This window comes from Neopelma chrysocephalum, unplaced genomic scaffold, assembly GCF_003984885.1.
Source record: "Neopelma chrysocephalum unplaced genomic scaffold, ASM398488v2 Primary Assembly neopelma1_84, whole genome shotgun sequence".
Classification (NCBI taxonomy): domain Eukaryota; kingdom Metazoa; phylum Chordata; class Aves; order Passeriformes; family Pipridae; genus Neopelma; species Neopelma chrysocephalum.
Genome location: NW_020897746.1, coordinates 3012360 through 3083461, shown reverse-complemented (window position 1 = coordinate 3083461; position 71102 = coordinate 3012360). Strand labels below are relative to the sequence as shown.

The window sequence follows — 71102 nt, the reverse complement described above, 5'->3', positions numbered from 1 at the left end:
CAGTTATTACACATAAAACACAACCAGTAGAAGCACCAGGAGGAATGTCTCACTCACTGAGCAACAATATGGCATCTCCAAAGTCTTTCAATCCATCAAATGGTCATTCATTTGTGCTGCACCTGCTCAGACTATAGTGAAAATCTTTCTTTGCTATTGTTCAGCTCAACTCCTTGAACCAGGGAAATGAAAGGTCTGGGACCTCCAAAGCTTGGCCTGTCAACAGCTCTACCAAAGCAAATACCCTGATCCCAGGCAGTTCTCCAGGGGCAGGTTTTTAAAACAGCCTCACACTATCAAACTCATCAAATCAGGCACTCTAATGGCACCCACGAGTCACCTGAGACTAATGATCTGTCAGTACTTGCAAGATCATAGGAAAAAAAATACTACTTTTCTGTTTCTGCTCCTGAATTAAACTGAGAAAGAGGGGGACAAGAAAGAAAACACTTCAAAGTTTAAGAAGCTGACTGCACTGAACACCTTTCTATTCTTGAGCATGGCAACAAACAGGTCTACATGAAAGATATACTGGTGTTCTTATGAGCCTCACCATATTTTTATGGAATGTTTTAATTCAGCATCACTACTAGTTGATCAGGACGTTTTCAAAGTAGCTCCCACCTCCATGCATTTGTTCAATAAATGCAGGCAATGCCTTCTCATATCTTGCTTTTCTGTGGTTATTGGAGTTCACCTATGATTTTTCTCACAGTTGGGCCAATGAAAATAAAGTGTGTGAGTGTTTGCAGTCAAGGGAAGCAGGTAACTCACATGGTGCTCCATAGCAAAGCCAATAAATTTAGAGAGGAATCAAATCCTCACTGTCAGTTCCAAACACTCCAAATAGAGAGATGTTATGGCAACCAAATCCAGAAGGTTTGCTTCTTCATTTATGAAACAGAAAATTAACATTGCACATAGCAGATAAAGACATTTAATCTGTTTTTAGTACAAGCACATCCTTACAGAACAATAAAAGCAAAGATGCCTTCAAGCACTTCTAGTTTGATTTTTCGGGGCTCATTAGTGATTCAGAAACGTGGACAACTCTTCTGGACAGAAAGGGTCTTCTAGTAATGGAGTTCATCACTACATCCACTTTGAGTAACAGCTTTATTTCAGTTTTTAAATCAGAGGATGAAATTCTCAAGGAATGGCATGTTAAACAACAGCAGAAACCAAACACATGAAGTCTGATCACAGCTTCATTTCCTAAGCTGTACAGGTGTTAATTTGAAAGGGAGAATATTTTAAAAGTTTCTTAGTGCCTGTAATATATATATATATTTTATATATATATATAAAATATATTTTTTTTTATATATATACATATATAATGACAACTAACAAGAAATCTATGTTTTCAAACCCAGCAGGTTATGGAGACAGTAAAACCAAGCAGCTCTGTTTATAACTGAATGTTATTTTGAAGGCTGAAACATTTAGCTGAGGTCCAACCTCCTTCCTCCGAGACCTTCATCAACAGCCCCTCGAGGAAGTGGGTTTGAACTTGAAACTCAAGGAACACATGAAATTTCACAGCAATTTAAAATTACCATTCCCAGCTTAAATCATACAAGCCAATCTCACAACCAGAAAGGCACAGGTCAGCAGCTGCCACTTAAACATGGGAATGTCAAATCCAGTGGTCCTGGATTCACTGTTGGTGAATAAAACTCAACTGTGTCCCCGTGGCATTTTCAGCTCTTAGTGGTGACATGGTTTAGAGTCACATCTTTGAACTGCCTGAGAATCTCTGGAATAGTGATACATTGCCAACAGAGCCTTTCAAAAGATTAAAACAAGCGTGTCAAGGACTCAAGTGAATATGACTGGCTCTGAAATACTGCAGGTCAAAAAAGGACACATTTTTATATTTCTCCTTTAACAATCCCCAACAACACACTGATTAAAGCTGAAAGAATTGGAAACTACACAGATGATTAAGATGAAATGAAAGCATGTTCCTTTTTAAAGAAGTACAGTTTTACACAAGTACAGGCATGTTTAAGTGGATGTCAAAGAAAACAGCAGTTCAAAGCAGCAAACAGGATTTTTAGTGTGAGAGTTCTGCTGTGCTGCAACTGGGGAAGTGTTTCTAACAAAGATGGCATGACCCCAGAGAACTGACAAACTACAGCTACAGCACAATGAAACTGGTAGATAAAGTCATAACTGCAGACAGTTTTAGGAGGGTAAAGCTAACACTGAAATATTTTGCATAATTAGCTCTCATTTCCTGATACTAGAAATGTTAAATATGAAAAGTTTGTGAAGTATCTTCAATTTTTCTACTTGTTTTCCCAGTGGGGAAAAAAATGCCTCAGTAGCTTAGAGGTGAAATCTGTAAGAACAACCATGGCAAAAAAACTGCACAATGGCTGTTAGTCAAACAGCTGCCACTTCATACTAGAATGGGCTGATCAAATTCTGACAGTTCTGAGCTCTGCAACCTTTTTTTTCCACATTTCTTCCCAGTTTGTTGTCCTCACAAATCTGCGTTGAGAGACATAACACAAGCAGCTTGACTCCAGCTGGAATGGCAAGCAAAACAGTCTCTCTGGAGCCAGTACTTCCAAAGATGCTCCCACATATGTTCCTACATCCTTTTACTCTGAGAAGACAAAGGAATGCACAAAGAGCCACCGTGTATTTCTCCACCTTTATGCAAAACTCCCCATTTTCAGCCATCCACCTCCAGCAAACCTGAAGCTGTGGCTGCACTTCTGAAGGTCAGTTCCCTGGCACTGCTGCAGCACATTCCAGAGGGCTGATATCAGCATTCCTTCCTAGAGAGCTGGATACTGGATTGGTGACTGCAATGAAGAAGGTAGGTGGTGTGTGGAAGCAGAGTTGTTAAACAGCTGGCAACATCTGTGTTTCAGCATTTATCACACAACATTGACCAGCTACAGCCAAAACATTGAGCAATTTTTAGACTTGGAGCGGTTTCCACAGTCATTTTATATCCTCCGATCTGTTTTCAGCAAAAGAAATGGTAGTCACAGGGACAGACAGCAGAAAATGCATTTAATTAATGCAAATTATTAATGCAAATAATTAATTTTGATATTTCTTTTGTATCGAGATTAAGCTTCTGATAGTTCAGAATGCCTCTGTTTTGAAGCAGAAATAAAAGTGCACAGAACAGAAAACCTTTGTAACTCCTCCCAAGCTTATCCACACTGTAAGTCATAAAATTCTCAACTCACTTCAAGTAGATCTTAATGATATTAAATATAAACTTATGCTAATGATACAAAATCATCACCTGTTATATTCCTTAGTAGTTGTAATTTGTTTCCCTGATGTTTTATTTTCCTGCATAGTTAGCCAGCAAATAGAAACAACACAGCAGCATGAAGATGTACACCACTTGGTAAATAACAAATGTAGAATTCTGAAGATATCACTGTAAAAATATGAATTAATTTCATTTAGAGAATTTAATTCTCTAGCTTGCTGCTTTTGATTTACAAACAATTAGACCTGTCTGGATTGAAAAGAAAGACTAACCTATAATTTGCCTCAGTAAATTATTTTGAGATAGAAGATATGAAGCTCCATGGGACAATGGTAGATTAATTTCTCATTCATGTACATGTGGCCTCAATTAATTTCAGTCAACATAAGTACATATGTAACTCATACAGACTGCCTGGAATGCCTCCTGCAATGTGGGATCTGTCCAAGCCTGGAATACCTGAGCTTTGGAAATCATAAGATCTGGGTTTTTTTTTTCATTTTAGGTATATAAACAGCCTCACTGACTCCAAACACAGGAGAGTTAAATCACTTGTATAGACAAAATGGCACTTGGGTTTGTGTCTGCCCAAGTAAAGCAAAAAGAACTTGATCCTGAGCTCATCCACCTCAGCACAACTGGCATCACTCCAATTAGTTCCTGGCATAATTTATAAGGTCCCTCCACTCTTGGATGACCTGCCCAGCCAGGTGACCAAAATCACATCAGTGGCTTTTGTGTTCCTCTTTCCTCAGCATGCTTTGTTTATGAAATGGACGCTGATGCTCAGTGCTGGATAGGAAATATTTACTTTTTGATGTCTGTGAAAACAACCTTTTCAAACCCCAGTAACTTGTACGTGTGATTGTGAGCTCTGTGTGTTCAATGGATGCTCAAAATTTTACTTCTGCCATACCCACATATACCCCTGTGCATCAGATACTGCATTTCAAAGCTTCACCTTCCATAAACTTATATACAAAAATTTACATGAAATACACTCTGTAAAACAAACAAACACACTCCCCCCAAACCAACAAACTATTAAATGAGGACAAATTCAAATAAACACATTTTACAAGGCACACTGAGCACAGTAATAACTTAACAAAAGCAAGAATAAAGGCCAAGAAAGCCACCTGCAAAATGTAATTTTTCAAATGGTACAAGATATTTCAGCTGCATTTCCTTGGGTCAGCAGAAATATAGTACCTCTAACCATGTCTTGCAACAGTATACTGAATAATTCACAGAATTTTAACACATGAACAACAAAAAATCCTTCTATCTAGTTGATACAGCCAACGGAGTTTGCAAACTGAAAGATTATCCCAATTAAAAGCTGAGTAAGGCTGTAGAGTTCACATCCCTGCTCTCATGACACTTTCTAACAAGCACAAACAATCACAATATTAAGTTGGACTGTACCTGAAAACCTCCCCTGTCAGCAGCCAGTTCACCCTGTCCCACACAGCCCCCAGTTCAGCTCCAGCTCAAAGGCTCAACCTCCAGGTGAAATGACAGGAGATCAGGGAGCCTGAAAGGTCCTGCTCCTCCTGCCTGATCCCAGGCACAGGCCCCTCTCCCCAGCTCAGCTCTGCACCCTCTGAAACCCTTCCCTGCACATTCAGCTGCACCAAGTCCGATCCTTATCTCTGGGTTATTGAGCTGAACGGCTCCACAGAAGGTATCCCACAAAGGACTGGGAAAAAAATTCAAGATGGAAGGTGAGACCTCTCCTGCTTTGCATCAAAAAGCCACAGATTAGCTCTTAGTTTCTCCTCAATACAATTTTCTGTAGAATGTGGGAAAGAAAAATCCTGAAAACACTTAAATACCAACCTGGCCCAGCCCTGCTCACACCAGCTTGTGGAATCTGATGTAACCAAAGAATGGTGTGAGGCTTTCTACAGGCTGGGAGACAACTTTGGAGCTATAAATAGTAACCAGCACATTTAACACCCAAACACCTTTAAACAGCTTTAAGGCAAATCAAACAATTAACAACTACATTAAAACCAATAAAATTATATCAACAAAACCAAGTTAGATGAAATGCGTTAACTTACTGAATCCAGAAAGCAGAGATAGGTTCCTGAACTTTGAATTACTGCTTGATTTTTAGCAAATCCAACTGTTGAGAAAACAAAGACAAAATTATGGGGTAGTTTTTACCATTGTATTTTTTTAAATCTTACTATTGTCAGGAACAGATGAAAGAAAATATGAGAATCAGTATCACAGAAAGTCCACGATTTTTCCATATTTAAAACAAGGTAATTTGTAAATATTTAAATAGGATGCCTACTTCAGTCTTCTTCTCTGAGTGATTATCAGCATTCTACCATCAAGCAGAATTAGAACACTTTTGCTGGCCCTCCATAAAGATATAATATGTAACACACATCTTGAGAAGTTCAGCTGTTTAGGTTTCACATCCAGAACCTCAGATCACTGAATCCCAGAATGGTTTGGGTTGGAAGGAACCTTTAAAGTCATCTAGCTGTTTAGGTTTCACATCCAAAACCTCAGATCATGGAATCCCAGAATGGTTTGAGTTGGAAGGAACTTTGTTCCAATCCCTGCAAAGAGCAGATGCTGAAACCCCTTGGCTGTATATACATTCACCTTTAGAGTCATAACAAATACCAACAAATCATAAAAGAGGCAAAGAAAGATCCAGAAACTGCTGTTCTTCCCATCAGGGGGACAGGTCCTCAGAAGGACTCAAAAATTAAGTTCTGTTCTGTGATGCTTGTTAAATATAAAGTCTGCAAACACAAAAACTTTAAGTGCCCTTTATGTAATGACATGTGTAATGCAGAGGGGAGCCAAAGCAGGACTGATTAGATACATACAAAGAGCACAAAGCTGGTTAATTTATACCACAACATGAAATACATCTGCAAGGCAGGAGTGTTTACCTGGGATAATTTCTGCTGGTAGACAAGGTTCTACCTAAGAACATTCTGAATTCTTCTCCTGGGTAGCATTATATGAAAAGATCAGACTGTATCCAGCATCATTCTGAAAAATTCCATATGAATTCCACTTGGTCACATATGTAACACTTCAGCTTTGAAGTATTTAATGGAAACAAGTCAGGGAATCCAGCAAAAGAGTGCCCTGACTTGCAAACCAAATGATGTGAAGATACACAATACAATATGGGAGTTTTATTCTTTAATGGGAAAACTGGAAATGTAAAGCCAGAAAATCCCACCATGAAGCAGAGGAGAATAATTTTAACTATCATTATCCCCAAAGTTTCAGATTTTGCATTTGAATAATGCAGACTTCTCTAATTCTCTACTCTTTTTATGTGATAAAGTTTAAGTTTGCTCAGGGAATAAACTTAACCGGGCTCAAAGGTTCCCTGAGCTGTAATGCACGTGCTCCTTGGCTATTTTGCTGAGTAGTCCAAGTACAGAAAAAGACTTATGACTGCATTTCTTGCTGCCTCCAAGGAACATTATGTCAACCACCACCAGAACACTGCTAATAAAGGCTCTTCCTTATAACTCTGTTACTCTTGTGCACTTTAATCCTCACCTTAACGTCTCTTCATCGTGGATTTCTTGGACTTATGATCTTACAGTTTATTTACACACTACCTTTTCTACACATATGAATATCTAATCTCACATATACAGTGACTCTCAGTCTCCTTCCTATTGGCAGTGAAAAAGCAGTTGGCAAAGACAGGAGCTGCCCCAACAGCAGAGCTGAATCCTGGCACGAGCAGTTTTTGTGGGAAACAACTGATTGCAACTCAGCAGGTCTGGACATGCCAAGCCAGCAAAACCCCAATACTGAGGAGGTCCCTACTAAAGCAAGAGGTAAAAGAACAGGACAGAAAAACAGGACAGAATTAAATTTGGCAACATCAAACAAATCAGTACCATCACACAACTCATACTTTACAGCAATTGCCAAGTGTAAAACAGCCTGTACTTACATTTCAATTAATTTCATTACCATACCCCAATATTTCAACCACCTTCAGTTGACAATAATGAAGGACAAAGAATCAAAATTGAAGGAAAAAAGTGAAGGAGATTCAAAAGCAACTACAAGATGACAATTTTTTGCTTGATAAGTATCTTACTCTATGAACTTCCTGAAATATTTCAGATCTCATTTTCAAATAAACCACTTTAAATAAAATCATGAAATATCTAGTATTTGTTATGAGAGAGAGTTGGAAAATATTTCTTTATCAGATTAAGACAGAACCATCCTGAAGTTTTCCAGCTATTTTTTAGAGAGGAGAGAAGAAAATACACATATTTCTTAAATTATTAATAAGGGAGATACAAATCCCCATAGAAGAAACTAGGTATTAAGAATTGCTTCACCACAACAAATTCTATGTTTGGCATGAGTAAAAAAATATCTTTAATATTACTCTACTGAACAAAATGAAATGTTTGTGCCAGGTCTCTGAGTTTTGTAAGGCCTGCTTACTTGGTGAAAAGAGCCTGTTACCATGGTTACAGCCATAAAAACTTAAGCCTCAGTGAGATATTAACATTCCTCACTCTTGGAAAGAAAAAGGTTTCCTTTTTTTAGGCAAGTGACCCTTTCTTTTTTTCTAGGTTCCCCCCCCCCCCTTTCCTTTACATGTTAGAAAAGAATCAGAAATAAATCCTAATCTTGTGTAAATAGTTGAAGATGTGAAGCCTGACTAGGACATTGTTTCTGTACCAAAGCATCTTCTTTTAAAGGCAAGACTCCTTACAGTTGTACCTAGTCCTTAACATAATAAAAGTAAATCACTGAAAGCAAACAAATACTATGGATTTCAAGTAACCTGCTCCTAAAATGTTACAACTGTGAAGGAAAGATGTCTTTGTTTTAATGGTGGCCTGAGAGTGACTTCCACATGAATGAGCTTTGTTTTTTCAGCCCAACTATGCATTTCATACTATTATTTAAAACAATGCTCACAGCTGCATCCCCCATCCCCAATTAATTAAAGATCTGCTCAGGTTGCAGCTACACCAACGCTGAGAAATGCATGTTAAGCCAAAATATAACCTGACATATCCCTAATGGCACAATGTACTTGGAATTCACAACAGGAACTCATTTTTAGGTTCAGTTTCCTGAAGTGCAAAGGTGAACTGAAGTCAGAATTCTAACATAAGTTGTTATCAGAGCATCGTGTCTGTGTGTTCTGGCAAACTAAAAACTAGTTTATACACAACTGATACAGCACTCTATAAGCAACAAGACTTCAGACATAGAAAATGTTTATAAAAATGGAAAAGATGTTAACACAACACGATAGTATTAACAAAAACATTACTAACCAACCAAGTATCATAATTAACAACCTCTGGGATTATTCTTTGACTTGAGAAATTGCAACCTTCTTAGCTTCTAGATCATCAACTACTAAGAGAAGTGAGATTTGAAAGGAGATTGATCACCCCCAGTGGAGGGAGGGAAAAAAAGAAGACAAATTTCCAGGAATACGAGTAATTCTTGACATTGCTCAATTCCAGCTGTATCAGTGGCCCAAAAGAGAAAAATTCCCTCTACAAACCCCGTCTGCCTTTTCTCATCACCAGCCCAATAATGCTAATATTGCAAGCTGCACTGTCAAAACAACACCAGTTCATGCTAGAGATACTAAAATACTAAAAATATTTATAGTAACAGTTACGCTGTGTTACTTCAGTACTGCTGGGTCTCACAACTATTTAAAACCAGCTGTAAAGTCTACAGTCAGATAAATGACAGTAAATAAAGCCCAGGGCCTATACCAGGTTGTAGATTAATTCAGTGCCCAAACTCTCAATTTATTTGCATGTTTCAACTGGGGATGAAAATTAAACCTCCTGAAACAGAACTGGGTTTTTGCATAGGAGGATCATTTTGAAGAGACTCTAATAAACCTTGGTTTCTCTCCACTTACAAAAAGGGTATTTAGTTAAAAAGCAGAAACTGTCCAGCTTTTGGTATTACAGTGTTTCCAAAGTGTGACTTCTAAGCGAGATAACTTGAAAGACACAAATTTGGACCAGTTTTATAACAATTCCTACCTGTCTACTCATTGCAACAAAGTCCAGAATGACAGAAACATTAGTTCCACAGCTCCCCTACAAAATGTGAGCGCACTGTTCCTGCTTTGTCCTGCTGTTCTCCTCCACAGACATGATCTTCCAACTTCAATGTCACTCAACAGCAGCTTCTTCAAAGAGCAACAGGCTTGTATTTCTATTTTACATTTTAGGAAGCTTTTGTGCTAAAAAACCCTAAAGATAAACCAACCAAATTAAGCAAAAGAAAATCTCTTGCAGAGATTTGTTTGTAATCTCCTGCAGCGGGTAAATGTGATTCACATGAGCATGTAAATCAACAGGGAATCACACCACACACGTTATCTGGCAGCTCAGTAAACACACTGGGTTAGTCCTCTGAGTGAATACTTAGGAGTTTAGTGAGAGCTTTTAGCTCAATCAAAACTATTCTGAAACCTCTGTTTATATTTGATCATCAAAGGGATCAAAATTGTAATTTTTTTTCTATTTCAAGGCCTATTTTACAAGACTGAAAGAAATGCATACACTTTTTAAATCTTTATGTACAAAATCTTACATTTCTTTTTTCTTAAAACCCATCTCCTGAAGATAAATCAGATATCAGAAAGCCACAGTAAAACTGTAAGCATTAACAACATTGTGTACACTATAATTAAACAAAATTCTTTTGCAGAGTAGAGCACAAGTGCTAAGCCAAGTTCTTCTTTCCTGGACATATAAACAAATTCTACACATCCCAAACCAACAGGGCCAAGTTCTAAACTGGAATGAGTTTTTGAAGGGAGAGCTCTGGAAAACAACGTGGCTTTTTTCCATTGCAATGCAAATGGCTACAAGGACACTTTTCAAACTAAAACCCAGAAGGTGCCTGCAATAAAAATCTAATTCTCACAAAATCTCTATTAAGTTACATACCACCTCGAGGTTCAGAGGAATCATTACTCCCAATGATTACTGGAATCCCAACTTCTTCCAACTTGATCTTCCATTTTTCAATTATTTCAGCTGACCCATCCTAGAAAAAATAATGACATAGATGCAGCTATTTTAGGTTGCATGGTGAACTAAACCAAAAATTCCTGTCAGAGACAGTATTTACTTGGACACTATTTTAAGGAAGGTCTGAAACGTACCTTACTGGCATCATTAAAAATTGACAGCTCCATGGTTCCTTCAAAATCTTGTTCCCAAACTGACTTTAAGCATTCATCTAACCAGCATTCACTGTTGTGAACAGGCACAATGACAGACTACAAAAAAACCAAACAAAAATCCACGTGCATGTCAGTAAGCACTATTTTTGTTTACTTACAGTGTAAGAACATTTATTAAAAAGGGGAAGTGCCAGATCCTTCTGAAACTAACTTTCACCCAAAAATGCATCTTAAAAACATGCAGGCAAAGAACCCTTATTTTCATTATAAATATATGATTTGCTTTTTGCTCTATCGAAGCTTTTTTGAAAAATTTCTTTGAGTTCTACAAGATGGTTTTGGTAGAAGTCCAATAGGAGAGACCACTGAACCAAATCCACTAAAAAAAGCCATCAGTAACACCATCCTAACCTGTTTATGGTATTCCTGCATTTCTTAAGGCACTCTTTACTTCTGTCTTCCATTAATACATCTTACTCTTTAATTTTTCTTTAAACATACTACCTCATTGGAAATGCTCAAATATGGAGCCTGGACTTTCGGGCTCGAGCCAAGTTTCTAAAAATTATTCAATCTACAAGTGCTCTTAAGCACATTAGAAGTTGCTGTATGATGTAGTTCCATACTCTGCCATCCCAATTGCAGGTTTTCCTTTTATAGCCTCTTGGTTCAGATGTGCACACAAAACAGGAAAACCTATCTGAGACATTTTAAAGTTGGTTACAAATCAGAGATGAGGGGTTTCTCTGTTCAGTTACTCCCCACTGTTTTAATTATCCCCAAAAAGCCAACAACCCCCAAAATTCTGTCAGGATCTGAAAAAAAAGAACATATTCCTTTCACAGAATTCCAAGTGCTGAGGAATTAGCCCAGTAAAACACTGGCTATGTTTGTAAAGGGAGAGCCCAAGCCTGTACCTGTTAAAATCGCTGATAGATGAGGAACTTAAGGGCCTAAGTAACTCATAAAAAGTCTCAGGGGACATTTCAAGAAGTCCCTAGAAACAGAACTTAAACTCCTTATTGTGTGGGGTAACCATAAACACATGGTTGGAAGAAAGAGAGGATTAGTCCCTATTGTAAGCAGGCGAGAACCTCAGGAAACAAAATACTGGAGGGATCCTGAAATTGAATTATTCACGATTTAGTGCGATGTGAGCACATGTAAATCGTGTGGATACACACAGATGAATATATTAGTAGGCAGATTTTTAGGCACTGAGGAGCACAGGTAGGACAGAGCAGGATGTATGGGACAATAATTAACAATATTTCACTGCCAAATAAAATAGTAAACCTGCCTAAAATGAATGAACCTCCCGATCTTTGGCAGGATGATGTAGCAGGTGAAAGGGCTAGTTAAAAGAAGTAGAAGGAAAACTTTCTAAAATTTTAAGCAAAGTAGGCCTTTTACTTGTGTTTTGGAGAGATAAATAAAAAAAATAAGGAGAAACAAAACAAAAAAACAGATAAATTGATTACCCAATAATTATAACACACAGACACAAAAGATTATTTCAGAACTGTCTCTGGTTAGTACTTTGAGACTACAAAATAGCCACAAATCTGAGATTCTAAACTAATATTCAATTTACTCAGGATTTTAATATCCTTTGTGTCAAGATGGCAATTAAAATGCAACCTTACACATTCATGAATAAGGTACACACATTAATGAATCTAACATACTTATTCAGGAAAAAAGGGTTCCACAACTCTTTCAATGACAACATAAACTTTGTACTGTTTTGTACATCCAGAAAAATCAGTTATTTTTTAATTTGTTTTCTGATTCACTCAGTAAAAATTTGACTACACCATCACAAATGAGCTTGCCGTCGGCTTGAGAACTGGAACTTCTTTGCTTTTTTTCCATAGTGAACTCCTGTTTTAAGTCAGAACAGCAGTGCAAAATAGCAATACAATGTTTAACCTCCCTGTTCAGTTTGAACTGAAAGCAGAAAACCCCAGTACTTACATACAGCAGATATAAAACAACCCGTAAACACCTGCTGGCTCTGAGGTGCTCTGAACTCGACATAATAACACATAATATATTACTATGCTCCTGAACACATTACTGAGAGCAAATTCTACTTCCACAGAACTATGCCCACCATGCAGAGCTGCCAAACTAAGGTACAGAGCTGAACTGCTGATGACACCTCTGTGTAAAACCTGAAAAAACAACAAATCCACACAAATAACTGCACTCAGAAATATGATGAACATACCAGAGCACTGCTGATGTTGTTCACTGGAGTTTCCTCAGGTTCCACCACTCTTGCTCAGCTTACTGGTTTTCTGTGTTTACTTTTATTTTAAGCCAAGGATGAATCAAAAATCTAAACTTTCATTTCTCCCTAGTCCATTACTACATTTGTACTTAAGTGTTGCAGTTGGCACCTGTGCTGAACTGGGCCGTCATAAATTGGCCTTTATCTTCCTCTGTCACAACAATTCAACCTCCCTAGATCATTTAAAGAGGGAAAAACATGAACCAGGGCACTATTTCACTTTGCATTCTCATGGCAAAAATACCAGCTGGTAGTAACTTCAAGAAACTGTGTCTGCTTCTTCTGTCCCAAAACAAGATCAACTACAGTTCTATCACTGCTGACAAACCCTGTCTCCAGGGAGAAATACAAACCTTGCTAAGGAAATCACTAAAAGCAGGGATAAGGGAGACCTGGAATACAGTTTTCCCAGTGTCCTTTTGCTGCAGCTTATGCCAACATTCCCAATTCCAGCACAGGTGATTTATTCCAGGTCTTTGTTCATATATTTGAAGACTGTTACCATAATAGTGAACGACAGAAATATGTGTAAAGCTCTCTCAAATCAATTTTGAGTATTTGGGACATAAATTGCAAACAACTAATGTATTTTTATCGATATAAGATCATCTGAGTGGCGACTGAGTCAGAATGACCATTTCATTAGCTGGGACTGATTTACAGCAGCATCAGCAGAGGAGGAGTTTCATGGCCTATGAGCCAAGAGCGACTCTTGAAACACAGAGCTGTGAATCAAACCTGGATTTGAGCACTGTGACACTGCCTGGGTTTCCCTGAACTTCTAGAGTGAGATCTGAAGTGATTTTGGCTATTTTTAGCCATGTAGTTTTGCTATCACTGAGCTGAAGAACAATTCTTGGCTTCACTGCAGAGTGAATTTCGTATGGCAAAAATGACCCAATGTGAAATGGGTAACAAGTGTTTCAATCCCCTTCGTCCACAAATGTATCACTCAGGCCAAAAACTCCCTCCCCTCCCCGAGCTAGACCACTGAAAAACAAAACATCAATCACAAAACTGAAGAGGAGGAAGGTGAGGTTTTAAATAAAAAATAAAGTTGTCAGAAACTGTGCAGCTGAATGTTCTGCGATGTTTTTGGTCTCACCATCACCCTCCAAGAATGTGGATGACAAACAACTCCAAAGGGAGAACTTTCAGTTTCCACCAATTTCAGTTCAAGCAGGTTCCTACCTACCCCCCAGTGTGGAAAATAACTCTGGAAAAGCATTTTAACACTGCTGAAAATGTATACAAGTCGTAACTGCTATTTTTCAATGAAGTTTTCCTATGAGCCATTATTCCAAACTATTTCCAAACTCAGGGCTGTTGGTGGAAACACACCAGCTTTGTCAAATCTCATATGCGGGATACTTTAAATTAAATTAATTTAAATTAACCCAGAGAGATTTTCAGGCCACAAACTTTGACCTGCCTTTAGGATCTGAGACTCTGTGATGTTGTTCATCATTTTTACTTGCCCGTTGATTTGTATGTTATTATTTTTCAGGCATTTGCCAGACTAACCTTAAATTGTTGCCAAACCCCATCAGCTGTGTGTGTATAAATTTCACAGATGTAACAGACATATAAATGTTTGTGTATGCTTTAATTATATATAAATTTTTTATATTATATATATAATTTTAACAGATATGTATAATTTTAATAAATGTAATAACAAAATGAATACTTTTATATATCTTTATTATATAATTTCTACAGATATGTATATATTTAATAAATGTAACAGCAAAACTAATCTTTATATATATGTTTATTATATACTGTCTACAGATACGTATAAATTTAACAAATGCAACCAAAATTAATCTTTATATATATATCTTTATTATATATGGATACATGTAGATATAGAGACATAGAGATATACATATAGATATTTACAAAGATTACATATAGATAGATATCTCTATATGGATATATCTATATATTATATATATATAGATATGTATATTATATATAGATATATAGATATCTATATAGATAGATATCTATATATAGATAGATATCTCTATATAGATAAATAACTCTACATAGACAGATATATACATATATTATAGGTAGATATATATCTATACAAACATATATTTGAATATACATCTAGAAATATTATATATCAATAACATACTTTCCCGCCTGTCCTCTAACCACATTTTTTACTTGCAACTCCCCAGCCTGCACTTGATCCTAAATGCTGTGTTCAGCACTTTTAAAAAAAATTCGTAATATTCTTTAATAATCAATATTGTATAGAGTTATATATATATATTTGTATATATGTTTATATATAGTTATATAGAGGTAGAGACATAGAGAAGAGATAGAGACATATATAGAGATATGTGATATATTTATATATATTTTTAATTTTTATATTTATATTTAATATTTATTTATATATAGTATATATAAAAATATATATATACAAAATATTTTGTTACGGTGAATAACCAAAGCAGAAAGCGTTGCAGGAATATTTCCCCACTCTCTCTCCCACCCCCGTGCCCCACCTGTGGTGCCGCAGACTCCGATCGGGGGGAGCCCCGGTCCCTCCCGAGCCCCCTCACCCGGGGACCCCCGGCCCTGCCCCGTCCGCCCCCGGCCCTCACGTACCACCTGCACGGGGGGCTTGGGGGTCACCCCCGGCCCCGGCCCCGGCCCCGCCATCGCTCCCGGGGCCGAGGAGGAGGAACAACCATAGAGACGGGCCGGGAGCGGCCGGAAGAGACAGCGCCCCCCGCGGCCGGGAGGGCCCGGGGAGAGCCACGGCCCGGGACGGGACACTGGGCCCTGGAAGGGACTGTGAGCTTTGGAAGGGACCCTTGGCTTGGGAAGGGACCCTTGGCTTTGGAAGGGACCCTTGGCTTGGGAAGGAACCCTTGGCCTTGGAAGGGACCCTGAGCTTTGGAAGGGACCTTCGGCTTTGGAAGGGACCTTTGACTTTGGAAGGGACCCAGAGCTTTGGAAGGGACCCAGAGCTTTGGAAGGGACCTTGAGCTTTGGAAGGGACCCTGGGCCTTGGAAAGAACCCTTGGCCTTGGAAAGGACGCTTGGCCTTGGAAGGGACCCCCGGCCCGAGGCTGCTCTGCCCCAGGCTCTAAAGTGCCTGGTTGTGGAGCTCCATATCTTATTTCTGAACAAATTTATTATAGTTTTATATTATTTATGGTATTTATTTATTCCTCAATAAATGCTGCCATTTATATTTTTTATGATGTTTATTTATTCCTCAATAAATGCTACCGTTTATATTATTTATCGTATTTACTTACTCCTCAATAAATGCTGCCCGCTGTCCTGTTTGCTGATTACACTTTTTTTTTTTACTTTTATCTCCCTGGTTTGTGCTTTCCTTGGTCTGAAGTACTGTGTTCCGTGCTTTTTTTTTTCTTATTTTTTAATAACAGTTAAAAAAGAGAAAGTTGTCAGTGGTAATGATGTCATTATCATAGATTGACGGAATTATAGAATGTTTAGGGGTTGGAATGGAACCTTAAAGACCGTTCAGTTAGTTCCACCCATGGGCAGGGCCACCTCCCACCTGACCAGATTGCTTGAGGCATTATCCATCACAGAATCACAGAATATTTAGGGTTGGGAGGGACCCCTGGGGATCACCCAGTCCAAACCCCTGCCCAGGCAGGGTCACCTGGAGCAGGTGACACAGGAACACATCCAGGTGGGGTTGGAATGTCTCTAGAGAGGGAGATTCCACACCCTCCCTGGGCAGCTGTTCCAGGGCTCTGCCACCTCCATGAAAACAGGTTTGTCCTTATGTTGAGGTGGAACTTTTTATGTCTTAGTTTATGGCCATTGCTCCTTGTCCTGTCACTGGGCATCACTGACAAGAGTCTGGCACCATCCCCAACACCCACCTTGGAGATGTTTGTATGGATTGATGAGATCCCCTCTCAGTCCTCTCCAGACTAACCAGGCCTAGCTCCTGCAGTCTCTCCTCATCAGAGAGATGCTCCAGACCCCTCATCACTGCCAGGGATGGAGCATCCAGAACTTCCTTGGGCAACCTGTTTCAGTGTCTCACCACCCTCAAAGTAAAAAATTTCTTCCTAATATCTAACCTAAATTTCCCCTCCTTCAATTTGTACCCTTTACTCCTTGTCCTATGGCTACGGTTCCTGACTAAGAGCCCCTCTCTGGCTTCCCTGTAGGCCCCTTCAGATACTGGAAGGTATTTTGATATATACTGGAAGATATTATCAATAATTTACTTACTGAAACTATGATTGTGCAACTACTTACTCCCTTGAAAGCATTCGCAGCTAAAAAGAATCTCAGGACCAGGCCCTGTACAACAACCTATTCAGAGAATTTTTAAAATTTACACAAAGCAATCTTTGTTGAGCAAAATCCTGAGATTATCCCTTGTTTATCTGAAGAGCCTGTTAAACAGCCAGACAATTCAAGGAGCAAACAGGGCAGAGTTATCTTAAAATGCTGGTTGGCACGCACATCCGAGAACTGAGGAGGTGAGTGGGACAGCCAGGCAGTAATTCACCCTCGGAATCTATTTCAAATTATCTACACAGCTTCTCACCAGCCAGCCCCAGTTTAATCTCTCTGTGAACGGCGCTGTTAAATATGATCATTTCTGTTCCTGGCGACGAAGGCTGCTGGCACTTTTATGTTGCCTGCATGCCTTGCTTTATCTAAGAAAGTGTAGCAGAGTATTGCTTTACTCACCCTAAACCAAACAAAAGTCCCAGTCAGGGACAGTGCCTCATTATGAGAAGGAAAATGCAGAGCAAAGCCCTTCCCTGAGGAAAATACAGACCCAAACAAACCCACCAGAAATGTTTTCTAAGTTATGTTCTGTAGCTGACCACAGAAGGTAATTAAATACAAATTTCTGCTTAGAATGTGATTTCATTTGAGGTGGGTTTGGACAGACTTTTAAAGGTCCACGAGCATGTGGAACCTATTCCATGGGATTTTCAGGGCAACCTAGGCAGCTAATGCCCATTATGAGAGCCCTTACCTACTGGCTTTTGAAATTCCACCAAGCATTTGTGTGTTCTTGGGCAACTGAATAGTTTCCAAAATGCAGTCGATTGTTTCAGTGTCCATTCCTCTTTCATGTGGGTCAGAATGGAAAGAGATCTCTCAATGATGTTGTGAGAAACTCACTCAGAAACAAGCAATGGTTTGGTCCTCGTTGTACTTCCAATTGCTCTACTTCAAAGCTTTTACAGAGTGGTGGGGAGGAACAGCTCACAAAACAGGTAAAAGCATTACAGACTCAAAGACATTTCTCATCAAACAGATTTTTAGCTTTTATTTCTGACAAATCAGTCTCTTGAGGATTATTACTGTGAACCTAAGGCTTTCAAATTCTGGAGGCTTTATCTATCAGATAGAAATTTTCCTCATCCTGATGGAAAAACACAGTATCGAGAAAGTTGTTTTCCTTTCTTTACATTTTACTGACATATCTAAAATTACACAGACTCACAGTATGAGCAGCTTGGACCTATTGACTTGTGAGGGCAAATCTCAGCTGATTTCACTGGGAGTTTAAAAGAAAAAGCATAACTGCTTGTGTAGAACATCATTAGGGTTATTGAGGCCAAGGAGTCCTGGGTTTAGTTTGTTTTTTAAAAGCTCAAGCCATAACTGAGGTGGTAAAACAGTATCCTTGCAAACAAATCTGCTCATTGGTGTTGTAGAGCATGTGGGCAACTTAAGTTAGTTGTATCTTTATTGGAAAGACAGAATGAGTGAATACACAGTTTTCTTTTAACACATCTATTGCTGAATTTACAAGCTTCAGTACTGAAGTATTTCCTGACCACACCATGTTGAAAGGATCATTCAACAGAATAGGCAAAATATTCAGCTTTGAGCTAGTCTGAAACCACTTCTATTCAAAGAATGCTTTGAGCTTCCAAAAATGCTACATTATTTTCATAAAATGTCACAGTTGAGTGGCAAGAGGGGGGACAATATTTGTCATTATAGTACTATAGGGCAGAAGGGGACATGAGAAGCTCCCCTAGTCCTGCCATCCTGAGACAGGCTCAAGTGACAAACACCTGACATCATCCCTGACAGACACCTTGTAGCCCATGAGGCTTCATAACATCCTCAGGCAATTTATTGCAGTCCTTGCTACCTTTGCCCATAGAAAGAATTTCTTAATATCCAGTTTAGATCTTGCTGTGATTTCCAAGCCCCCTAAAATTTAGCAGGTTAAGATCTTTTCCCTCTGGCAAAAAGATCCAGACACCTGTCACCTCCCCAGTATTAGAGCTATTGAGCCTGTTGCATAATTTATCCATTTTGTAGAGATGCTTCTTGCTCTCTCTCTCTCCCTCCACAGAATAAAATCTTCAGCTCCCAAGGTACAGTTCCTCAGTTTGAATCCTCTTCTAATAACAGTAGCTTAATATTTTACCTCAGGCAAAAATTATCCTGCTTTCCTCCTACCTCAGTTGATTTGGTGCTTTGCATTTTAGTCCAGAGGTAAAAAGTTTTGCTGGGGTATTAAAAAAAAAACAACAAACAAACCCAAAAAAACCAACAACAAACCCCTTGGCCCCCCACCCTGCCCTTTTGCAGGCCTAAAGGAAGACACCCTTTTCACAATCAAACACACTGAGTAAATACAACCTAGGAGGCCAGTAACCTGCCAAAGAGAAGACTAGAATCTCTTATAAAGGACACAGCCCACCATCCCTTCAACCTATATCTCTGCCCTGAGAGGCTCCTCAGCCCCCTCCTTCAGGGGTCCCCTGATAGCCCTCTCCCGAGTGGCTTTATCCCCTGCAGCTGTGTGCCTTCTCAGCTGCTTTCTTGCTAATGCCTATGTTAACCCTTTCTTTGCCTGAGGAGGCTTGCAAATCCCATCCCAAACCCGTTATTCCTGCACACAGAAAACAAGTCATTCCCTTTGTGAATTTATGATTTTATGAATTTGCAGATTGTTGTTGCGTTTCTCTCCCATCCCACTCTCTTGTTTAGGTTGTGCACGTCTGATCAGCTCAGTCCCTCCTCGCTGGTTGCGTTTCAGACCTGTTTATTCTCCTGGCTTTCTTCTGGATGCTCTGTGGGCACTTTGCATCTCTGCTGGAGAATGAGCCCCAGCGCCAGACCCAGCCCAGTGCTGGGCAGAGCAGGATTACCTCCCGTGTCTTGCAAGCCATACTCCTGTTTGCACAGCTTAGTGCAGTGTTTGCCTTTGTCACAATGGCTTGACACTGTTGACTCCTAATCAGCTTGTGATCTATTATATCCCCTAGATCTTTTTCTGCATGAGGGAAACAGTATTTTAGCAGTTTTATTCCAGTCAGCCACATGAGAAGAAAATGACTGAAGTAGTGTGAGTGAGATTATCTGCTTTGCGCTTCAATACCAGGATTGTTTACCGGTTTCCAATTAGTTACATGTGTACACCCTGCTCAGGGAGTTGCACAAGTGTTGCTAATGCCTTCCTTTGGCCTTCAGAGCCTTTATTACTATCAGGGACTAGTACCTGATAGTTATTTGGGCCAATTTCCCTGTGTACTCAAGACTTCAAATGCTCCGCTGAAATTACAGAGCAGGCGTTATTGTTCTGAAGAAATCCTCTTACGATTTAGGCATATTGAGTCTGGGTAACCTCAGACTTTAGAGTCCTGTTGCTCTTTAGAGAGGAACTGTTGTGTGATACGTTTCTCTCTCTGAAACATTGGCTGTCGTTAGAAAGGATGTTGCTGTTGCTTGTTTCTCCTTTCTTCTTTTCAAATGAGTCAATCTGAAGAAGCCCGTGGTTGTTTTTATGAGTTGGTAAATACCACAAATATTCTGTTAACAGGAGTACTGGACTTAGACACCTTTGTGGGTGAACTAGAAAGATCCCATTCATCTCAGAACCAGTCCACACCTCCAAACATACGCTCTCTTGACCACTCCCAGTCATCCCACTCCCTGTGTGCTTTCATGTCCTCTCATCAGGCTGCTGGGCCACGGTGTGATGTTGTGCAGGTTTCTTGTTCTGCTTGAGCCATTCTCAGCTCTAGCTCAGGCTCTTGACTGCACCTTCAAATTTAGAGTGGTTTTGTGGCAGTAAGACTGCAGGAGACAAGGCAGTGACAAGCGAGAGGCTCAGTTCTTCCACAGAACTGAAGCAGATCAGTGCAGGTTTTTCTTTGCCAAGAGCTTCAATATTTGAGTATTCTTATGCAAAGTTAGACTTCTATTTGGCAATCTTTCCTTAAAGGAATGTTTCTATATAATGCTGTATTTTTAAAATGTAGTACAAGAAACTATTTCACTTTTTAGCTGGTGAAACCTGCTGGAGAATCCAGTGATAGGCAAGTGATTATGGTCTGCCCACAGCAGTTAATACAATTTGGGATTGTTATTGAGTAACCAATCTGAAAGCCAGTAAAGCAATCATGGTATTTTCCTTACTTACCCCCAAAAAAACTTTATAAGTAAGTTATTTGGAGGGAAAAAGTCTTATTTACAAAAGATAGCAAGATTCAGATAATGGAAAGAGATAAAGGGTAGCCTTGAAATCCCATTCTCCTAATCTTGACGAGTTCCTGTGTGCCACAAGTGATAACCCTTGAGAATCAAGGCTTCTACTTGAAGAAGAGTAAACCTTTAGAGTTCAGTTTAGGTTCTTTGTTTTTCAAAACCATACCTCTGTTTGATCTTCTTGATGACTGAAGTGTTAAACACTTGTGAAATAAAGTTATGCTGGAGAGCTGAGGAAAGATGCAATTGTATATTTCCCAAAGATTCCCTTGTAAGTTCATACCATCCACAATCAGAATTTTGCTGAACCTCAGTACCTTTGGGAGCTTAAACTTCTTTGTATATAAGTACAGGAAGCATCTGACATTTTAAGATGGGAAAGTGCTTAAAGAAATAAATCATATCTCTCCAAAGGAATGTATACATAACAGGAACTGGGATGTGTATAATACACAGAGATCCACAGACAATGTATTGGATGCATATCTTTATATGACACACAGACAGGAAGGGAAATGAATAACATTTTGAATTATGAATTAGCCAAAGGCATCTGAGGAAAAGATTACAAGAATTGTATAGTATAACTCTAGAGAATACAGGAACATTTACTTAATATGTCTTCATTAAAACAGAATTCAATAGGTTCTTTAAATTTTTATACTATCCTATAAAAGACATTTTATTATGTCTTATTATGTCTTTTAATATGATTCTTAAAATGCTAACTTACTCTAAAAAGAGGTATTAAAGTAAAGTTTATTGTGACTAATTCTGTTTCAGTTCTGTTTAATTTTCAAGCCAAGACTGTTTTACATCTTCCTGTAAATGCCAGCTCTTCACACTCACCCTGGTTATGAAATTGAAAGTTCCTACAGGTTCATGCATCTTCAGTAAAACAGATTTAACAGCTTCATTAAAGTTAATAATACTGCTGATAATACAAAGGCCAGTATAGTGAGCAGCTCACTCCCTTACAGCTGTACTGGCTGAGTGTTGTAAAAGAGAAGTAAAGATGTGATTCTTGTCAGAAGATTGACCAGATGTGAGCAGAGCAGAGACAGGAAACTGTTCTCTTTCAGTGAAAAGCTGTTACTCCATCTTTATGTCCTTTCTCTGCTGAATGTAACTCAAAGCCCAGGGAGGCCTTTGAACAGCCTGACAAATATGCTGCTAACCTGGGGACCTCCAGCTCTCTGAGGAAAGGAGCCAACAGGCTGTTAAATGGTATCTGTGATGGCTTGTTACTGTCTTATCCAGCAGTGCCTGTGGCTCCTGGGCTGTGGGAGGGATGGAGGCACAGCCTGGGTGTGGGATCATCTGTCCTGACAGGGACATCCTCGTGTTGGGCCACTGAGCCCAGCTGGAGGAAGAGTGGGATGCTGTGGGGAGCAGGAGGTGATGGCACCACCGAGCCCTTGGGACTGCACAGCTTTGCTGCTTTTCCCTGGCTTCAGTGCAGCACTAGGGAAAGTATTCAGTGCAGCTTTCAGTGCAGCATCGGGGAACCTGAGAGGGAAAGTAAAGGAAGGTCTGGAGCCCTTTAGATCTCAGCAAATCTGTCTGTATAATGATCCTTTCTATGGACATTATGAATTCACAATAATTTTCTGTGAATAAACTGACAATTTTGTCAAGTTTGTGTTTTTTAGGTAAGGTTATGACATCTGTGACATTATAGGCAGAACTTGGCTATCAAAACCGTTTTAGGAGTAGGCCTATGGAGACTACATTGTTGTGCTAGCAGGATAGAGGAGATGACAGTAAATTATTTGATTGTGTAGAGGCTCCCTGGTAACGTCATCCTGATGGCATTAGAGCCTGCAATAAACTACCATGCACAAAAGACTCTGCACCTCCCTCCCTGTGACAAAATCCTTACTCATCTACTTCTTGTTCTTTCCATAATCAACCCAGCTACTTAACCTCCAGCTAAACTTTCCCTTCCCAAATAAGATACTACTTTTTTTTTTCCCCTACTGCAAGACAGAAAAAAAATTAATTTCACCATATGGGAAGCCAAGATCCTCATTTTGACGTCAAGTGAAAACAACTAAAAATAGCCTTTTGCTAACACTGCTGCTTGTCCCTGCTGAGACAGAGTTCAAACACATCCAGGTTTCCAGCTCCATTGATAGCTTTGGCCTGGAAGCAGATCCTGCAGGTATTTAAATACTGGGATACCTCTATATGCAAATGGGAAGCTTCATTTTGTTTTAAAACCTCCAGCTGCATAAAGTTGTGTTTGTTAGCTGGGTTCTCAGATTATTTCTGCAGCCAACAGCCCGTGTGCCAGTTGTGGTTATTGTGCATGTAAACTTGAACTCTGACATTTCATCCTGTTGCAGAGCCTTGGTATGTGCATTCCTTTATCTTCCCACCATCCCTGCAGTTGCTCTTCATTATTGTCAGTGCTTATTAGTTAGAAAAGTCCATTCTGTTTTGTTTGGGCCAATTAACTGGTGGAGAGAGCAGCTCTTCGAGGGTCCCCCCTAAGTGTGTATCACCAGCCATCATCCACTGAGTCATTAAATAAACCTGAGCTCTGCTGCACTTCTCAAAGAAGCAAATTCTTGTTTCTCAGTTGACCAACTTACAAAAACTCTTCAGACTTTTGAATATTTCACTCTCTTATGACAATTAAAGGGAAAAAAGACGTAGTGTAGTAAATTACATGAGAGCTGTTCTGGTAATTAATTTATATGCATTTTCATGCATTTAGGAAGCTGTCTTCGTAAAGGCCAGGGAAGAAGAATACCAGGAGAGGAAACAGTCCTTGTGCTGCTTCAATATTGTGACTTGCAGCCTGTCTGAAAGCATAACAAAGCCTTGATTGTGCAAGTGCCCAGCTGATCCAACAAGCAATGAATGAGTGAGCAATGGTCAACAGTGAGGAGTGGATATCACAGAGGGCAATTCAAAAAGGTTGTAGTGCTCTGAAGTGAGGGAGGCATGAAATGAAATAGAACTAGAGATACAAAGATCATCAACCATTTGGGTTAGTTCTACTTTTTTTTTTTTTTCCCCTTGGAATGGTCCACCATTTTTGCCTAAAATAGGGAAAAATATGACTCTAAACTGGTAAGAGATAAGTCTTCCAGTATGGAAGGAAGGAATCTCATTCTTTCAGTCTAAATGAAGGACAACTTAAAAGCAGAATCTGATCTAAGTATGAATGAGATCTCCAGAATTCTGCTTGGAAGACATGCCAGGTAACGTGAGACAGATCCCTGACAGGGAAGTACAAACTGTCAGATTTTCATGTCCATTCAAGCGTTTGGGTTCACAAAAGGCCCAACCCAGTCTTGCCATCATGAGATCGAGGAATAAAAGAATGAGAAAGTTTGATATGTAACAAGAGACCTCCTCCAGTTCTTCATGGGAACACAAGACTCTTGTGATATCAATAGTAGGGAGGATTCCTTTTCCTTCAAAGTCTTACCCTTGTCTTTTTACCCTTGAGTGGATTTGATTGGATTTTCAGCCAGAATCCTGTCTGAGAAAGCAGAACATACACAGATATATATATTACCAAGATAGCAAAGTCCAAATTTAACACTTAGGTACCTCTTCAAGGACTTCTTCCAAAAGCATTAAAAGAAAGACTATGGTATCTTCTAAAAATATTAAAATCTATTCTGGCTTGATGGTGTTTCTGAGTAAAAGCACTTCCTAATTTGCTGGCCATTACTGCCAGTTTTGTTAGATCATGTTAGATTTCATGGCTTGTCACTGTCCTTGGGACATTTCAAATTAAGACCTTTTAGCCTCAACACGGCCTGTTACCACACCTTCAGGCTTTCATGTTGCTTTTCTTTGCCACTGCTCTCACAACAATGAATTGGCAGAGCACCATGAATTGTGTGAACGGATTTTCAGAGTTCCTCGACTAAAGTCAGCATCATAATATAGAGAAATGACTTTCAGAAGGTCATGCAAGGAACTGAGTGGGAACTTTGACAGAGAACCTAACTTGCCTTTTCCTCAACTCACTTAATCAGAGGAACATCTCTGTGGTTGGATCTGTTGGCACCTAAATGAGAGTGTGATCTGACCTAATAAGAGCCATGATGGTCAAAACATGCTTTGAACCAAAGAAAAAAGAAATAAATCAGTCTCTTTCAGCAGATGTATTATTTCTCATCTGGAGACTTTGCAAAATTGAAAGAGTCTCCTTTGAGCTTTGAGTCTCTTTGGAGGAGTTTTCTTGCTGCTCGTGCTAAAAGGAACAGGGGGGATGCAGGGCCCTTTACTCCTTCCTGCAGATACATCTGCCCTGCAAATACTGCCACAAAGCAGCACAAAGGGCCCTGCTTTGTGGAACAGCACAGATCTGATTTCATCATCTGATCCATTGTTTTTCCTTAAGCAAATATGTAATAATGTCGGAATTTATGGATTAGTGAGACAATCCCTGATCTGCTTTAATCAGTTGGTGCTGTTCCTCCCAGAGTGTCGCTGACAGGAGCACTGTGCAGACAGACTGGGGACTTACAGAGAGCTCTTTTCATTTTTTCTGTTAATGCTGCAATATTTGGTAAGATATCACTCATCTGGTGAGTGATTGAATTTAAAAAGAAATGAAAGTGTGTGTACTGTTAATAACAACCGGACAAACCTCGCTGCCCTTTTTCTACTAAAACTGCCATTGAATTCGGGGAGAAGTTTGCCATATAAAAACTACTCCATGAACCAAATCTGCCTCAGAGGAGCTTGTCAGCTCTAAAAAATCCCTGTCACCAGATCTGATGTTGATCTGGGCTCTGAAAAGCCCTGCTGTTGAAAATTTAGTGTGAAATTTAAAAATTATTAAGTTGAATTATTTACCTTGTTAGTTCATCATGTCTGCAAAAATATTCTCTCCCCTTCTGGTAACCTAGCAATGAATACACAGTGCACAATTATTTTTTCACAATTTGTAGGAGAGTTGCATTAAAATGCATGTCAGTGTCTTTATTTCATGACAGGCATGTAGAAAGCAACACTGCAAATGTTTGTTTACCCTGGCAGGGGCTGGATTTGTTTAGTGTAACTTGCATTAGTTTTGTCCAGATTCTGAAGCAGAAAGGAAAATATATTCTTGTTTTCAGGTCAGTGTTACAAATATTCTCTTTAGCTTTGTTTTTACCATGAGAAGTGACTACTAATGGATTCAGACCTGTGTCCTCTGCTGTCAGATTCTCCCACCATGTACTGGAAATTTCTGAATCCATTTGAAGAGGTGATTGCACAGGCTGAGCCTTCAGGTTGCAGAGTGTAGGCAGGCTGGAGGAACTGGGGAAAATGAAAAACTAAGCCAGCCAAGAGGATACGCATCAAGATAAATATCAGCTTCACCAGTGGCACAAATTACATTTTCTAAAACAGGAAATTAATGTTCATTAAGTGGTAGAAATAAACAACTGGTCTTCTTGAAGAGTTCTCGGATTAAATTCTGTTTTCTGAGTGCTTCTTGGCAGACATTTTAAATACCTTGGTTATTGTGAAATGAAAAGAAAACACTAATTTTTGTGGATGAAATGCACAGGACTATCCCCAAAGCAACAATATGCTGAGGCCTCCTTAGAGTCTTTTGGTTTTGACTTCAGCTTTATCCAGTCTCAGTCGTGCAAGCAGGAGTTAATGCCTGTACCCCAGAGGAGTCTCTGAGCTTAGGCACTAAATCCTCTGCCTGGGTCCCCAGGTCCTGAGACAGCCTTGCTGTGTGGGATAGCAAATGAGCTGTGTTTCTTAGCCATCTTTTGTGCTTTGTGTTACCTTTTTGATCCTCTCAATAGGCTGCTTGGGTCCAGACATCGTTCCCTTCATTGCTTTTCAGTTTGATGTGCAAAGACTAAAATGCAAATTCCTGTCTGCACAGGCTGGGTTACTTGACAGTTCAAGGTGTTTGAGGGGTGAGGGGGAAGAATGGTGAGAGGAAACACCAGAGCCATGATTCTGTGGCCCTTGGCTGTGTGGTTTGATATCCAAAAGCCATGGGTTTAGCACTATCACAGAGAGGAGGTTTTATCCTTACTCCACCTTAAACCCCTTGGCCAAGATTACACTTCACTCAGCCTCCCTAATCAGCAGGATTTTAGCTGGCTGAGGTATTTAAATTAAAGTCCGTAGCCAGGAGTGTAGTCTCTCTCTGCAGCCAGCATGGAGAGTCAGGGAGCTGCAGGTGATTCAGCTCTGATCTGGGCCAAGTTACGTTGTCGGGCAGAGGGGCTTCACCCCCCCCGGGGGACAGGGCAGGAGAGCACACCTGACCTCCCTGCTTAGAGGTGTTAGTCCCGTGTCTTACCCCGCCCCATATCTGTGAGATGGAAATAAAGACCATGAGAAGAAAGAGAAATTTATTTGCCAGCAACGTGAAGAAAAAAAAAATAAAAAATTACATCTTGGCCACACTCCTGATTTACCCTCAGTGTCGAAGTATTCCTGGTAAATGAGTCTCCCTCCTGCAGGGAGCTTCCCTGTTTGCACAGTCCCCGTGCAGGGAAAGCCCATAGGTGTAACTCTAGGTACACCTACTGGTTTGGCCACAGCACAAGTCTGGGCATCTCCACCTTTTTTTTTTTTCATTTATTTATTTTGCTGTTATGTCTTGTAATTAGCCTGTGTCAATAATGATATATTTTTTTTTCCCAGAGATTTTCTGCTTATCTGACAATTAAGACCGAAAGTACCTCGGTCTCACTTTGGTGCCTACAGAGAAATCCATCGATTTGGGTGGGAGCTGGTTGGGATCCCAATGCAAACATCCAGAGGCGGAAGCTGGATTGTGCGTGCGGCGGGAGCTGCCAGTTCAGTGGGAGCTGTTTGTGTCAGAGCTGCCTTGTGTCCAAGGCAGAGGGGCAGCTCTGCTCCCCGCCCCCTCTCCCAACACTTCTCAAACGCTGCCTCGCTCTTTAAAATGCGATCTCTGAATTGACACGGTTCCATCAGGAATCCTGCTGTCCTACGGCTGGATTTCAGGCATATCCCAGCTTCTTCTACGAAATATTTGCTTATTTTTCTTTCAGTGTCTGTTGTTTTCTGTTGCATTCCAAAGGCCAAAACTTTTCCCTTTAAAACAAAAAAAAACCCCAAAAAACAGGAACAAGAAAAGCAAGACGTGAGTAGTGGTGGTTTAGGAGTAGTAAGAACTATGCTTGGATATTAGTACTGACAGAAGCACACAGGAATAAGCAGAAGGGTGCAATTATGGACGAGTGTATTTTCTTTACTAATTTTAATTTCATGAGAGCAAGTAACACGGTCCCCCCTCACCACACACAAAGGTTTCCCACTGTCCATTCAGCTGCTGAACCTCTCCCTGTTTTGTTACTCTGCTCACTCCTGTCTGCCGGCTGGATTTACCTTACAAATACTTTTTATTTCCTATTGCTCCTGTATTCATTGTCTATTGTCCTCTCTGTGGCTTGTTGGAATTCTTAGACCACTCTCTTCTCCCTCCTGCTTTGCCATGCATGCTGGTTAGCTATGGCTTTGCCTTCCCAGAAAATGCCCCGCTTCTCCTCCTTCCCCCTCCTCCTTCAAAGTTTCAGATTTCCCTTGCTGGCAGGCAGCGAGGGGCTGCACACCACGCACCGGCCCTGGGCTCTGCTCTGTAACCACAGGACCTGATTCACCTCCTGCAAGCTGAGCAGCGTGAAAACAAATCAGCTGAGAGGGAGCTGCTTGGAAATTGCAAAACACGGGGACGCACGGCAAAACCAACACACGGGCTGGGCAGTGACCAGCGCGGCTCTGCAGGAGTTTGCAGCTCTCCCATATATGTTCCCTTGGGGACAGCGAGGCTGAGTGAGACCTTTCAACAGATTAGCTCTGCCACACTGTTTAAAGCAGCCCTGCATGTTCAGCTGAGATGTGCTTAACCCCAAATCCTGCATCTGAAAGCGCCCTTCCTGTGCCTTCTGGCTGGGTCCAAACTTGGCAGGGGGGTTTGTCCCTCATAATGTAAACACAGCCATGCTTTGAAGAAAATGTAAATCCAGACCTGAGCTTGAGCCCATCTCTAATCACCGTTTGATTTTGTTTTCCCCAAATCTGCACATTTGAGTACTGGAGCAAATTAGTCATCTCTCCTTCAACAGGTTCTCCTCCTGCTCTTTAAAATCCTTAGAAGTCCTTTAAAATCGCCGCTGTTTGTGCCTGGGTTTGTAGCTGTGACAAGCAAATATTTAAAGTGAATTTAGAAGGAAGTGTCTGAAATGACTGTGTAGATCCTTGTATTTGAGTTGCTCCTTGAGGAAGGCAATGGAGCTTTATTGGGGTTCAAGTGTTTGAGTGTATGAAGCTGTTTCCAGAACCTGTATCTCCAGTCCTGCCACATTAGGTCAGAGTAGTAACTCAGCAGCTTCTGTTTTCACGGGAGTGTGAGCCTTTGCTGCAGAGGATTAATGTTTCCTTTAGACATTATACAATATTTTCCTCCTAGATTTCAGTAAAGTTCTGCTCTTTCTGAATTGTAAATGCAAAAAAATTACTGTTCAGAATGTTCTCTCTTGAAAAGATGTTTGCTTTTCACAGCTCAAACAGAAAACAGCTCAGTGCATCCAAAAGCTGCCTCACCCTTTGAGCGTGTTCCCAGATCTCAGCCAAGAGCACTACTATGGAATAGCTGTGAGTAGCCGGAAGAGCATTGTGGGGATTGAGATGCAAATGAGCAAACCGAGCAGCCCCCTTCGCTGCAGAGGTTCCCTATCTCCTTCTGCCCCTCACTTTTGAACTGGGGGAGGCTTAACCTGGGTATTGCTCTGCAGCCACCAACCTTGGCTCTGCAGCCAACCCCCCTGGCTCTGCACCCTCAGTCCTTGGCCCTGTGGCCGCAGCCCCGGGCTTTGCTCACTTGGAAGGCTCAGCAGCTTGGGTAGGATGAAAACTGTGTCAGCACCATGAAGGCACGGAAGACAGGAGGGGCTTTCAAAGCCCCCGTGTTGCCATTACTTTTCTGGGTCCCCAGAACTAAATGCCACTGCGTTTTCTGAGTTAAAAGGGGGAGAATGAAAGCCAGAGGTACTAGCTGCTGCTAAACAGCACACTCTGTTCCCTATCTTAAAAGTTCCCAGTTTTCAGGCAGTTTCAAAAGTTCCAAAGTGTAATGTGAGCAGCTGCCTGGGCACTTGTTTGTTTTATCAAATGCAGGGAGTTCGAATATTGCAGAGGAAATCAGATTCAGTACGTTGGGGGGCATGCAAAGGGTTGCACACATAAACACCCCGAGGAATAAAGCAGTACGGTGTTTTCTCTGTATGCTTTTCTTTCCAGTATGAGGCAAGGAAGCAAAACATTTTAACAAAACCTCTGTCTAAAGAAATAATCAAGGCACTGAGCTCTAAAGGCTCTGTCACTGCACATGACCGGGAGAATGAGGCATTTTGCATTATTGCATGTTGTCATCACTTTGCTCAGTGTTGTCCCTCCGTGCTAATTACATGTTTACATGCATTGCATCATTTGGCAGAATTACTGTAATTATGCTAATGCTTCATAATCAACAGAACAGTACCTGTAATTTACCAAACAAAAAGGACATGAAAAGCTAAACCCACAAATGGAAAGGAATACACTGCATAGGATTTCATCCTCGGTGCAGGAGCATGCAGGAAGCACTCAGAGCTCGAATTTCCTGTTTTAGCCATCGGATGCTCTCAGACAGCACCGGGGCACTTAGCAAGGTGTTTTAACAGGTACTAAGGAGGGCAACACACCAAACTGTGTGAACAGGGTGTAAATGTTTAATGCTCATCCATGAACTCTCACCTAGAAAAATCTGTGCAGTGCCCTTAACAAAGCTGCATGACAGACTTGAAAGAACATCAGGAGACTAAGAAACTCAGAGATCTGGAAATATTTTAACCCCTGTCCTATCTGTGGATGTACAATATCAATCTCGACCCCCTTGTTGCTTCTTTGAAAGAAATATATGATGCCTGGCATATCAGAGCACAGTCTGTGTGCAGCTGGATCCTCTTCCCCCTGCCCCCATCCCCACATCTAGGGTTTGTTTTTCCCCATTTATCTTGGCCCGAGTAGTTCGGGCTTTGGGCTGATTCACCCCCTGTGCTTCCCTCACGTCCTGGAAGGCATTTCTTTGCCTCTGGTTTCTCGCAGAAAGGTCTCTGCCACCAAGGGTTAAGTATCCAAAGTCAACAGCGGAATAAACATGGACATTAAACAAGACAAGGAGTTATATCCCTAGTGGTCATTAAGTGCTGAAGAGTTATACAAATAGGATCGAGTACCAAGTGCTCCTTGGTAAGTGAAGGTTCCAGCAAAATTGTCAGCCTCCATCCGCCAGGAATTGTGTCCAGGTGGACATCCCACTGCAAGCAGAGTCACCTGCTGCAGTGCTGGAACCCACGGCTGCACCCCAGGGACAGGCAGCGGATCACTGGGGACACACACAGCTGCCCCCCCGGGATGGATGCGTGTCACTGGGGACACCCACGGATCCACCCTGGGACTGGATGCGGGTCGCTGCGGGCACCCACGGCCTCCCCCAGTGCAGAGGGCGCATCTCAGTGACTCTCCCAACCAAACGAAACCCTTTGGTACCACGGGGCATCACTCCTTCCCCGGGCAGTCCGGGAGGGCCCGGGCAGGGCAGGAGAGGAGCGGGGTCTCCCCCCGGGCACCTACAGGGGGACGAAGGGGCGAGCCCGGGACGGGCCGTGCCCGGGGGCGGCGGCGCTTCCCAATCCGGCGCCGCGTTTTGCCGGCGCAGCAAGTGCCGGAGGAGGAGCGGCGGGGGGAGCACGGGGGAGGAGGAGCCGGCGCTCGGCCGGGCCGCTCCCGCCCCTCAGCTGGGAGCCCGCAGCCAGCGGGTGCGAGCTGCAGAGCGGAGCAGGCGCCGCGCCGAGCCGGGATGCGGGAGCCGGGCATGGGGTAGCCGCGCTCCCCAACCATGTAGGCGAGCCCCGGGCGCTGCGCCCATCGCTCCCCGCCGCCTGCACCGCGATCGCTCCGGGCCGGGGGGACCATGCGGAGCGCCCCGCTCGCCGCGCTCCTGCCGCTGCTCCTGGGGCTGCGGCTGCTGCTGGGCGGCGGCGCCGCGGCTCAGTACTCCAGCGACCTGTGCAACTGGAAGGGGAGGTGAGGCGGGAGCCCAGCGGGGAGCGGGGGCTGCCGCGGCCATCGCCGCTGCCGCCGGGGGAAGAAGTTGGTGCCGAGCACAAAAGGGGGACCCTCCCGCTGCGGAGCGCGCAGGGGCTGCGGTGCCCGCCCGGGGCTCGGGGGAGGGAGCGGCACACGGCGGAGAGAGGGCTGGGGGCGGCTCTGCCTCCTCCCCGGCGGGCAGCCGGACCCTCCCGGGGGGAGGGATGGAGGGGCTAGGGCGGGATGGGCTCCCAGCGGCGGGATGGAGGGGCCGGGCGAACTGGGCTCCCCTCGGCCCGGCGGCGGGATGGAGGGGCTGGGAGGGGGGGAAGGCGGTGCCAAATCCGCCGCGAAGAAGTTTCTCTCCCCGCGACCATCTTCCCCGCGGCCCCAGCGCCCGGCAGAGGCGGCAGGAGTGGGGCAGGGCCGGCTGCGGCCGCTCGGGCAGCCCCGGCTCCGCTCTGCCCGCGATGGGTGCACCTGCGGAGCGCTCCCGCCGCAGCCAGGGCGGCCCTCACGGAGCTCCTGCTGGCCCCCATCCCCTCTACTCCCTTCCCTTCGCGTCCCGCAGTTCGCGCCGCAGCCCCCGGGGGTCACTCCCTGCTCCCGGGCGCTCGTCCCGCGGAGATGATGATGATGATGATGAGCCCCGGGAGCGGGGGCTGGCACAGCGGCCGCGCTCCTGATTTATTCTAATTGCACCGGTTGAGAAACCTCTCCAGTTCTCAAGTGTTTATCTCCCAAATTATCTTTGCTTTAATTGCTTGTAATATGTTTAGCGTGTGTGGTTGGGTCTGTGACCTTCTCCACTCTTCATAGGTTTAAGAAAGCGACTCTGCTCAACCAGCAAGTGTTGCTGGGTCAGACTTACTTGAAAAGTGAAACGGTTCAATTCTAATATGCTGCTTAAATCTGACTTTCTGTAGCATAAAAGTTTGACCGACCTGTGTCAGTAGGGTGTTTTCAAGGAGGGACAATTTAGAATAGGGAAACAGCTGGACTGACTTTCAACATCGTAATTTCTTATCTGTCACTGTCTGAAACATGCATATGCTTGGTATTTTACTTTTTTTCTGGACTTTTCTTGACAATTGATGCATAGTTAATTGCAGTGAATCTACTTGAAGGCGAGTGTGTTTGACAGAGACCAAACCTTTTCGTTCTGTGGTAAAATCCTAATTGTATCATTTTGCTTTACCAGCCTGCCCCCACCAAAAAAACCAACCAGCCAAAAAACCCTGTGCCTGCTTTCATCCCAGAGCATCCCAGCTGCAGGTACTTACCTGGACCTTACCACAAGTACCACAGCATATTTTTTAAAAGAATAGTGACAAACCCCTGAAATCCTGTCCTATTTGGCTCTTAGTTTTGTCCTGTTCTCTCAGAGCAAGCAGTGACCACTCCTGTCACCTGAGCAGGGCTGGAATAAGCAATGACTTGAGTATCCACTAAGGGGGTGATGGTTGGGGTGGGGAAGAAGTGAAATCTCATTTTCTGTAGCTGAGTTTGGGGTGAACTGGCAATGCAAGCTCGGATTTACTCACCTGTTGCTCTTGTGAGCCAAAGTGGTGATGGCTTCATGTTGATGCTGTTGGAAGTGCAGGGAAGGAGGAGAGCACAGTTCAGCCCGGATGGTTTCACTTGTGTGAGAGAGTTCCAGAGTCCAGGTGGATTGGAGTCTTGGGAGGGGATAAAGTAACCCAGGCTGACTTTGGCCCTACTGGTAGCAAACAGGTGTTGTTAGAAATGCTGGCACTCCTAAGGCCATTAAATATCATCTGCTTCCTCCTAAAAGAGTAGCAGTTAAGAAGGAAAGAAAGTGATTTGCTGTACCAGTAAATACCATCTAATTAAATATTTGTGTGGATACTAATAGCTATGTGGGTTAGAAAGGATTTTTTTTATGTGGAATGTAATATTTTGAAGTCATGATGCTTTTTACCTTAACTGTTGGAAAATGCTGTGAATGCCAAAACATAGTCTTTCTTCCCACATTGAAGTCCTAGGTTGTCTTGTGCTGGTGGATTTGAGAGTCATGTCATCTCCTACAGTAAACCTGAAGGCCTTTTCTCACCTTTATGTACAAGTCTATATTAGAAGAAACAATCTTAGAATATTCTAGATATGGGTTTTTTTTCCTCATTAACTTATGGAAAAGTGATGAGCTTATACCCCTGAGCAGGATGAAGAGCTTCACTAGGATTCCTATAGCTCTCCCTCATGCTTCCAGGGAAATCTGATGCAATGCACAGCTTGACACCTGCAATTTAAGTGCACTCAATAGGCCACAGCAGCATCTTAATAAATAGCTTGGCAGAGAGCTTCCAGGAAAGCTTTGTCCAGGAGAAAGCAGAAACCTCTCTGTGCTGTGTGTCTGGTTATTACTTTTGCTGTAAGTTCAGGGTTTTGGGCTGCAATGACCTCTTGATGCTTTGGGCAAAAGTGGTTCAGTGACAGGCTGAGAATAAGCTGGGCTGGTGTGTTTGACTTTAGGCTGTAGAGAGAGAATTCAGCTCTGATGTGGCTGCTTTGTGTCCATTGATCTTGCCCTTGGTACTGGTGGATGCTCTGGGGAATTCTGGGTGCTCTCTAGGTTGTCATCTTTAATTAAAAACTCCAAGTTAGGATCAAAAGTTCCCTTCATTCACTGCGGTGTGCAGGGAGGACATGGGTACTTTTAGGGCTCTTCAGCACATCTGTGATAGAATAAATAAATAAATAGCTTTTTTCTCTAAATGACACCTGTTGCACATTGCAGCATGACAGCTCTGCAGCAATACTGTAACAGGTCTTTCAGGGCAAACATAAGGGGTGGCTGAAGCCAGAAAGGAAGAAGAGTGAGGAGACAGATGCAGTGATTCAGGATGTCCTCATGGATTGGTATGAGGAACTAGTGCTTGTTAAATAAGTCCCAACAAACAGCAGAGATTTAAAAGGGGTGATGGATGGCTCATCCATCACTGTAACTATGAAACAGCTGCCTTGTCTCCTTGCCATATACTCTAAAAACCAAAAAAACAATACTCAAATGAGTTTGGGAGTGGAAAAAAAAGGCTCCTGGACCTCCATTACTGTATGGACATGGTGTGTCTGACGCCTGTCTAGTGAGAACTAAACGTGGTGTTAAACCATCCCTGTGTGGTGACCTGTCATCTTGACTCAAAGCAAAGCGACGGGTTTTACTGGATGATGGTGGTTGCTGTTAAGTAATGTGAACATGTATTTTGAAATCTGCTTAAGTTTTGAGTCATCTTTTATTATAAGGCTTAATGTGTACAGGTACTTGTGCTTGATGTATCTGTCTAATGGCATCACTCTTGCCTGTGGGATATAATTGGCTTTCAGAAGATAATTTCAGAGTCCACCCTGTTTTTTGTTTGAACAGCGTGAACGTTTGAACAAAATTAATGCTAAGACTTTTTTTTTCCTCTGGCAGAAATTCACTGCCTCAGTGTTGTTGGGATCACTTGCAACAGCAGTTTCACTGCATGAGTTCAGAGTTTTGCCCCTGGTATCTTCCTTCTGTTTAAGCACTCAGGCTGGAATGTGCCAGTATAAGTCCTGCAAAAACTCTGCAGCTTCTTTTGGTGTCTTGGTGTGTGAGGGTAACTTTCTGCCCCTTTGCTGATGGATAAGCTTTACACTGTTTAATTTTACTTATTCACAGCTTGCACATAAACAGACTTCTGTGTTTTCTGTTGAGTGGCATCATGTGTGTGCTGTGCTGAAAACTGATTTTGTGGACCAGATGTGGATTTACAGTCAACTTGAAATATCCCATTGCAAGTTAAGTTTCCTGAATGTGTTAAGTACTACTGAATTTGAGGGCAAGAGACTAAAGGTTAAAAACTCGTCCCTCTTTTCTCCTCATCTGTGTTCTTCATGTGGCTTTCAAGATTATTCAAAAGCACATGTTTGAAGACTCTATTGTTATTAAATATGACTTTTTTCTTTCTGAACTTCCTCATGTAACCTCTATCAAGTGGGTCACACCAACACTCACAATAATGAGTCACGTCAACAAGTAAATCCAAACCATATGTTTTTTGTTTTTTTTTTTCCCTTTTACACATTGCTTCTAGTTACTTTCTAAATGCTGACTTGAATTTAAAGCCTGTTCAGCACCTGAATATATCTTTGGGATGAGGAACTGTGTATTTGGAGGTTTCTGTTGAGGAACTAGAACCTGATGTCATCACTTGCACTACACTAAAATACGTTTTTGCCACAGGTTTCCTGTGTAACCTCAGACGAGTCACTTAATCCTTTTTAATTATTTTTTTCCCCGTCTTGATTCATCTGCCTACAAGTGGGAATGTTGTGAAGCTTCCCAAAGTCCTGCAAAGCAGACCCATGAGCTGTGATGAAGAGTCTGGTTTTGGGTAGTGTCTACAGGCACAGAATAAAAGATGCTTATGTTTGAGAACTGGGTACACACAGCGTAGGAGGAGAAACAAGCTTGGTGGTGAAGTGGTTTGCTCATACCCACTTTATAGGTTTGTGACAGGACAGGGACTGGGACCAAGGGATTTTTGCCTAGTGGCCCAAATACTGCAGCCAATAAACCAGGCTTCCCACAACTTGCTCTTGTGACTGGAGTGCCTGCAGTGCCAGTGCTTTGAGTCACGTCAGGTAAAGAACTGGTGGGGTTGGTCCAGCATCAGTGACAGGCAGCAAGGGTTGTTTAGAGCTGCCCTCAGCTTAGGCTGTGGCCAAGCAAGCCATGGGGATTTATTAGTCATCCTGCTTGCCCACAGTGGTTTGCTCTCCTTTCACCAGCAGCTGGCCCTGGGACCCCCGTGTTGCTCTCCTGTCCCATCTCTGTGGTCTGTGTGAAATGGCTGTTGGGGTGTTAATTTTTGCCCATGGTGCTGGGACTGATGGTGGCCCTGTGTCCCAGTGATAGTAAATGGCCACATATTCCCTTTTTTGCTGAACACCCATAGCTGTGTGTCTGCTTGTAGCCCATTGGGGCTGGACAGTAAAGTTAAAAGCTAAACTTAAACCTCAGATTGGGAAGTAATGAGAGAACAAGTACCTACCAAAGAAAGCAGCACAGTTCAGTGCTTCCCCAGCTATGACTGGGGACTGCAGTGTCTTTTTTCCTGACCTCCCAGTTTGGAGTTTGGGGCTGCCCAGCTGGGCCACAGGGTATCAGTAACACACAGAGCGTTGCTTTGCTGCAGTTCACAGGGTGAGCTTGGCATCCCTCCCAGTTTCAGATCCATTGGGAATATAGACTTGGAAGGGGAACAAAGTACTTGGAAAAAGGTGGAGTCTGATCTGTGAAGCTGGAGAACGCGCTGGTTTGAGCCACCACCAGGAAGGAGTTGGGGTGTACGTGTTTTATTGGTATGCACCAAGTCATTTGTCCCAGCTCAGCTGATGGGCAGTAACTGAGGCTGTAGTAATTTCATTGCTTTTGATCATGTGCTTATATCCTATTTAATTCTGAAGCCTGTTACTAGTGGTTGGACTTATTCTTTTGGGAGATGATTTGAAGTTGTCCCATAACAATAAAACTGAAGTGTTGCAAGAGACCTGCGTTGCTGAGCTGGATGAGCCAACACTCAGTGCTGTCCTGGGCTTCCTGCGTTTGTTGATGTGGGTCTTTGAAGGTTTGAGGTTATGACAATCACGTTGCTGGCTCTGTCATTTCTCTAACTTTCTCTTTCTTTCTTCCCCCAGTGGCTTAACTCACGAGTCTCACAGGAAGGATGTTGAACAGGTCTACCTCCGCTGTTCCGAAGGGTCCATAGAGTGGATGTATCCCACGGGAGCACTCATAGTCAACCTGCGACCCAATATTTCACCAGCCTCTTACAAACATTTGACTGTTTGCATAAAGCCCTTCAAGGACTCTGCAGGAGCAAATATTTATTTGGAAAAAACTGGAGAACTGAAACTCTTGGTCCGAGACGGAGACCGCAGTCCCAGCAGAGTGTATTGCTTTGGCTACGACCAGGGGGGCCTGTTTGTGGAGGCCACTCCTCAGCAGGACATTAGCAGGAAGATCACAGGCTTCCAGTACGAATTGATGAGCAAGGGGATAGCAGCTGATTTGCACACAGCTTCTGGTGAGTTCCGGGGCATTGGTCATACTTCCACACACTGCCTTGGATGCAGAACAGATGGCAGAGAGAGCGAGTGGGAAAGTGGTCGGGGCTGAGCTTGGTATGCTTTTAAGGACATGTTTTATAAACAGGCTGTGGAGGAAGACTCGAATTTTTTTTGTTTGATTTGTCCTGTTGTTTTTTTAGGGGGCTGGTAGCATAGGCTGAATTGCAATAATTTGTTGAGGGTTACAATGTGAAGGATTTTCCCCTTGCAGGCATGGGGTGAATCATGGGAGCTGGCTTTGCCCTACACTGAACTCCAGCGTGAACTGGGCTTCCCAGCCTTGCTGTAACACTTTTCTAACTACTTTTTAACTCAGTTTTTAAGACCCCGCTGCATGTTTTGAATAATAAACATTTAAACAAGGAGGAACTCCTTTTCTGCAGGTTTTTTTTTTTCCACTTTGCAACTAGTGCTACTTGCTGACCTAATTATTGCTTTTTCTTTTTTTTTTTTGAACAAGGAAAATGGTGTGTTCCTTCCTCAGCTCTGTTTATTGCACTCTCCTGAGCATTACTGTGCCATGGCACTTCAACACCATGACAATACTTTTACAGGGCCAATGTTGTCTTCTCTCTCAATCATTATGAAAAGCAAGTTTTGTAGGGAGGAATTTTATTTATAGCTTGTAGGTAGGAGAAGTGGATGAACTGAAAGAGCTTAGTGGCCTGTAAAGTCTGATACTAAATAGCATTTGGGAGCAATGGCTCTAGGTGTGACCTAATTGTGCTGATCAATTAGGCAGTTTGAGAAGGAACACTGACATTTGTGGAGGATGACAGGGAGAAGGGGGAATTCCCTTTGGATAGCTGGTATCTGGTTCATGCATCTCATCCATTCAGAATTGCCTCTAGCTTTTATCCCCAAAACCAAGGAGGGGAGATTCCCAGAATAGCCTGAGGAATAGCAGATCTAGGCTAGTTTGTCTCAAATGACTACACAGGTTTCAGGGTTGAGGTATTTTAAGTGGGGAAAGAGATTTGTGGCAACCAGATTTCTCCTTTGAAACGGTGGGCTGCCTTCTCTCAGAAGAGTGAAGGGGAGGGGGAGAAGAGTCCTCACAGCACACTTGGGATGACTCAGCCCAGGGCTGAGTCAAACCCTCGGTGAGTGAGGCTGAGCAGCCCTTTGTAGGCTGGGCAGATTCTGTGGTGCTGATGCTTTGCCCGAGATGCTGCTTGATAAGGGGTGGTGTGGCTAATTAAAGTGCAGCTCTATCTCCTTGCATCCCTCATCCTTCTCTGGGATAAGTGATTGCAGAACTCATCCCATCCTCTCCCCTCCCCTGGCTCCCTTCCACAGCAGGACTCTGACTTTGGGTGTTTGTGTATTTGTGCAGGCTCCCGCCCTGCCAGTGTTTGGATGTTGTCACGACAGCTTGGATGGGGCTTTATTTTCGTGCTGGACTGAGATGAGCAGTTCTAGGCTCGGTCAGACTGAGGGCAGGGCCGATGCAGTAACCCCAGCAACTGATAGGTGGCGGCTTTGCCATTGAAACAGAAAAAGATAAACGCAAATATTCCAAATTTTAAGTCATCATCTTCACTTTTGCCATGTTCACAACTGGTATCTTGTTATCGAGGGTTCTACACCACACAAAGTGGGGTATCTCTGCACAGCTGCTCTCCCAGTAAGATCATTTATGCAAAGATGAATATGCTCTGCAGAATGTCAGCTATGTAGTAAAATTCCATTGCAGGAGACATTAAAAACATTGTTTAATCAGTTATTTGGAGAATGTTCTCAGATTCAGTGCTTCTTTCTTTGACAGGCTATGAGGATGGAGACATGGGCAGGCTAGTGAGAAGTGACTCAAATTTACCAAGAAAAGTCATACTTCTTTTTTTCTGCAAAAAGTTGAAATTGCTTTTGCAGATAGTAAATGATATGAGAGAAACACTGCTCATCACTGCTGGGTTTAGTCTGCACACAGGGTTTCTCCTGAGCTTTGCTAACATCAAGAGGATTTGCTGCTGACATCCTTTACCAGCACAAACTGCTGTGTTTTCAGAACTAAGTGCTCTTCTTTCCACATAAAATCTTGGAGGTTTATAAAGCTGATGGGAGTGTCTTTCAGAGACTTTCAGAAGTCTGACTGAGGACTGAATCCAATTACAGCCCTCCTCTTTGATAGGCACATTAAATCACTTTTTTGTTGACTGGTGTATTTTCGGCTGTAACAGACACTGGTTGAATTTCAGTGCTGTCTTATGAAACAATGTGGTAGGGAATCTGCTCCATGCTCTGAGTGTCTTGTTTGGCCAGAAGAAGCTTTTTAATAGTTCATCAGCAGAGCCTTCAGGGCAAACTGGGGATCTCTATTGTATTTTAAATTATTTCTCTTGCCTTTTTTTGGATCCCCAAACTCTGAGGAGGGGCTGTGGGGGGTTGAAAACACGATGCAAATGCCATACATGACTCTTTCTCCACTACTCATTTAGATGAGCACTTTTATTCTCCTATAAATATCTATATGTCTGGGGAAACTGCCAAATTGCTGCCTTGTGAGGCTTCCACAGAGCAATATATTTGAGGCTCTTTGCAGTGTGTGGACCTGCTTTCTTCTGGAGCTGCTTCTAGTTTTTCTGTGAAACCTCGGAAGCAATGCCCTTTACAGAGCTGTTCATTTGGAGGGGAAGTTTACAATCAATTCACTGAAATCACTGGAGATATATCAGAGAGGAGGCTCAAGACAGAGGCAAGTCCTGACCTTAAAGGAGCTGAAAACTGGGTTTAAGCTCCTGTATTTCTCTCTAACATTACCTCTGTCCCTTGGTCACAAACATAGCTTAAGGTGTTTTCTTGCCTGCTGCACGCTGGAAAAATGAGGCTGTTCCTGTCTCAGTTGCAGTTTGACAGAGTTCAGCAGAGCTGGCAGTAGGTGTGAAGACATGACGAGGATGTGAGATGCTGTTGTAGGTGGGGGCTGAGATGTGCTGGGCAGAGGAAGCTGCAGCGCTTCGTCTGATGGCAAAGGACTGAAAATCACAAATACTGCACAATTTTCTTGTGACTGCAGAGTGGGGAGATGACTATCATAAAAGACCCAGGTGTGGGGCTCAGTAATCCAGCCCTTTCCTTGTGCAATAACTACTCGCTAACAACTTCTCCCCACTTTCCCTAAATGCTGTGTTTGTTTCCTGGTGATAATTGTTGTACTCTGCCCTTGAGTTTACTCTCTCTTCCTAACCTGGTATCCCAGCTCTGATTAAAGGGTGTAAGTCATCTGTTTAATACTTTAATGACCTGTTGTGTCCTCGGAGTCCTGACATTGCAGGGTGCATCAACAAATCAACAATGCTTGGCAGGGTGCCTGTGGTTTAATTAGAAAACCTCAAGTTTTATTAGTTTACAGCCATTCTTTCCCACTTAATCAGAGTCTAGCAAATAATTCAGTAGAAAACACATGCAGGTTCTGAATTGGCCTTTCCCTTTTCTTGGGAAGGTTGAATGACACAGGGCAGTTTTACAATTTTCCAGATTTTAGTGGTTTAACCCTTTTCTTGGCTCTGATTCTGCCTTACCACATTTTCTTAAGATTCCCTAGCTGTAGGAAGTATTTGTAATATCCTGAGAGGTTTTAATTCAGATTGCTGACATTTGGTATGGGAAGCTTTTTACCGTGATAGTAGCAATCAAAAAAGCACATTTCTGGTGGTTTGTTTCTTAAGCTGGAAAGAGGATCAAAGGCAAGCAGGGCTTGTCACCATCTAATGGGAGTAGTCCCTCAGAAGGGTCACCTTGACAATTCAGGCATCTTGATGGACGTGTTCTCCTCTTGATACCCAAAGTGATGGGTGACTGAAAGTGCTTTTGATTTCACATCAGGTTTTGGGCTGCACCCCTGTATCACTGCCATCCACGCTGACGGTCCATTAAGTTCAGCTCCTGCACCAGGCTCTGAAGGTGTTTGTCCAACTGAAGAACTGAGGCACTGTGACATTTTGGCCTGAGGCCAGTTGAGAATCAGCAGAACCTGTTTAAGTTGTTGAATTCTGTTGATTCTAATCTTTTCTGCTTGAGCTGGAAGAAAATACTCGGAGTCTCTGCTACACTGGCAAGTAGATGGAGGTTTTGGCAAAAGTGTTGTTTGGCCATTATAGTTCCTAGAAGTTTCCTGAAGGTGATGACCCACACGAGCTTCTCAGCTGTAGTGGAGCATGTGCCAGGTCCAGGTCTGCCTTGCAGCACAGCAGGCTGCTTGGATTAAACTCCTGTGGGAAGTGTGAAGGTCCCTTGAGAATCATTTGCTTTTTCAGTCCTTCAGCTTCTGCTCAACTACTGTGAAACAAGAATCTGTAGGTTTGACCAAAGGTTTTGGAGGGGAAGGTGAATCCTCTTCCCCTGTCCCACCAAAGGACCTTTATTTTGTTACCCAAAGTCTGTATTTCAAGAGTGTTGTATCAAGCTCTGGATCCAGCTTTGTGTAAGCTGTGTAGTTTGCTTTCCCCATTGCACTCGTGGGGCTGTCTGTAATTTAGTTGTGAGAGCTCAGGAGGTAAATTGAAAGCCCTTTCATAACCCACCCGCTTTTGTGTAGCAAAGAAGTCAAACTTTAACAAAAATGTCCCTTTATCTTGATGGCATCTACTGACTTAGTGCAGCTTTAGTAGCTCTTTTATATGTTTTCTTTATTAATACTGGGTACCTGTCTGAGAATATTAATAGCTAGGAGGTACAGCACTCGGGTGGATATCTGAAAAACAAGGCGAAACTGGATAAATCCAGTTAAGTAATTAACAGTATTCAGCTATTTCCTGTATGCTGTTAATTCACTGGCCTGAGAAAACAGACTGGAAATTCAGAAAGCACATAAGTATTCGGGCTATGCCAGTGTTTCTGCTAACAAATGGGTTTTTGAAGCACCCCTCTTAACTTCTGATCTTTATTGCAGTGTGGGTTTGGCAGAGGTGGAGCCCCAATCTGCTGTATCTCTGCAGGTACCCTCCCAGAGAGAGCTCTTTTGTCATCCCAGCTCGTAGGATCCTAATCTCCCGCTTTCCTCTGGTTGCTCCCAAATATCCATTTTACTTATTTCTTTTTCTTTCTTGGAGGCTGAATGTGCTGCTCGACTTTGTATAACCTGAGGCAGCAGCTCACAGAATCACAGAATGGTTTGGATTGTAAGGGACCTTTAAAGACCACCTAGTCCAAACCTCTGCAATAAGCAGGGACATCTTTGACTAGGCCAGGTTGCTCAGAGCCCCAACCAAGCTGGCTTTGAATCTGTCCAGGGTTAGGGCGTCCACCGCTGCTCTGGGCAGCCTGTGCCAGTGTTTTACCCTCACACTGGTGTGTTTTTCACTTCTTGTCAGAGCGGAAACCTCCTGGTGTTGGTGAGCAGGAGGGAACCGCAATGAGGAAGGTGCGGTCGGTGCCCGCTGTGCTCGTCGCTGCCGTAGGCAGGGGAGGTGATGGAAAGGGGCACTTGGAACACTTAAACTGAAAGTCCCTGTGACCTTTATCCTTAGCACAGGTTCTGCCTGAGTCACTGTGACCATCTGAGATGTTGGCACCGCGTTATGTGGCAGGGTGGGAGCACCCCTGGGTGCTGTGGGGTTGGCAGGGGGGTTTATTCTAATACACCCCATCTTGCTTGCTTTGTAGTTTTTTTCCCCTTGTTTTCCACAGGGGATAAAACTCTCATACCTCTCAGGGTTAAGCAGTGTTAGGAGGGCTGGAAGTAGATGGTTTTAAGGTCCCTTCCAACCCAAACCATCCTGTGAGTCTATGATTTGCACAGGACAGGTTGATACCACACTCCTCCCATTGGGGTTTGTTGGTGAAACGCACAACGAGCAGCAGAGCAGAGTTGAGGGATCTGTCTGTAAGCCTGAGCACACCTTGCTGGGTGGCAGCTCAGGGAGGCTCACTGGTGCACCTGAAGGTTGCTGATTTAGTTGCCTTGTTTCTCTCTCTAAAAGATCAGCAGCAAGTTTTAAGAGAAAAACATTGGAAAACAGCCTTTAATGCAGTTGTTCAAAATACACTTCATTTATTGGCCTTATAAGGACCCTTCTGACACTCCTGGTTCAGGATACTTTATTTCCAAATGGTTTTTTGCAGGGGGCTCTGCCACAGTAACTTTGTCTTTGCCATAATAAAAGGTGATACAAAACCTGGTGCAAAGTAACTACAAAAGTATAAACAGCATTCCCTAATCCTTTATGTATCTTAAAAAGCACAGTTAAAGCTAGTTTTTGAGGGCATATCACTGAACTGGATGTCATGGGTCAGCCTCTAGCTGCATCAGGCTGGCTGCTGTATTACACCGCCTGGAGTGGGATTAATTTTGAGAAGCTGGAAACCTGCTCCAATTATTCATGTGCCTGAAGTGGTCAGGTTTGCAGTGAATGATTGACTGGGTGGGAGAGTTTGAGAGCAAAGTTTGAGAGTTTCTTCCTGTGTGAAGTGGTTTCAAAGTGTAGTTCTGATGCTCGGGGAACGCACACCTCCTTACCTCGTCCTAAATTCAAGCAAGGAGGGTGTTTTAGGGACCTGAGACTCAGTAAGGCAAAAAATATCAGACTGGGAAGTCTTCACCTTAAAAAAAACAACAAAATTGGAGGGGTGCCCTAATTTAATCTCTCCGTCTCCCAAGACACTGGGCTTTGCCAGCATCTCCTCTGCCCCTGCTCATCCTTTGATGTCACCAGGACAGGAGTTGGTTTTGCAGTGGGCAGAGGAGGTGACAGTGGGGCTGCAGTGATAAATACACAGCTGCAGGGGAGAGGGGGAAGAAAATAGCTTATTTTTGCTAGACTGGCCACGAATGCCGTTAGCTTATTTCTCAACTCAGTGGGCAGTCAAAACCAATAAGCAGTCAGGTGTATTGTCCGGGCAGCTGGGGCTCCCTCGGCTCTGACCTTTCTGTACTGCTGAAGATGGTCCCACAAACAGAGCTGCAATCCTGCAGAGTTGCTTGGCAGTCTTTAATAATGCTCTGTGCTTGCTCTGCAAAACTGTTTAGTTTGCTAATTCCTCAGGCTGTAGCTAAAGAAGGGATGGGAGGGCGGGGGAAGCGCATTCCTCTTCCCACTTATTGAAACATGGGCCAAAGCTTTCCTGTCTTGGGGTCTTGATTTGCAGGACTGAAAACCTCTTTCACCTTAATCTGTGCTAGAAGCCAGAAAACATTCACTGTAATACTGCACAGATACTTGGAAGATACCCTGGACCTAAAGCTGTGGTGGAGGTTTAACACTTGGTATTAAGAAGCTGCTGCTGTGTGACACAGCCTTGGCCAGTTCAGCTGTGCTGCTGGTTCAGATCTGTGGGAGGATTTTTTGGTATGGGTTGGATGGGTACCCTCTGACTCCTGTATGGGATTTGAGTGCTGCAATGGGCATAAACTCTGGTTTTCTGTATTGAAGCCCTGGGAGACTTGTGGTGACCCTTAGTGCTGGGATGTGCACATGGAGCCTGGCCTGGCTTTCCGTGGCATCAACATCCGCCCAGATCACCCTGTTTGTGCAGGATGCACCTCTGCCCCAGCAGAACTGTCAGTGGCCTTACACCAATTTCATCTATCTTCAAGTGGATGTGTGAAACTTAGGAGAAAAAACAAGTTCTTATGTAGAACAGGTGAATGCTCTTAATATGACCAAGAACTGAGTGCTGTTAAGTACGAAAAGGTGATATATTGTAAAGCTTTTCCTGTTACAAATGGAAGACCTGAAGTAACTTTTTTTTTAGATTAACTGAACAACTTTACAACATCCAGGCTCTGGCTGTGTGAGGTGTAGCCCTTCCACAGCCCTCCTCAAGAGTAGCCTGATCAAATAAACATGGTTTTATAGTGAAAACTGGCCTTGTTCCTTCAGAGCTCTCCCACATACCAAAAAGAATTTGATTTCTAGAAACAGGAAGGAGAAAGACCTGTGTGGATATGAATGCACATATGCTGTTTTTTCCTTCTTTTTATTTCTTTCTCTGTTTCTCTTTTTTTTTTTTTTTTTAAAGACTCACTTAATCTTTGATCTGTCATTACTCCACTCTCAGGGTTTAACTTTAACCAGCCACTTGTTACTTAATTCTATTCCCCTGCTCCATAGAAGTCATTAATGGACCGAACCGAAGGGGAGGGAGGGAGGGAAGGCTTTGTGTTCCTGGCAGGATTCCAGCCTGGTAGTAGGTGCTGGCTCCAGCCTCTCCTAAACCCCTGGCAGGGGCAGAGGGAAGTGCTTGGCTGCACCGTTTCCCCAGGGCATGGGAGTAAAAAACACCTCACATTTTCATTTTCTGCCTCACAAGCACTTCATGACATCTCAGCTGAGTGCTGTGTTAGCTGTTGGAGGCAAAGCCAAACAGGACAGCAAAAATTTTCCTTATAACTTTATGTTTTCTGACTCGTGTACAATTTTACAAGGCTTTGGAATGACATTTTCTTTAGAAGAAAGAAGAAATATTTTCTGAGTGTATTTTAGGAGGGGATGAGCCAAGCCATAAATCTCTGTGGGTTCTGAGTCAGCAGAATATTTGCTTTGGTGCTGTGCTGTGGGGAGGTGGATGGGCAGCTCAGAGGTGCAATGCTGATGCTGCCTGTGCTGGCAGGTTCTCGTGGGGTGACAGGGAGGGAGATCCTGCCCCAGCCCCTCCTCTGCTGGTCAGAGGGGATTAGAGGAGCCCCTCAACCATCTGGAGGCACCTCTGACTTCCAGCAATTTGTCTGTCCTCATGTTTCCCACTCCTAATCCCCCTTGGGCAGCACTGGTAGGTTTGAGGAAGAAGAGGTATTTTCTGTGAGATAAACAAATAGAGCTACTTTTTTATGGCTTTATAGTTGTGTTTGGTGCATGACCAGCAGGAGACATTCCCAGCAGTTACCTTGCTGCCAGCTTTTCCCTTTAACTGCAGTTAGGGAGGGAGAGAAGGAAAGCAGAGAAGTGGCAGACGTGCACACGTGCTGCTGGCACAGGAACATGGGTGGTGCAGTTGCAGAGACACTTCTCGTTTGCTGGGCTCTGCTGCTGCAGTGCAGAGAGAGGAATTTAACTGGGCATCTGATCTGCTGAGTGGGGCTTTTTGGACACAACACATTGCAGATTTGACTGTAACAGAGGGTTTTTGCAGAGCTGTGATGCAATGGGTAAGAGTAGAAGCTGGGCTGGGAGCTGGCACTGATCCAGTCACTATTCCATTGCTGCTCACCCCAGCTCTGGGGTTTGCCATGGAGGAGGAGGAGGTGGTGGGTCAGAAAGAAGTGTCTTGAAGCCCTGTCACTTATCTTTTCTCCTGGGTTGATGCTACTTATGCATAGACCTGGAGGTAGAGTTTAATAATGGCTAATGCTGCTTGAATAAAAACTGCTATGTGGGGTTTTCATTCCTTTTCCCCCCCTGTTTTGTTTTAAATTTTAAACAAATGGCTGTTCGTGTTTCTAGCTGACCTTTCGGCTCATTTGTTAGAATGGGTGCTGCATCTTGGAACAGCAAAAAGGCATCAGCTCTGCAATCCCAAAGGATCCTTATGTGCTCTGTAGCTGCTGAGCCAAGTTTCAATTCAAAAGCCGTTGCAAATGGAGCTTGCCTAGTACCAAATCTCTTCCTCACATTGTTTACACAAATAGTCCATCTTTGGTACTTAAGGACTTAAATACCCTCTTGGAAGACATTTCTGTGAAAAGATAAATTTCTGGTTTATGGTCTCTTGTCTTAACATTTCTCAGAACACAAAGGTCATCACATGCCTAATGGTGAGGTTCACAGTATGCTTTTTTTATTCTTTCTTTGCAGGAAGGAAGTGGTATTAACTCAATTGTCTTGGCACAGTCTATGCCACAGCCTACGAAAGTCTGCATTTCATTAAACTTAGTTGCAGGTTTAAATTGTTCTTGGCCAGTGTTTCTATTTTCAAGTTACTTCTGGAAACTTGTACATAAATGCAAGTTGAACTGAGTGTTAGAAATGAGCTAAGGCAAGGAATGGGAGTTGACACTTCCTTTTGTGAAGAGGTAAAATCACCAATATCCCTTCTGCATGTGGAAGGGTCAGGGGAGGATGTCCATTGTAGCATCATGATCTTGGTCCAGCTGCTCAATCACCATCTGTTCCTGTACCAAGTCTGGGCTGTGTTGTGGCTGTAGAAGGGAATCTTTGAGTTGTGTGTCTGTGCTCATGGTCCTTGTTCTGAGCTGCCTCTTTTGCTCAGCACAGGGGCTTGGATTAACTTTCTAGCTAATATGGGGAAGGACGCTTCTGCTTTTAGAGGACCACTAAACTTTCTCAGTATGTAATTTATGACATTAACCTTCTATTCATTGAAGAAGCACAATCTCTCATTGCAGCCACCCAGCACTTAAAGAGGGCTTATAAAAACAAGGGGAGTGAGTTTTTATGTGGGCAGATAGGACAAGGGGATATGGTTTTATGCTAAAAGAGGGAAGATTTAGATTAGATGTTTGGACGAAATGTTTTACTCGGAGGGTGGTGAGGCCCTGGCACAGGTTGCCCATAGAAGCTGCGGCTGCCCCATCCCTGGAAGTGTTCAAGGCCAGGTTGGATGGGGTTGGATGGGGCTTTGGAGCAACCTGGGCTAGTGTAAAATGTCCCTGTTCCTGGCAGGGGATGGAACCAAATAATCTTTAAGGTCCCTTCCAGCCCAAGCTGTTCATGATTCTGTGGAATTCTGATCATTGTTGATCCAGAGGACTGGGAGCAGCACAAGCCCAACTCTCCTGTTTGCTCCCTCGCTGGACGTTTTCCTACTGACACACTGGAAAAAGTGCAGTGCTTGCAGAAAGCCCTGTAATCCTACCCCATCCGAAGACAGGAAAACCTTGTAAACCCAAAGAGTGATGAGAGAGCTCCTCAGTGTGCTGTGACGGCCTGTCAGTAACTTCCAGCTCAGCTGTGGAGATGCTCAGTGTCATCTGGCCCCGTTTTCCCTCGCTGGGGCTGCAGGTATTGTGTGAGATGCAGGTGTGCTGGGTGCAGCCCTGCTGGCCTCAGCTCCCAGCCAGCACTTCATCTTCAGTACGAGAGGCACTGACAGTGCAGATGCATTGATGTAGTTTGGGTGGTGTTTTGGTGCGGGGGTTGTGAGGGTTTTGAGGTTGAGTGTTGTTTTGGCTTGCTCAGGAAGAGCTTTCTGAGGGGGTGAGGAAAGTCGAGGTGTATCTAGAAAGGAGAAGACTAGTCACAGCCTGGTAAGCCAGAGTGGTTGTCAGACTCTTGCCCACCTTAACTGCAAAGCAGCAGGTCTTTTTGTTTGGGATATAAGCTGTGAGAGGTTTGTTTCTTGGAAGAAATGTTGCTTCTTCAGAGAGGAAGCCCAGGCATACCTAGGAAGAAATAATTACAAGGATTTATTCCACTTTATAATTAGTTAAAGTAGGATCAGGGCAAGATTTATTTTTTTTCTTGCTACATGATGTTTGCCCTTAAACTCTTGTCTCCCAGATAAATCACTGGTCCAGTAATCAGTTGAGACATAGTCATTTCTGCTTAGGACTCAGAGAAATGATGGAGAAATACACCATCACTGGAGAAACCACATGTCTATTTTTATAATCTGCTCTCAGAAGTCTATACTGTGTGTTTCCAGGAAGGAGACTCATCCTATGATGCCCTTTCCAGTAGGGTGCTGCCAGCAAGAGGTGCCAATTAGAGAGCTGCCAGCAAGAATTTGAAAGATGTGGGTGGGTTTCTTTGTTCCATATGAACTAATGCTGATGTCAGTCTGAGCTTCCATCCAAGAGATGTGTCTGGGACCCCACACCAGTACTGGAGGTGCTGCAGTACAGGCTGGCTTGGCTTAAATCAACCCGGGCTGCAACAAGACCCATCTGAATGTCTTGAAGAGAAAAGGCTACTTGTTTTAACCAAAAGATTTAAACTTAGAACTAACAGAAAACAAGCTTCAACCCTGCCTGGGCCTCCTCTGTGGCTTTTGGTACTTAAAAGGTCTGATTGCTCTTCAAAGGGTTATTCAGAAGTACCAGCGTGTGGGTGATGTGTGCCACGGGCAACTGGAAGCTCAGATAAAGAGCTCAGTGTTTCCCTCCCCCACCATCCACACCTCCACCACACCGCAGGCACCCTCTTCTTCACAAAACCAAGGGTATTCCTCGGGGCAGCGGTTTTCTGCAATTGCTTTGTGTTAAACATTTTCACTTCTGCTTAAAGGGTGTCTTCTCTTCCTGTGCTCGCTGCTGGTGCGTGGGTGGATGTTCAGCACAGCCCACCCGGGGACAGGGGATGGAGAAGGGCTTTTGGACTCACTAAGAGGAGTTTTGGGACAGTGTGCAGAGACCTGCAGCCTGGCTCGCCTGGTGTTCTTGAGAGATATGAGGTTGCGGAGCGCGTTGAGAAAATTAGGACAGGCAGAGGAGGCTTCTTGCTTATGGGTTAGAGGCCGGTTTTGGGGTAAGGTAAGGTCAGTCAGACCCATGGGTGGCTGTTGAAACACAAATGTTTCAAAAGAGGATCAGGCCCCTTCATGTGGTTTCTGTGACGCCTGCAGCCAGAGCCAGCACGTCTCGGTTGGATGTGTCCTGCAGGGAGCTGTCATCCTAAACCACAATGATGGCCCTTCCATAACCCCCACCTCCTCCTCTCCAAGGAAAGGAGGGTTGCGTGCGAATGTCACAAACCAAAGGAGGAAGGACTGGAGCTGTGTGTGTGAGCTGAGACACGACAGCAACACCACCCACCGCGCTCGAGGCAGAGATTTGTGCTAAACTGCAGCACTAAAGGTGCGCTTAAATCCATCCCCAGTGTTGGAGAAAATCCTTTCTGGACACCCCAACTCTGATGCTGGCTGAGCTGGGCACCACCTGGGGCTCATGGCAGCTCCTCAGGGCAGGTCCCTCTCTCTTCCTGAGCGTTTCTGCCTCCCTGAGGAGAGGTCCAGGAGAGGACCAGCAACGTGTTTGACAAAGCTGTTGGCCAACAAGTGCGGTCTATTGTTAGCACCACCACGTCCTCCTCAGTAACATCAGGTTCAGAGGGCAAATCGCTCAAAGCAGCTGGGACATGACTGCTGGCTTGTGAGGAATGATGTAATTACATCTCCCTCTGCGGGGAGGTGAATAGAGAGGCCTTTGGAGGCACTGGACTGGGGGGGTGGAGGGAGAGGGCTGCCTCAGGTTACTTCAGGTCAGGATACTGTCAAAATCCATCAAAGGCATTCCCAGGAGAGTCGGCAGCCGATGTGCACAATGCAGGCTTTATGCCACCGGTGGTGGAGTTGAGTTATAGGCATCTGGGCTTTAGAGGGCTTCAATAAAATGTTGCTTTTCTCTCTCTTTCTTTTTTTCCCCCCTTCCCCTGCTGCTGTATGAATTAAGGCTCTTTGGCTTATCGAGTTAAAAGGAATTAGAGCAGCTGACGTTGATATTGTTGTTGTTGCAAGTTCATAGACTTGCTTTTGGACGCGAGAACCTGGGCAGCCCTCGAGAAGTCCCCGGGGAGTCGGGATCGGGCAAACGCAGCCGCCTTGTTTAGTAACCGGGCCCGTTTCCCCAGAAAATGAGCATCTTCACCTGCTGTGCACGACTGAAGTGCTTTTCCTGGTTTTCTTTTTTTAGTTATAAGGATGCTTCCCATTCTAGCCTGAGGTGTGTGTGTTGTTTTGACCCACGGATGGAGGGAAGCACCTGCTGCCTGATCCAGAGGGAATGAGCTGAAACTGCTGCTTAAGTCCCGAACTTGTGCTGTAAACACACAGACTCCTTCCTGGCTGGGATTCAAAAGAAAGTGTAGGCATTGCCACCTCCTAAGGATTTTGTTTCTTTTATAAGCCTGGATAGGAATGAAGCTTTGGTTGTAGCCAGTGGATGTTATTTGCTTTTTAATGGTCCATTTACCTCGGCAGTAATCCTTCACAACTCGCTTTCCATCTGTGCTTGCATACCTTGTTTTTGCCACTTGCGAGATCTATTTGATACTCTGTGAATGCAGATGTGGGAGTTGTTCCACAGAAGAGGATTTCTGGTCTTCATCTGTCTGGTGTTGCAGTGATGGGTGGTGGAAAATGGTTGTTAAAGCAGCTCACATGCCACCACACTGCTGTGAGTCAGCTGGATCTGAAGCAGGTTTTAAGCAATGGTCTAGTGTGAGCAATGCTGAGCACTTTTAATTTCCTCTTGCATTTAAAAGGCTGCAGGATTTTTGCCTAGGGTCCACAATTACAATGATTTGATTCTGTGTATACATGGAGATTTGTTCATTTGATTTATTACAGTGTCAGTCTATTTAAATGGAAGGAACCACTTTTAAAGTATTCTGTTTTTCATCTTTTATGCTGTTGCTTGTGTTGCTCTCCTTTGGAGGACAGAAGTGCCTTAGTCATCTTGGTGTTTTCAATTTTCCTATGGGGTTGGATGAACTACAGAGATGTCTGGTCTAAACCAAGACTGTTTTCACTCAGACTTAAAAAGGCTGAGATGCCTTTTTATTGTTAGGTTTTTGCAGAGCAAAATATCTGAAATCCAACTGGATTTTGAGGATGTCTGCCAGCTGTGCTTTGTTTTGGAGCTTCTATCCACGTGGAAATGCTGTAAGATTCACACAGGTTTGCAGATTTCCTCCATTTAATTAATCTAAATCAGGTCTTGATTTGGACAGAGGGAGGCTGGGGAAGAGGGACATTTCCCCTGGATGGATTTGGTTGGTGCCATGAATGAAACAACTCCATAGTAGGATGTTTTGTGATTAATACACTAAGACTTGCCCAGAGAACTGGTGGAATCACCATATTCCTGGAAGTGTTCAAATTATGTGTGGATGTGGCACTTGTGGACATGGTTTAGTGGTGAGCACAGTGGTGCTGGGTTAGTGGTTGCACTCGATGATCTTAGAGGTCTTTTCCAACCTAAATGATTCTGTCATTCTCTGACAATTTTCTCTGTCGGACATTTGGTCTCACCACTGATCAAAATCTCTTTGAGTCTAAAAGTTAAAATATGTTTAGCTTGAATTTATTCTGGTACTCCATTTAGGTCGAGGCTTCATCTGGTTCTGCATTTCTCATTATATTGAGCGTTTCCAAAAAAGAGAGCTGAAATGGTATGTGGGGAAAGAAGGACAGGAAAGGCTGACTTGTTTCTAAGGGCCCTGAAGGCATTCAGACCAAACAGAAATGCCAATTGATCCAGATGCTATTTTGCCTATTCCTTGTCATTTCTTTTGGAGCTTTTTAACCTCCTTGAATTATTCCTTCAAATACCCCTGCCCAGAAATGTGCATTTTACATTCCCTTTAATCCTATTAAACAGCGTGTTACACTGTGTATTAATCATCTGACTGGAGCAAATCTGGTGGATTTGGTTCAATAATCCTTCTTTCTGGATCACTGCTTTCCTGGGACCTTGGAAAAAATAAGAGATTTGCCATGTCTTATGTTAGAGAGTGGCTTGTTCTGACAGAGGAGCATCAGGGGCACCAGCTGCACGTTGTGTAGACAAGTTTAAACCTACTTCTTAGGGCAGTGGATAAACTTCTCTGGGAAGCAGGTGGGGGTGAGAGGAAGGGCGTGACAATTTTGGGAATCTGGTAACTAAGTGTTTTCAGATGTTGAGGTTCAAAACCTGATTTTTTCTAAGGGTGGGGAGAAGTGGGGTAGCTTCAGTTTGGGGTTTGATGGTGGAATGTGTGATGGAATCAGCTGCAACTCCAGGGCTTTGCCTCACCTCCAGTGGAAGCCCTGCTTTGCTGTAGTTTTGTGCCTGTGCTGATCCAGTGTCTCCATTTTTCTGACTGATGTGTTGAGATGACATCAAGTGACAGACAAGGGCTCTGATCCTTGTGCCATCGTGCACAGACTCACTGAGCACCCCCAGGCAGGGCAGACCTTGATAATAAGCAAATTCCTGAACTCAACAGGGTATTGTAGAAACATCTGTATTGCAACTACAGCACCTTCTCCTCAGAAATATCTGGCTGAGTACAAAGAGGAGCCACATTCTTGCATTGATTAGATTAGTGCAGATATCCAAACGTTTCCAGCAGAACAGGAAATGGTCTTTGTGCTGCTTGAGCACAAAGATATCGAACAGATATCGGGCTCGAGTTTCCTCTTTGCCTCAACGCCCTCCAACACATGCATTGGGGTTTTTCCTCCCCTCTTTGCCTCCCCCACTCTGTAACCTCCTGGATCTTTGATGTGGTGATGACTAAATGGCTGTGAAATAGCCCAACAACACTGGATAAAAACTGTAAGACAGAGGCTTTGCCATCAGAATATAAGAGACACACGATCTTATATTAAGCCTTTGAGAGTGTTGAATTTACAGCAGAGAACCCTGCAAATGCACCCAGCATCAAAATATATTTTGCATAAGCACAGTGAGTGTGTGGGGTGTTTGCTACACAGTATATCCCAGCAGGATTGGTAAAGAGAACCATATTCCTGCCTAGGTACAAAAATCTCATGGGGACTTTAGAGTTAGCCCCCACTTCTTGTAGTGGTATCGATGTCTTACAGGCCTTTAAACTGCTTGTCTCTGTGTTGTGTGTGTGTGTTTGTGTGTGTGTGTTGCCACATTTTTGGTTAATTTAAATGGTTTATTTATTTACTATTGTCTAGTCCTTTGCTAATTCTGACCCTTCCTCTCCAGCTCCCTGCCGACCATGCAGCGACACAGAGGTTCTCTTGGCTGTCTGCACTAGTGATTTTGGTGAGTTCTTGCTTCCCCCTAATGCCAATGTGACATCCATAAACACCAGTGGACACCTCCTTACCCTTGGCAACCTGCACTGGCAGTAAATGTGGTCTAAGGGAGTGCATGGAAGAGGGAGGAGGACGTGGTTTGAAGGACCTCAAAACCATCTGCCCAGCTGGCACTTCCCCAGGGTGGACAGAGGGATCCAGCAACCACAATAAAAGTAGAAATTCAAGGACTTGGGTGCATCTAGGAGAGGCCTTTTCTTGCTGCCCTACAGTGTTGGTTGACTGCTGACAAAAGACCAAAAGTGTCAATAATTGTCTGTGCTTCCCTTTTTAAAGGGAAAATTAATATTAGCTGGTATCTGTGATGGCTGGAGAACAGAAAATAAGTTGTCAGGGAGCATTTAGCTTGTATCTTATTGTTGGAACTCTTCGTCATGATTAATGCTGTTTTTCTAATGTAATTATTTCTCTGTTTATATTTAATATATATGGGTGCCCTTTGCTGGACAGGTTACAAATATAAACTATAACAAATGCAAATGTATACTGGAGGTTACTGGATAAACTTGACTCTAAAAATAACAAAGGACCAAAACTGGGGCTTCTGTGGTAAATTCAGTCCCCCTGGTTGCACAGGGCTGAGTTTGGATGAGGGTTTTCCAGAGTAATTAATCCTTAAATATTTTCTCTGTTTCCAGTGATCAGAGGCTCCATTCAAAACGTAACGAACGAGGCAGAAGAGCAGGAATCCATCATTCATGTTGGTGTCAACAAACTGTACAGGCAGAAGAGCAAAGTCTTTCAGCTGACAGGGGAGAGTGGGAACTGGAGAGGACAAATAAAGACCTTGCTGGAGTGTGGGGTGAAGCCAGGAGATGGAGATTTCCTTTTCACGGGACGTATGCACTTTGGGGAGGCCAGGTTAGGCTGTGCCCCTCGTTTCAAAGACTTCCAAAGGATGTACAAAGAGGCAAAAGACAAAGGGCTAAACCCATGTGAAATTGGCCCAGATTGAACCCCCCTGTTTGGCTGAAGGTCGCTTTTAGCCCTTGGCCAGGAATATTTCCTGGTCACAGTGAGAACTCTGAAGAAAACTGGTAACTGAGAGGCTGGACAGATCTGGAGGGCAGGAGAAACCCCACAGGACACCCACAACCTGCTCATAGACTAATGGAAGCAACAGAGGTACGAGCTCAGAAGGCTGCCAAGCAAGCAAGGCTGGATTTTTAACCAATCTTGTCCGTATGAATTAAGTTATTATATTTTTTTAGTGACTTCCTTAGGAAAACAAACAAAGAAAAAAACTCCCACGTCTTAATAAAAAAACCCAAATGAAAGCCAAGATGCCTTTGTATCTTTTTAATACTAATTTTTAAAAATGTCTTAAGCTGATGTAGCATTTGGTATGGCGTATTCTGTATAAATGGCCAAGAATGTGATAGAGCACGGTAAAACATCTTAACATGGATGCTTTGTAAAAAGCTTGGTGTACAATTCAAAGTTGTTTCTTATGACAGAAATTTATGGAGCCAAACTCTTATGTGTGTGTGTGTGTTCTTTTTTTTTTTTTTATTTGAAAGAATGTACAATCGCCGCCTGCAATATTTTTTCTTGTCCAGGCTGGCAAATTCTTTCCATTCCAGAGAAATAAAGGTCCCTGGATTTGACACATGCTGTTTAAAATCTTTATTTTTTTTCTCCTCTGTAAGGCTGATCTCGGCCAGTCCAGATGTGCTCAGAGATCAGCTCTGGGCTGCTCGCTTGTTTTGTGGCTTCTCTGAGCAGAACCAGAGTTCCTGTGAGGCTTTAGAAACCACAGTGTTTTTCAAAGGGGAAGCAGGAGCTATTTTTGGAGATTTTTAGACATGTGTCCAGGCAAGGCTTTAAGTGTTCTTCTCTCTGATGCCGATGGCGTTATTTTGGGAACGGCTCCAAGGAGCAGGCTGCCCCTTCATGTTCAGCTTGAAGCTTTCATTTGTGCTGGCTGGCAGCTTGGCACGAGGGGGATGTTCGTGCCTGTGAGTCCCAGGGGACAGGACCAGGCCACCTGATAAAAAATAAGCACTTTAATAAGGGTGGGCCATTCCTGCAGGCAGTGTCCTGTGGGAGGTACAGGAGCTCTCCCTCCCTGTTCGTTCCCACTGTTCCCCATAGCCTGCAATGCCTCACTCTTATGGTGCCTTCAGAGGGGTTTTAACCTCTTGCCCATGTTTGTTCTCCAGCACTTTCTACTGCCCCAACTTTTGTTTTAGGCCATCAGGTTCTTTCAATAAAAGGTTTCCACTTAGTGACTCTTTCTACCTCATCCCTCATCTCTTCTTCATGTGACTGGATTCTGGGGTTCAGGGAGGGCTTCTGGAGCAGCTCAGGGGATGCAGGAAGGTCTGACATGGATGGGATGGATGGGATAAGTGTCCCATGACACTAATCAGGGGTAAAAAAACCCCAGGATTGTACCAAAATACTGTCCTGTAGTGAGACCAAAATCCCTCTGTGAGTGTTTCTGTAGACTCCTCTCAGCAGAATTCATTCTGTGGGCCTGTGGGAGAAGAAGAGTTTCTTTTAGCTGTGCTAACCTCATCCTAAAAGGCTCCAGAACACTGTGACTATTTCAGCAAAGACCTCTAAACCCCATTTAGCACCCACCTATCTGCTGCTTTGACCCCAGCTGCCTTCCAACCTCCTGTAAGCAAAGCCCCAAACCCAGCAGCCTGTTCTGTGCAGTTCAAGGTTCCCCCCATCCTAACTTGGGTTTTAAGAGAAGTGAGCCAGGACCAGTAAGGGGTAAAATCATTCACTCCTTGTCTTCAGCCTGCCCCAACCACTCTCTGTGGCCTTGCTTCCACTTCAGGGATCTCAACCCAGCCTTTTGTAGGCTTTTAAAAATGATTTTGTGGTTTAGTGCTGAGATAACTCCCAAGCACATCTGAGGGGGCGTTTCAGAAGCCCTGTACCTCACCTCTCCTCTCCTGCTGTGTTTCATAGGCTTTTTCCAGCAGAGTGAGTGCTGGCAGGATGAGGAGAGAAGAACAACATGTTCCTGGAATTGCCTCCAACCTGCCCACTCTCCTCTTCCTCTGTGAGGCCGCGTGAGTGAGGGGAAGAGGCCGAATTAAATGTTCAGCCAGTGTTTGGGAGGACAGTGCAAGCAAAAGACAAAGTCAGGGAGGCTTTGGCCCTGGAGTTCCACCTTTGGCTGCAGTTTGATTTTTATGGGTTTAAATTGTTTGTAGACTTTTTTTTTTTTTAAATACCCTTTGCACCACACTTGGAGCCAAAGCCACTGAATTGGTGTCCCTTTTCACTCCAGTGGCTGGTTTGCCTGCCTTCCCCCACCTCCACTGGTGTTAGTCCCTGTTCCCAGCTGCCTAGAAATCCTTGGTGGGAGAGGAAACATCACCCTGCAGATTTTTCCTCTGCCTCAGCTCCACAACTTGCTGAGTTGCAGTGCTGGATGCTCCGTAGCTGCTACGTGTCCATCGCACCGATGGCGCTTGCACGTCCACGGCTTCAGAGCCTCGGAGGGAGTGCCTGGATGAGCAATAGCTTTGCTCAGAGCCCAGTCCTTTGATCAAAGTGGCAATAAGGACTTGCTCTGCAGCTTTCCCCTTGTCCCTGCCTTGAGCCTGACTCCCCTGCAGCACCACAGCTTGGCTGATGTGTGTCATCCCCAGCCACTCATCCTTAATTGCAGGATTCGCTCCGGCCCCAGGACCTGGTGCCATGTCTCCCAATAGCCAGGTGTGCTTTGTACAGAGGGATGTTAATGGAGGGATTCCACCCACTGCCCTAAAATCCAGTTCCCAAAGGCTCACCCTTAAGTCTTTGAAAGACGATTACAGCTTGACCTGTCTGGCAGCGGAGTCGGGGATGGAAGGGACAGATTAAAAATGACTCTGCTCACATGTGCTGACTCCACTCTAATGAGGAGCAAATGGCATATTGATGCAGTGTTATGTGAGGACATGCTTGTTGCCACCTAATGAAAGGCCTTGGCTGAAGGTGACTCAGGACAGAGGTGGAGCAGGTGCTTGCAAAGCGTTGCTCTTCTTACCACTGCAGCTCTCTGAAGATGAAGGGCTTTCTCTTGATACCTAATTAACATAATTGAGTTCCTCTTAAAAGCAACAGACTGACTTATCTGTTCCTAAGGAAGCAGAACTAATGAACTTGAATTGCCACTGTTAGACCCCCCTCCACTTGGGCAACACTACCCATAAATAGGCACGAGGCATCTGCTGTGTTCTTGCCTCTGACAAGTGTGTGGTTTGGGCTGTTGGTGAAAACACTTTCCATGGTAACCCTCTACTTCTCTGATTTTCCATGAGCCCACTGGTGAACTAAGTCACTGCCCAGGTATGAGCCATGCAGAGCTTGCTGTGGTGACAAATAAGTGGGTTGGGAAAACTGTGTGGGTATCTACAGGGTCTGTTTGAGGTCTATCAGATGCTGCCTGCCTGGGTGAAAGTTTGCCTTCTTCATCCTGTGGAGAGACAGGGTCACCTCTTCTCCAAACACCACGACCTCTATGCTGTGTGTGGAGAGGAGCAGGGTTGCCACACTTGGTTTGCCCCCAGCTGGGCCAGAGGATCTGGATTAGATCACCTGTTTGCTTCCCTTTCAGGACCAACAGGCCATTTTCCCCCAAGCTATGCTGATACTCTTTGCCACTTCCATGTGAAGCAAAGCCCCACAGCAGGGATTTGTGATCCCCACAGCCTGTCCCTGGTGATGTCCCATCCCACCCTCAGGCCAGCTAATTGTAAGATCAGAGACAGCTGTAGGCAGCTTTTCGTCAAGCTCTTTGCTGTTGCTGCCACCTTCTCCCAGCTCTGCTGTCCCACTTCTTGCTGGTGATCCCTGTTTCCATGCTGAGAGCTGCTTTAGCTCCAACCCACTGCTGCTCTCTTCTCCCGATGAGAAGAGCTGTGTGAGAGCAGTGGGGAGAGGGTGAGACAAAAGAAAGGGCAATTTTCAATAGTTATTCACCTGATCTAAAGAAACATGCCTCATCTTTTATTCCTCTCCCTGTTCCCAGCAGGAGAGGAGGTGTAGATAAAGAAGAACTTATCCTCAGGGTGGCTCAGCCTGTGCTCTGCAGGAGGGGACTACCCTGATTTATCCACTGTGGGATAAATTGGGGCACACTGTGGCCTGGTTCTCTGTGCAGCAGCTTCTCCCCACTCTAAGGACACATATGGGTTGTGGGGGAGGACACTGTGGTCACATTCAAGCTAAAGAGTAGCCAAGCTGTTTGCACCTTGAACACCAGCAGCACTGAGTTCTTCAGGACACACAGAAACCTTCCTTGGTGCTGTGCTGCTTGAAATGAAAGTGGGGAGGATGTGATTTGAAGTGAGTCACGTGGCAGGAGGCAGGAGAGGTGATCTGGCTCGTGCATCAAGCTCCTCTGAGCATCCAGGAGTGTTCCCTGCCCGAGGAGGAGGCTGGGCTGTGCTGTGCTGCAATGCACCAGGTGTTTCCTGCCTACCTTTGAAGTGTGACAGGACTTGCATGAGCTCCAGACCTGACCAGCTGACGTGGTGCAACACCTCTGAGGGAGATAGGAGCTCTCCTGCTCATCCTCAACTTAATTAAATGGTACTTACTTCTGGAACTGGAAAAGTCTCTTAGTGATGCATGTCAGAGGTGCTGGGTGAGTGGTAAACAAGGTTAGCAATACTGGGACCAGCTGCTCCAGCAGATAGCAAATTAAAAACCAAATTGGTTGATAAGTAAACCAGAAAAACATCAGAAAGGAAGCACGTGCAAGTCTCTGAGAGAGGTTAGCAGCAATACAGAGCCAAAGAAATGTGCAGAAATATCTTGACAGCAGCAAAATTCGGGCCTGGAGCAGTTGGGCTGCTGGGGTTAGGGAGAAGAAATCAAATTTCTCCTTTCCAGCTTGACAGAAGTGATTCCCCTTCCTGCTGCAAGGGGCCAGCCCTCTCTTTGTTTGGCTGATTTTGGTCCTCCTTTTAGTGAGGACCAGCCAGTCTTAGCTGTCATAGTCTGAGTGCTCAACAAAGAATGAGCTTTTCCAGCCAATCCTTTCTCCTTCACCATCAGTCTTTGCTTTGGAGCTTTGCTGGAAGACATGGAGGGACAAACATCATGACTGACCTGACCACTCTCCTCCTCCTCCCTTTCCAACAGCAGTGGCCCTATGAAATTCATTTTGGAGTGTCACATGCACCTGTCTCAGCATCATCCAAATGCCTTCATTTTGCCCCACTCAGCATTTGGAAATGTCTGCTCAAGGCTGGGCAGAAAACATGGAATTTCTCCCTTGTGTTCCTCCCCAGCATCCATAGGAGCATCCATGGAGATATCCAGCTAGAGCTATGTGACAGTGGTGGGGAGAGGGGAAGACAAAAGAAAGGGTAATTTTTAATAGTTATCTGACCTGCTTTAAAGAAATGTGTCTCATCTTTTATTCCTCTCCCTGTTCCTGGCAGAGGAGGTGCAGAACTTCCAAATCCAATGATCTGGAGGAAGCTGTGGTGGGCAGTCTCTGCATGCACAAGGATTCACAGAGCCTCAGAGGGGCCCAGCTCAGAGAAGGGGTTCTGAAGAGGCAGACAGGCTGTTCCTGGGGTGCTGAGGGCCTGTCTGTGTCTGTGGAACACACTAAAGGGAGCACCAGCAGCAACCGCTGCTGAAGGGGCTTCAGCTGGGGCCCCACGTGCCTCCTTTCCCCAGCTGAAGCGTGCTGAGCTGAGGCTGCTGCAGGACACGGGTGCTCTATAACCCATTTCACAGCTGTCCTCTCAGCCTTGCTCTGTGCTGGTCCTGGTGTGTGTTGCTGTGAGCTTTTCCCCTTGGTCCTTGCACGGAGTGAACTGTCCCTGAGCAGTGGCTGCTCCTGTGTTTGAGGTCTCCAGCCTGCAAAGCCTCACACGTGTGCTCTGTGTGTGCAGGCTGACGTGGTGCTGCCAGGGCAAGGATGGGGCTGCCAGCAGTGCTGAGAGGGAGAGGAGAGGAGGAGTGTTGGCTTGTGCTCACAGCAGAGCTGACTCAGGGCTTTCTCCCCAGGGCCGGGTGCTGACTCAGCTGCTTTGCCTTTTACTGGCTTTCTCTGGAAACCAGAGGCATCTCCTGGGGCTCAGAGGCCATCATAGTGCAGCAGGAGTCAGCATTAGTTGGTTTTGGGAGAGTCACGCCTTGACTGTTTTGGGGCAACAGCCAAGAAGTTCAGTAAGAGCCTCAGGATTGCTTCTGGGTGTGTTTTGCACTCCTGCTGGGGAGCACGTGCTGTCCATCCCGGGCTAATTCCTGGGGCGAGTGTGTGCTGCAGCAACCCTGCTTCTGCTGCTGTGTCCCCCCCATTGCAGGGGTGAATCAGGGCAGGGAGGCTCCTCCTCCAGCTGGCAGAGCCTCACTCTGGAGTGTTTTTCCATGGTGTTACTCATGCTTATGTCAGAACATACTCCCTGCTATGGAGGAGGCTGGGTGAGGCTGTGATGAGCCTCTGGGTTGCAAAAAGCCCCATGGAGGTGTTGTCTCCTGCTGGGAGTGGGGCCATGCTGGGATCACAGCACCTGAGACTTGGCCCTGCCCTGCACAGCCAGTGGCTGGGTGGTTGGAAGTGCTGAGCTGGGCTGTGTGGAACAGTTCCTGCACGTAATGAGGATCTACCTGTGTGTCCAATCTACCAGAGGGATCTCCAGGTAACAGCAGTGTGTGGGGTGCTGGGAGAGGCTCCCTGCTCCACCTCCATTGCAGCAGGTCACACCTCTGGGACCCACAGCAGCACGTTGCTCACGGGTGGTGGTGTGTCAGGGTGTGCAGAGCCAGTTCTCTCACCCCCTGGCCCACATCCTGCAGCATTAGTGAGCTGGGGGTCAAAAGTGGGGATCCCCCTTGGGTCTGCTGCCTCTCATTTGGTCCCCAGAGAGGCTCCCTTCGGGATTTCCTACCCTGATGTCTGGGATGATGTGGGACCCTTCTCTGGCCAAAGAGGTGTTGAGCTCAGAAGCTTTGCTGCCAATTCCATGCTGTCCTGAAAGGTGGATGGCTTCTTCCAGCAGCTCCACGGGCTCCTCTCCATGTAGGAACCTGAGGCCATCAGGGTGAATCCTGCTTGGTCCTGGCTGCTCCTGTGATAAACATGTTTATCGCACTTGAAATGAGCTGAGGGAGCTTTGGGCCAGGCTGGAAGGAGAGCCCTGCTGCCAGGGTGGTGAGGGCATTATTGACTGCATGGAAAGCTGCTGAAATTCCTTAGGAAAATGGTAGAGATGACGAAAGGGTGGATGAGGTGCCATCTCTGCAGGTGTGGGGAGCCGGGACAGGTGCCCACCCAGGCACTGTGCTGGTTGTGGAGGGGTTGCCCCATCACCAACTGGTTCCTCCAGTTCCTTTGGGAAGCATCAGATTGAGTTGGAGTCAGACTGGTTTGTGCAGAGGCTTTATTTGCCTGGAGAGGAAAAAATAATAATAATTAAAAAAAAAAATCAGTTCAGTCGCCTCAGCCCAGAGTTGTGTTTTTAAAGGGAGTGGTGTGGGGGAGAAGGTCTTGGGCATCCCCCGCACTGCTCTTGTGCTGTCGCCAGGCTGGAGCCTGCCCTGGAGCTGAATTACTCTGTGGTTTTTGGAGAAGACAAATGGGGACTCGAGTGAGACACAAACAAACACATCTTTCATTGTGATCTGAAGGCGGCAGTTCCTGGAGCCGTGTGTCGGATGGAGCTGACAGTGTGCTGGTGACACAGCCTGCCTGTGCAGCCCTGCCTGATGGGAGGGGCAAATTCGGGCATGGACACACCTCAGGAACAGATTTCAGAATGGACATGAAATCATCACACGGGGCTTGAGCTGCTGCTGATATAAACAACCACAGCAATAGTCCAAACCCTGTGGAACATTGGCTGGGGCAGCTAAGCCAAGCTTGCCTTGCCCTTGGGCTTTTTCCTTCTCACTATGCAGTGTTAACACTCTTCCTTGGGTTGTTCTTAATCTGCTTATTCCAGAGAAATCCTATCTGCCTATTACTCTGCCCCAAATGCAAAACGACTTTGTGTCTTTCCCAGGGTGGAAAAAATGCTTTCAAAATCCCCTGCAAATGCTGCTGCCCTGCAATGGTTTTTTTTTAATCCCCCAGGGGACGTTTTAATCTGAATTTCTGTCAGTGCTTGGGGGGGGTCACAGGGACATCCCAACCTGAACGGTGGTGGATACCAGAGAGCTGGGTACGAATGGTGGATTTTGGACAAGGAATACCTGGGCTGGTCAGCCTGGCTCAGGCACTGACTATTTTCAGCTATGATCAGTGGGGATGTGCCCCTGCCTGGGCTCATCTCTTCAGCCATCCCTTAGCTCTGAAAGGAGACCAATTGTCTTCTACTGACCCATGGGTGCGAGTGCCTTCTTATGTCATGGGTGTAAACACTGCAGGACTGGCTCCTGGGGGTCAGAGGATCTAGTATGTGTATTCATCATGCTTAAAAGACCTTTAAAAGCAGTTACACTTTGGCTTTTATTTCACTTACTTTTTTCCACTGCTTCCAAAGCCTTTCAGGAGGGATGAGCTGAGCTCTGAGCCAGGCCAGCTGTGTCTGCCCACCTTTGCAGGGTTGTTTTGGCTCACTGCCTTATCTCTCTTGTGACACCATGTGCCCCTTCCTTCCCCCTTCATGGTGCAGGGCCCTCTCTGAGCAGGGAATGGGCCATGATATTAAGCAAGTCCTGTGTAAGCCCTGTGTAAGCAGCCTGGTTTTGGGGAACTGCTGCAGAGGCAGCAGAAGTGAAGCTGGGTGGAAAAACCCCTCTGTGCTTGTTGTTGAACTTCCAAACCCCATGCAGCCTTAGCTCAGGTTCCAAAATTAAACTATCATTCCCCTCAAAGCCAAAGGTAGCAGAATGTCTGACCCTTGGAAACATCAGGGGTCAAATTTGATGTGCTGTGGCACTGTTCACTGGCAGTAGGGATGGGCAGTGACTGCCATGACTCAATGGGCACCGTCTGCTCTCACTCAGGCTGTGACTCTGGTTGGGGCAGCTCTCCCTGTTGTTGATTTTTGTCTCAGTGTTTCCCTTCTTTCCATGTCTCCAGACTGGCATTGCTCTGCCATGGGGATGAATGAGCACACCTGAGCTGATGTGCCCTGCCTGGGCCCCCCGTGGGTCCTCTCCCAAAGCCTTTGGGGACTCCCTTTGACAGTATGGCCATTCTTGGCAGATGAGCTGGGCTGGGGGTGAGCACAGATCAGGCATTTAATTTTTGCCTGTTGGATCCCTGTGGGTCAGGAAACCTGATTCAAAAGCACTACAAGGTCAGCTCAGAGGGTCTGTGCTGTGCATCCCACAGCCTTCACACTGTGGACACGCTTCATGGTGGGGTGAGTAGATCCTTGTCCCCACATGAGCTGTGTCTGCTCATGCCCTGTCTGGATCCTCCTGGACATGCTGGAGAACTCTCTTGGTTTCCATGTGCTAAGGAAAGAAAAAAAGAAAAATCCAGGCTGTCATTCAGAAATAAGCAATGGCAAAAGTGGAGCAGACAAGGGGGGGCACACCATTGAGCCAAGTGCTTTGCTCCCCACAGCCAGTCCAACTGGCTGCTTCTCTAGGGGACACCAAGGACCAGTAGAGGGGTACTGGTGGCCCCTGCTCTGGTCTGACACGAGATGTGGGTCTGTTTAAACCCTGAGGATTAAAGCACGTGACCTGTCCATATAATCCCCAGGGTGCTGATGCTGTTTGTAATTATGGGGAGCTGCAGAGGACTGGGCTGCTGAGGAGCAGAACCCACAGCTCCTTAGTGCTGCCTGGGCTGGGAAGGCTGAGAATCACTCTCTGGGGGTGTTTGATGGCAGTAACTTGCTGATATGAGGGTCAGCAAGTACCAAAGTGCTGCTTATCCACAAAATGGAGCCTGGGCTGCCCCCAGTTGGCCCCTGAGCAGGACAGAGTTGCCCTGCTCATATCCAGAGGAGAATTTCCTGGAGTAAATCCTGCAGGTTGCAGGGTTGCTGTTGCTTAGATGAATGTGAGATAGCTCAGCCTGGAGCTGAGTTCAGCCCTGGGCTCTGCAAGTTAAAGGCATACAAATGCTGCTGAAGAGTTAATGGGAAACAGAGTGTGGAGGAAAATAAAGAAAGACCTTTTGAGGTCTCAGCTGCTCAGGGTAATATTTGGGTTTGGTGACTCTCCGTATCTTAGAGATGGGAATGCAGCAAAGCTCTTTCAGTCCAGAGTATACATGGAGCCCGACAAGATTGTGGGCTAATATCAACAAACCTTTTGGAAAAGCAGATCCTGTCTGCTTCAGCAAAGCCGCAGTGTTATTTTTCTTTCAACAAATGTATTGAGACAATAATAATGCTGTGCAGATTGGTCGTCCCTGGCCTACATGATTTATTAGGAAACAGAAACAATTGCAGTTGCTGAAAAAAAACAAGCTTTGGATGTGGATTTTTTTTTCTTTTTCTTCTTTTTCTTTCCTTTTTTTTTTCCCCTTGAATTCCTCATGAACCAAAAAAGGGCCACCTAGTCTGGTCCCAAGAGAGGGGTTGCCTCCCTGCTTGCATTTCTTACCAGACCACCAACCCTAGGCTTGCTGCTTAAATAATTCTGTGCTGGGGAGGAGAGGGGAGTGAAACTCTGCTGGGGGAGAGGCTGGAAGAAGGTGATACAGCCATGCAATAACATTCCCAGGCAGGGAAGCAGAGCAGGTCTGGAGGAGGAGACCTGCAATCTGTTTCTAGCTGTCGGTGACCCGGGGACAAGTTGCTTCCTCTCTCTGAGCCTCCCTTCCCCTCTATTTATCCCATTTATTTAGTACTAAAGCCACCAAGAGTGGTGCTGCTGTCTGTGTGTGCTGCACCAGGTCCTCAGCCCCACTTGTACCTGCCGGTGCAATGGAAGCACAATCAGCAGTGGTGGCACATCACACTCTGGCATTGGCTCCTGCCCTCAGCTCAAGCAGAGAATGGCTTTGCTTCACAAAGGTTTTATTCACTCTCATGACCAGTGACAGGACTTGAGGAAAGAGCATAAAGCTGAGTCAGAGGAGGTTGAGGCTGGATATCAGCAAAAGGTTCTTCCCCCAGAGGGTGGTTGGGCAGTGACCAGGCTCCCCAGGGCAGTGGGCACAGCACCAAGGCTGCCAGAGCTCCAGGAGCATTTGGAGAATCCTCTCAGACACATGGTGGGATTGTTGGGGTGTCCTATGCAGGGCCAGGAGTTGAACTCAATCCTGATGGGTCTCTTCCAACTCAGGATATTATGTTTGCCTCCTTAGTCAGTAGCACCCATGAGAAGGGGCAGGCAGGGCCGGCAGCTCCCCACTGCTGGGACCTTTCCCCTCACCACTCAGGTGAGCTGTCTGGTTTACAGAGAGGACCATCACACTCTCTGTGGTGGGTGCCCCAGGCAGCCATACCCTCCTTGTCCCCACTGTGCTGTTCCACACCTTCCCACCCTGCCTTTGCCTGTGATGGGGCAGACGAGCTCTTTCTCCGAAGGCCAGCTCTCCTGGGGACCATGGCTGTGGGGTGCTTCTCCATCCAGGCGCAGCATCCCCAGGGCAGTGGGATGCAGCCTTTTTGTAGTGAGAGGTTTGCTGACCTCCCTGGCCCACTGGCAGCCACCCAAAGCTCCAGGGGAGCTGCCGGGGGCCGTGTCCTCCCTCCGGGCCCAGCCGCTGTGCGCGGTTATCGCTCAGGCCGCCTGCCCGGGATGGGGGCGGAGGGATGGCACTGGCCATGGAGCTGGAGGAGCTCACTGGCCTTGACGAGAGGCAGCTGGATTATGAGGGTGCTCCTCCACCATGCTGCTCCTGATGAGTGAGGGTTCTGTTTAGGGATCTGTCACACCCACCCCAAACACCCCATGGGGACGAAGGAGGGCTGACCCCACCCAACCTCAGGCGGTCCCGCTTGCACCCACAGCCCTGCACATCAGCTTTGCTCTGTTTTCTAGAAAAAAAACCCATGGGTTTGGTTAATACAGCCTGTGGGGCTCCCTCTCAGCTCACCAAAGCATCTCTGACTGCTTTTCTGAGGCAGCAGGACCAGGTGCTTTGGCAGTGAATGCCGACCGGGCGTCTGTGCGAGTAAGTGATATCATCAGGGTTTGCTTTGCCTTCAGAAATGACTAAAGAGATTTTCTCTGGTTTCTAGTTGACCCCGTGGCTCCCTGTCGATGATGGGAGCAGGCTGTTTAGGTTCGAGTTAATGCTGCCCCTACCAGCCCCGAATCAACCTCAAAAGCTGGAGATGGATTCAGCAGGTAGAGGGAGAGGGAAAAGCTGCATCCACTGCACCCAGCCCTCACTGGTATTAAATCAGGGATTGCTGGGAATCAGCTCTGATTCATTCTCCAGCTGAAACACAAGTATTTCACATTTGTCTGAAAGGATTAAGTTTTTCAAGCTCCTGCCTTTCTGGATGAATGTTTTCCTTCGAGGGGTCAGTTAGTCTCGGCTCCCAGTTTTAAAGAAAGACTGGGGGACTGGGAGTGATTTTCCTTTGTGATCTTTCTGTTTCATGCCTGGAGTCAGCACAAAAAGGAGTCAGTGAAAATTAACTATATTTGATTATTGCAGGGGGCTAGAGGAGCCCTGGGTGATTGCTGCATTGGGTTCCTTTTCTCTTGGGTTTCACTGACATTTTGGATAGAAAATGAGCAGTTCCTTTCCCCTACAGATGTTTTCTGTTGGTCATAGTTGGGGAGAGACTGTAGATGCTAAATCCATGTGCTTCATTTGTGGTTTTTCTAGTCTTGTTTAAATCAGAGTTGGGCACAGGGCTTGCTTGGCTCTGGATGCTCCTGCCATTGGGGTGGGCGACAGCAGGGGTCCCTTGTTGGAGGGGGTCACTTGGAGTAGCTCCGGGAGTGCAGCCTTCACTCCCCCCCTCCCTGCTTGTGTAAGAAAGGAGGTAGAGAAAAAGTGCCAGGTCCTTTCCCTCCCCATCCCAGCTCCTGCCAGACTGGCTGAAGCACAGCCCGGCTGGATGAGCACGGAGGGCTCACGCCAGAGCAGTCCCGGGAGGAACGACTTGGATCCGGCTGTAACCAACCACCCAGCTCGCTTTCCACCCCCAACCTCCTCCTGTCAGTGTTGGAAAACTGCAGGCACGGGGCCATGGCACTGAGATGAAAAGCCTCCCAGGTGCACACTGTCCTCCCCGGCCGCTGGGCTCCTCTGGAGCTGGGAGTGGGTTGGAACAGGGCTGTGCCGTGGGGTCAGGGCTGCCTGTGCTCTCACTTCGCTTGCAAGAGTCAAACCTGCACATCTGCCATGGCCTTGAGCTCTGCTTCACCCCTGGATCAACACTGTTAGACACCAGCCAAACCTGTGCTCCAGGATGAGGGAAGGGAAATTCAGCTTTTTGTGCTGGCTCTGGGACAATTTGTCTCTTAATCCGGGCATATACACATGATTTGGAATGTCACAGGGTATTTCTGGGTTCCCAGGCTTTTCCTGAGCTTCTGCCAGCTGCTTCCACCAACCATCAATGCTCAAGGACATAGACAAGGTCTAAGCATCACTTGCATTTTGGGAGTAATGTTGTGTCAAAATTGCCTACAGGTTTGTCTTGGCTCCCTGGAGAAGGTGCATCATCTTTATTGGTCCTCTCTGAAGACAAAGGAGCAATCAAAAGCATATGAGGCACAAAGGATCTCTGTACAAGGTCTGGATTCCTCTGCACCAGGACACAAAGGAGGAGGAGAATCCACAAGATTCTCAAGAACTTTAAATACTGGAGTTTTATAATAAAGCCTAAAGTTTACGGAACAATCACCAAGTGTGACTCACTCTGCCTTTGCTTTGGACTGGTACACTTGGGATGGAGAGTCAGGGTATGCAATGATGTGGTGGTTTGCCCAAACCCAGGAGCCTTCCCCAGCTGCTGCCACTCTCACACATGTTTTTGAGAAGGCAGCAGCCTGCAGAGGCTTTATGTCCTGAAGTTCTGGGTGCTGCACAGCTTTGAGACCCTCAGCCAGACTGGAGGGGCCTTAAACCCCAAAACAAGCCAGTGGGGTCACAAGGAGTCTTTGAAGCTCCTCCAGTCTGCCCAAGCAGCAGGGTGGGGTTGTGAACCTTGCCTGTCATTCTCTGTGAGAATGTTGCTTTTACAATTAAAGCCCACGCAAACCCCCAGCCCTTGCTACCGCTTGTGTTACCCCAGTGAGATATCTGACATTTGAGACACAACGGGAAGTCAAAGAATGTGAGGAATTTGGTGACTCAACACAGAGTTTATTATGCCAGCCCCACCGTTTAAGCCCATGTAATGTAAAATTGTTTTACGGCACGCAGCGCAGTTCTGTGGGTTAATTTATAAGCAAACAATAATTATTCAAATAGGGACTTTTTTTTTCTGGGCCTACATAAACTTGTTATCTGTTTGGCAGCGGGGGATGCTGCGGAGAAACCCACATTTACATTTTTTGAGTTGATGCTCTTTGCTTTTCCTGGAGCAGCTCAATGGTGCATTGACTACGAGGGCTCACTACTGAACTTGACCTGGGAGTGGCGTGGAGATAAGCCAAATGTTAAGAGAAAAGGAGCCCTTTGTGAGAAGATGCCAGTATATTAGGTCTCACTTTTAGGTCACACACTTGTTAGGGGTTCCTTCAAAGTGATGGATTCTTCTGCTAAAATTTAATGATGTCCGTTAAATCACAGGGTCATGAACTAGTGCATGTGCTGAAAATGGTTTGCCAAGGGACCATGAAGACAAGGCCTTGTGTCAGGAGACTTCCAAAGCAAATTGGATTTTCCACACAGCAATGGCTGCGTTTGAAGGTCTGTCAGTGGCCTGTAAAATTCTCCACCAGTGATAACAAGACAGAATTGCCAAGCGCTGAAGCAATGCCATGAGCATTATAGAACAAATCACTCCCCTCTCAGGACATAATAGCTTCTTGATCATCAGTCAAAGAAAGAATTATCCTAACCAGCAAACAGGCTGGGGGAAGCTGCTCCTGTTCTTCCAGGAGATTATTCCAGAGCTCCTGGGTTAAATCTGCTGCGGGGAGCTTGGGGGTTCCTGAGACCCTCAGTCTGTAGCTGAGCAGTTGGGCAGGTG

General features: G+C 44.9%; 2 protein-coding genes across 4 annotated transcripts in view; one reads left to right on the top strand and one right to left on the bottom strand.

Moving 5' to 3' along the window:
- The window catches only part of B3GNTL1 (UDP-GlcNAc:betaGal beta-1,3-N-acetylglucosaminyltransferase like 1), a 113376-nt gene extending 97905 nt beyond the window's left edge, over positions 1 to 15471 (bottom strand). Inside the window, exons 1-5 of one of the 3 annotated variants that reach the window (XM_027691483.1) lie at positions 15382 to 15454; positions 14897 to 14974; positions 10431 to 10547; positions 10213 to 10312; positions 5317 to 5381 (exon numbers count right to left, since the gene is read on the bottom strand). In XM_027691483.1, coding sequence (XP_027547284.1) covers positions 5317 to 5381; positions 10213 to 10312; positions 10431 to 10463 — 198 coding nt within the window. In that variant the 5' untranslated portion in view covers positions 10464 to 10547; positions 14897 to 14974; positions 15382 to 15454. Of the gene's footprint in view, positions 1 to 5316; positions 5382 to 10212; positions 10313 to 10430; positions 10548 to 14896; positions 15037 to 15381 lie in introns of those variants that run through there. The other 2 variants (XM_027691481.1, XM_027691482.1) reach the window with 2 other exon arrangements.
- Positions 15472 to 32047: 16576 nt separating this feature from the next.
- METRNL (meteorin like, glial cell differentiation regulator) lies at positions 32048 to 56726 on the top strand. The gene is made up of 4 exons (XM_027691750.1): positions 32048 to 32328; positions 38020 to 38408; positions 55007 to 55066; positions 55758 to 56726. Exons 1-4 carry the CDS (start codon positions 32216 to 32218, stop codon positions 56072 to 56074), a joined length of 879 nt encoding a protein of 292 aa, XP_027547551.1. The 5' UTR covers positions 32048 to 32215; the 3' UTR covers positions 56075 to 56726.
- Positions 56727 to 71102: the final 14376 nt, after the last annotated feature.

Bases quoted from the DNA above. Each gene is read 5' to 3' on its own strand.
- METRNL (XM_027691750.1), top strand. From the start codon at position 32,216: ATGCGGAGCGCCCCGCTCGCCGCGCTCCTGCCGCTGCTCCTGGGGCTG. The intron at 38,409-55,006 runs GTGAGTTCCGGG...CTTCCTCTCCAG, and splicing joins TGATTTGCACACAGCTTCTG to CTCCCTGCCGACCATGCAGC. The intron at 55,067-55,757 runs GTGAGTTCTTGC...CTCTGTTTCCAG, and splicing joins TGTCTGCACTAGTGATTTTG to TGATCAGAGGCTCCATTCAA.